At 34.6% G+C, this 72,089-nt stretch overlaps 2 protein-coding genes and 2 long non-coding RNA genes across 5 annotated transcripts; 1 reads left to right on the top strand and 3 right to left on the bottom strand.

Annotated features, from left to right (window-relative positions):
• Positions 1-16,691: 16,691 nt before the first annotated feature.
• On the bottom strand, positions 16,692-20,457 carry LOC114186012. Its single transcript, XR_003604957.1, has 2 exons — positions 19,907-20,457; positions 16,692-16,817 (listed from the first exon to the last, which is right to left on the bottom strand). It is a non-coding gene; the product is annotated as an uncharacterized LOC114186012 (long non-coding RNA).
• An 8,683-nt stretch (positions 20,458-29,140) lies between these two features.
• Positions 29,141-29,872, bottom strand: LOC114185933 (chymotrypsin inhibitor 3-like). The gene has a single exon (XM_028073901.1). It carries the CDS (start codon positions 29,824-29,826, stop codon positions 29,248-29,250), a length of 579 nt encoding a protein of 192 aa, XP_027929702.1. The 5' UTR covers positions 29,827-29,872; the 3' UTR covers positions 29,141-29,247.
• Positions 29,873-41,228: 11,356 nt separating this feature from the next.
• LOC114186099 lies at positions 41,229-43,948 on the top strand. Of its 2 annotated transcripts, none has more exons than XM_028074120.1 (3): positions 41,229-41,618; positions 42,030-42,105; positions 43,658-43,948. In XM_028074120.1, the coding sequence occupies exons 1-3, from the start codon at positions 41,521-41,523 to the stop codon at positions 43,778-43,780; spliced, it is 297 nt and encodes a 98-aa protein (XP_027929921.1). In that variant the 5' UTR covers positions 41,229-41,520; the 3' UTR covers positions 43,781-43,948. The 2 variants fall into 2 exon arrangements, with proteins under 2 accessions (XP_027929921.1, XP_027929920.1); XM_028074119.1 differs by lacking the exon at positions 43,658-43,948 and adding an exon at positions 42,872-43,026.
• A 23,554-nt stretch (positions 43,949-67,502) lies between these two features.
• LOC114184086 lies at positions 67,503-67,813 on the bottom strand. The gene is made up of 3 exons (XR_003604546.1): positions 67,788-67,813; positions 67,611-67,692; positions 67,503-67,529 (listed from the first exon to the last, which is right to left on the bottom strand). It is a non-coding gene; the product is annotated as an uncharacterized LOC114184086 (long non-coding RNA).
• Positions 67,814-72,089: the final 4,276 nt, after the last annotated feature.

Raw genomic sequence — 72,089 nt, forward strand, 5'->3', positions numbered from 1 at the left:
AATTAAGCATGAGATAAGGGTGTTCGACCTAGGCCGCTTACTTGAGGTAAGGGTGGGAAACTGTAACGAATTAAACATGAGTTAAGGGTGTTCGACCCAGGCCGCTTTACTTGTGGTAAGGGTGGGAAACTTTAACGAATTAAGCATGAGATAAGGGTGTTCGACCCAGGCCGCTTACTTGGGGTAAGGGTGGGGAACTTTAACGAATTAATCATGAGTTAAGGGTGTTCGACCCAGGCCGCTTACTTGGCTTCGATCCATTTGGTAAAATAATCGACGGCTACAATTAGGAATTTTACCTGCCCCTTGCCGGGTGAGAAAGGGCCGAGGATGTCCATTCCCCATTTAGCGAATGGCCATGGGGATAGTATGTGATGTAGTTGTTCCTGTTTCTGATGAATAAGGTTGCCATGTTTCTGACATGGCTTGCATTTCCTGACATGATCCTGGCAGTCTGCTTCTATAGTGGGCCAGAAGTATCCGGCTCTGAGAACTCTTGTAGCCATGGTGCGTGCACCGGAATGATAACCACAAATTCCTTCGTGTAGCTCTTTGATGATATATTGGGCTTGCTCTGCCGTGACGCACTTAAGTAGGGGTTGGCCGTACCCGCGTTTGTAGAGGTCATCGCCTATCATGGTGTACCTGGCGGCCTTAGCCAGCCAAGTTTTGTCTGCGTCGAGGGGGGGTTGCTGGTTTTGAGGTATTGAATGTACGGGGTGGTCCAGTTTTGGCTTTGGGAGGGAGTGACACTGTTAGCTGGGGTGTGGGTTAAGTTTTGGCAAGTGTGTGTGATGGAAGGTGTGGACAGTGTTTGTTGTAGTAAGGATCGGTGGCGGCTTTTGAGCTTGGTGCTGGCCAATTTGGAAAGGATGTCGGCCCTGACGTTGTCGGTTCTTGGGATGTGTTCGATGCGGACTTGTTCGAAGGCGGATTGAATGACTGCACGGACCAGATGGTAATATTGTAGAAGGATGGGATCTTTGATCTGAAACTCGTCGTTTAGATGACCTACAGTGAGTTTGGAGTCGATTTTGCACGTTAACTTTTTGACGCATACTTCGCGAGCTAGGGAAAGGCCAGCCTGGATGGCTTCGTATTCGGCTTGGTTATTGGACGTTTTGAAAGCAAAATGAAGGGATTTTTCGATGAGGATGTCGTTGGGCCCTTCTAAGACAATGTCGGTGCCGGCACCCCTTGGATTTGAGGAACCATCTACATGAAGTGTCCACTGATCCTCTATGGGTGTTTGCTGTAGGCCGTTGACGAAGTCTAAAATACATTTGGGCTTTGATGGGGTCGTGGGGTTCGTAGCGGATGCTGAATTCTGATAGTTCCACGGCCCATGACGACATGTGTCCGGCTAGATCTGGTTTTTGTAATATTTTTTGGATTGGGTAGTCGGTCTTAACGGTTATGGTGTGGTTCTGGAAATATGGGCGGAGACGGCATGCCGCGTGGACCAAAGATAGGGCCAATTTTTCTACCATTTGGTATCTGGTTTTGGGGTCTTGCAATGTTCTGCTCACAAAATACACAAGATGTTGTGTGCCTTCTATTTCTTGAACAAGCGCGGCGCTGACGGTGAAGTCAGTGGCCGTGATGTATACCAGCAGGGGTTGGCTGGTGTTTGGTTTGTGGAGGATAGGTGGTGAGGTTAAGGTTGTTTTTAGTTTTTGGAAGATTTGTTCACAATCATCAGTCCACGTGAACCGGGTGGATTTCTTTAGGAGTTGGATTATGGGTTGGGTTTGTTCGACGAGTTTGGGTAAGAAGCGAGAGATGGCTGTGAGACGGCCAATGAGACGTTGGACCTCCTTGACAGTAGTGGGGCTGCGCATTTCGATGATAGTCTTGCATTTTTCAGGGTTAGCCTCTATGTCGCGTTGGGTTAACATGAAACCAAGGAATTTGCCCCGGTCAACGCCGAATATGCATTTGTCGGGATTGAGGCGGAGGTTATATTGGCATAGCGTGGAGAACACTGTTGACAGGTCTTCAGCGTGTTGGTGATGACTTGGGGACTTGACAACCATGTCGTCGACGTATACTTCGACACAGTGCCCCGTTAGGTGACTAAACACCTTGTCCATTAGCCGTTGGTAAGTTGCCCCGACGTTTTTGAGGCCAAAGGGCATGACCCTATAGAAGTAGTTGGCATGGTCCGTGATGAAGGCGGTTTTGTGCATATCTGCTGTGGCCATGGGGATTTGGTTATACCCTGAATACGCATCCAAAAAGCTAAGCACCTTGTTTCCTGCCGCACCGTCTACGAGTCGATCAATGTTGGGTAAGGGGTAGGCGTCGCGAGGACAACCCTTGTTCAAGTCCGTGTAGTCTACGCACATCCGCCATTTGCCATTGGCTTTCTTCACCAAGAGAACGTTAGAAAGCCAAGTGGTGTATTGAGCTTCTTCTACAAATCCTACGCTCAGTAACTTGTTGGCTTCGACCTTGGCTGCTTGCCGACGTTCTTCACCAAGCTTGCGTTTTTTCTGGGATACGTAGCGGGCTTTTTTACATATGGACAGCTTGTGGGATGCCACCTGGGGGTCTACTCCAGGGAGGTCGGCAGCCGACCAGGCGAAAAGATCTGTGTTGTTGATGAGGATAGGTGTGATGGTGTCACGCTCATCAGAGTTTAAACCGGTGCCTAAGTTAATAAAGTGACCATTGGGAAGCTCTAAAGAAGTGGTGTGCTCAACTGGTTCGAGGCGGACATCCCGGCCTATTCTGGGGTCAAGGTCTTCGCCGGATAGGGCTATGCTGGAACCAGGGGGTCGTTCGATATGGTTGGTTTGTTGGATTGGGAGTTGAGGTCGCAAGCTTGCCATGTAGCATTTGCGTGCTAAGTGCTGGTCATAGTGTATGGTCAGGATGTCGCCGGATGGGGCAGGGAATTTCATGGCCAAGTGAGGGGTGGAGACGACTGCACCAAGGGTATTGAGGGAAGGACAACCCAGGAGGATGTTGTAAGATGTTGGCGCATCGACAATAAGGAAGCGGATGGGGATGGTTTTGGTTTGGGTTCCATCCCGGAAGACGGTGTGGAGGTCTAGGTAGCCCCGGGTGGATACCTGTTCGCCGGAAAAGCCATATATTGGCTCGTCATATGGGACCATGGCAGTTTCAGGGAGTTGGAGTTTTTGGTAAATGGCCCAGTAGAGGATATCAACAGAGCTGCCTTCATCAACAAGGACTTTCTTAACAGCATAATTCTCGATTTCGACAGTGATGACCATGGGGTCATCTTGTTGGTGGTCAAGGCTGTGGAAGTCATCGTCTGTGAATACAATAGGAGGCATACGACATCTGTGGTGGGAATGGGTGATGTGGTTGATGGATTGTATATGGCGGAGGTGTCTTTTTCTGGCAGAAGAGGTGGAGCCTCCGCTTGCGAAGCCACCAGAGATGGTGTTAATGGTGCCTCGTAAGGGGGGGTCGGCAGGGGTGATGTCGGTGCGGGCAGGCTCTGGTTGTTGATTGTTGGGTTGGGTGGGGTGGGTGTTGTGATGAGAGTCATTTGGTGGATGTCTGTGGTCAGGTCGCGGGGGGTGACGGGATCGAGAGGAGGAGGAGGAATGGTCGTCTCTACGAATGAGCGGTGAAAGTGGCCAGCACGGACCAGTTCTTCTATTTTATCCTGGAGTGCTTTGTATTCTTCTGTAGTGTGACTATGGTTGCGGTGGTAACGGCAATATTTGGTCATGTCGGCGTTGGGGGGTGTGGTTGTCTTGCGTGGTGGAGGGATTAGATCGGCTTGGAGGGCTTTGTCCAGAATGCGGGAACGGGCTACTGTAAGGGGGGCGTATCTGGTGAAGCGAGGTTGGCGGGCTTCGCATGGGCGGGTATCAGGGCGTGGGTTAGGCTGTGTGGTGGGGTTGGCAGTGGTGGCTGCGTAGTCGTTGCAAAATTTGGTGTGAAGTGTTTGCATTTCCTCCATGCGGACGTAGTCAGCTGCACGCAACTTGAGTTCGTGCATGGAGGCAGGTGGGTGGAGATAGACGTTGTTGGCGAAGGGGCTGGGTTGTAGGGTAAGAGTCATGCACTGGAGAATCATCTCCTGGTTGAGGTGCGGTGTACGAAGGGCGGCTTTACTAAAGCGATCGATGAACGCTCTAAGTGGTTCGTTAGGTTCTTGGCTGATGCCCAGTAGGGATATGGTGGTGGTTTGATGGGGACGGCTTCCAGCGAAGTGGGTGGAAAACATGTGGGAGAGGATGTCGAAACTGTTGATTGAGTAGGGCGGAAGAGTTGTGAACCATTCTAGGGTAGGGCCTTTGAGGGTGGTGGGGAAAGCTTTACAAAAGACTGCGTCTTGGGATGTGTACAAGGCGACATGGGTGATGTAGACTTTGAGGTGCTCGTCAAGGTCGGTTTCGCCAGTATAGCGATCCAGGGTAAAAGGTTCCCACTGGGCTGGGAGAGGGGTGTTAGCGATAAAGTCCGTGAATGGGTGACGGCGTCTGGGCTGGTGAGGAGGGAGCATGTGAGGTGGAACGGGGTGGTTGATCATAGCAGGAAAGGTGGAGGTGATGTTATGAGGGGGAATGTGGGTTGTGGGAAGATATTGTGGGTTATAGGGTGGAATATGTGTGGTGTGGAGGGTATGTTGTAGGGGATCTGGGTGGTAGGAAGGGTGGCGGTGGGGGTTGGGGGTGCGTTAAGCCCCGGTTGACCAGATGGAAGGTGATGGGGATGGGTAGAGGTAACGGGTGTCTTTTGGGTGGTGGTGAAGGTGTGGGGGGTAGGATTGTATTCACTTTCTTCCTCTGTAGGCTGGAAAGCCGGAGACTTCACGGCTTCAGAGGTTTCTTTGGCTTTTCCCTTCAGGTTGGGATCAACCTCGATCCTTCGCCTGAGGCGGGAGTTTTCTTGTCTCAACGCTTCCATTTCTTCAGCACTGCGTTTCTTCAGATTTGCGAGTTCCTGTTGCATCTTTGCTTGGCCGTCTAGGATGGCGGCCAAATCAGGGGTGATGCCAGGAGGTCCAGAGGGACCAGCATCCGCTTGCTTGTTCGCTCCAGCTTTGCTGCGGGTGGAAACCATCTTCAGAGAAAAGCGAGTACTAAAGGTGTTTGTCTCGTGTCCCACGGTGGGCGCCAATTGTTCCTGCAGAGAACAAATAAGATAAGTTAGGCACAAGCGTCACCTTACCATGTAGTCCGCTATCTCTTCAGTTGGCCTCTTCCCGGTCGATACATGTCAGCTTGAACCCAGGAGGGGTTACTTGCAGAAGAGTCTTTGAAGCTCAAGTAAGTCAAAGCTCTTAGAGAGTCAAATCAATGATTAATGAATGCGTACCTTTAATTACTGGGGTCCACGCGTATTTATAGAGCATTAATGATGCCTAGTTATCCCATGGGTCGGGCCTTGACTTGGGTCCTAGCTTGGGCCATGAGTGGGCCTGGGCTCCAACCTCGGCCCTTAAGGCCTATTAGAGATGGGGGCTTCTATTTTACTGTCTTTTAGAGTTGTCGGTCTGGAGTAGGCGGCCCTGACCGGCTACCTACCTTGACGACTTATATTGGTTATACGAGGTGTAGGTCATTCCTTCAGATGTATAGGTTAAAACCGGTACAAGTTAGGCTAACTCGGCCTAGGCTGGATACTTGGCTGCCTTGATATATACATTGTTTGCTTATATGGTCGAGTTTGGCTAGGTGTGATACAGAGAACAAATGAGAAATAAGAGCAAAAATAACTAGTTTGTGTCTGATATTCATATTTTCTTTAGAAATAGAAAGAAAACATGTAATAGTAAGAAATGAATACAATTAGTGATAACTTCAAAAGACAATGAAAAAGAAGATAAAAAATATCTTAATAAATATTTTGATTCTATATTGTATTTGATTTTATGTTTTCTTATTTATTAACATTAAATATTGTGCTTATAAAAGACATAGAAAGATACCTAATTTAATTTTCATCAATTCTCAATATACACTACATATAATTTAAACAATTTCAAACAAATTGAAATTTTTTAATATATATACATATAATTTAAAAAATTAAAAAACAAAATTGGAGGGGCATGGCCCTCTCTCACCCCATCTAATATTCGTCCCTAATGGTGATCGTGCTCTTAAGCAAATGTAGAAACATATTGATTATGTTAGCAATTTCCAAGGATAGCCATCGTGTTTTTGAGCAGAAGTGTTGGAAATCCAAGTGTGAATCTAAGTCTCAAATTGAGTAAAAATGAAAAAGTTGAGCATCATATAAGGATAAAGACCCATAGACCCATTGTCTTAAGGTTTTAGAGTAAAAGTGTTGTCAATATTTTATGTATGGATTGAACTCATGTCTCATTAGTGTTGTAATGACAAAGACCTAATGGGTGGAGTCACAATCCAATCATAGCACTTGGAAATTGTGCCCTAACTAATAATGACTATAGTTTTTTGCAAAAGATATAATTATAAAATAGGTTGTATCCAAACTGGTGAATCCGGAAGATAATGTGAAACTCATATGATTTACTTTTTTTTATGTTGTTAAAGTAATTTTTGCTAAATCAACACTGTGATACTATTAAAAATATAATTTAATTGTAATTAAACTTAAAATGGTGCTAGCTATTAAAACTTAAAAATTTATAAAATATAACATCAATTTAGATGATGTATATTTAAAAATAATTTATAGTTGGTATGTTTTATTTTCCTCAGACCGACACTTATAAACTGATTTATGTGTTAATTTAAATGTATTTTCACCTTCGTCTATGTGCAAATGAGTCAATGTATAAATAATATAGTTTAATATAACTTTGTAGCAATGTTGAAAAACTTTTATACGATACGACACAAGAGACGAGAATACAACTAATATGGAAAATACAGGAAACAACACACGATAATATATCTATTATACTAATTACATTTTATAATCTAAGAAAGTTAAGAGAAACATTTATAATGAATTAAATATAAAAATTAATCTTAATTCACTTAAAATTAGATATATTTACCTTAATTTTATATAATAAAAATAAATTAAATATAAAAGCTTTACTTAAACATAATAATCAAATAATTTAAACTAATTTATTTAAATATAAAACATAAAACATGGCACAAATTAAAAATTAATTATAAAATAATATAATATATTTTAAAAATAATATTAAATTATTAAACTATATAATGTTATGTTATATTTTTAATTTTAGTATGATTAAGTAAAAGTTTAACTTAATTTTTTTTATAATTTTTATATCTAATAAAACTTTATGTATTATTTAAAAGCAATAGATTCATAATATAAAATTTGTAATACGATGTTCAGTAATTTAAAAATAAAATAAAATAAAATAAAAAATCACTAGTGCAAAGAAGAGATTTGACATCATTTACTTGGCATTTCTACTTTAGTTCTCCAATCGGAACATATCTAGACGAGATAAGAGAGGGGCCTCTAGGTTTCTTTCTTAACTGAAACATATATGTTCTCAGTGGCGGATCTTGACCAACATTATTGGGAGAGCCAAAATAATACGTTCAAAATTTATACATTTATTTATTGTCACTCATATAATAAAAATGAATACATAATTTAGTATAACGATAACTAAAAAAGAAATAAGACTACAAATGAATATATGAAAGAGTTGAATTTGTATACCTATTTAAAAAAAGACTAAAAATTAATTTTTCATAATCTAATAAAAAACTGAGAGACGTAAATACCAAAAGAAAATTCGATGATAATCAAACCACACTTAAGATTTAGTTATAAAAAGACACACAGTACAATATTTTTTCTTTTATGTTCATAAAATAAAAAATTAATATACAAGCTCATTAAATAAATTAATATACAATTATTAAACTAATATTTCACTATCATGTGATACAAGAGAGAATTACCTTCTCCTTTATTTTTTCGAGAATGGAAGACAACAACTTATATATGAGAGCAAAAATAATAGATCTTTTTCTCTTCAGAAACAAAAGAAAATAGGTGAGAATGGGAGATGAGAAAAATTCAGTGAGAAACTCAAGTCATATAATGAACCACAGTTAAAATCTGGTTATAAAAAAACACACAATAAGATACTTTTACTTCTATGTTCATAAAATAAAAATTAATATAAAAGAGACTTATTAAATAAATTATTAAACCAATATTTATTTCACTATCAAGTAAGATGAAAGAATTACCTAATTTTTTTCCTCCTCTTGAATGAAAGAGAACAAAGAGAAATAAGAGCAAAAAAATTGATATTTTTCTTTTCAAAAACAAAAGGAAAATTTTGAGAATAAAGAAATGAAAACGATTTATAAGAAGCTCAAACTATAATGAAAAATAATAATAAAAACATCTTGATAAATATTTTTATTTTTTATTCTTTATTATATTTTATTATTTATTAACATTAATTTATTATATTTATAAAAGAAATAAAATGTTTAATTTAATCATCCTTAATTTATAATATATTATCTAACATCTATAATATATTATCTAATATCTATAATATAAAAAAATTTAAAATACCTAAAATTTAAAAAAAAAAACAAATTTTTGGAGGGGCCATGGCTCCTCCCTGCCACCACAAACATCTGCCACTGTATGTTCTTAATTGACAGGCTTAAGTTTGAAGCTATATGTGAAATAAAACGAAATAATTTGAAATTATATAAATGTACAAATGGTTGCAAATTATTTAATAATTTGAAATATAGTATGTGAAATTATTTTAATGCAGTGACGAGGAGATGAGAACAACATTCGTGTGACAAGGGAAGGGAAAAAACTGTAGCGTCAATGAATTCGCATTTTACAGTTGTAGAAGAATGGTTAGGAGATGATGTTGGCAGCGATCAAGTTAGGCATTGTTGAAATGCAGCAATGTGTTTCCAATAAAGAACATAGACACAAAATGCATGTTACAAAACAAGTCTTACGAAACAAAAAAGAAAAAAAAAAACTCAAGGAGAGGAGAGAACGAACCTCTCACCAAGGGTAGATATAGTGCAACATGGTTTGTGTTGTCATGGCAAGGGAAGGGAAGAGAATGCGAGGAAAAGAATCGAGCAGCATTCGCGTTAGCAGTGACGGTGGAGAAAAGGCTAGGAATGGCAGTGACGTCCACGTTTCACAACGACGCAATGAAACAAATGTTTTTAGTGGAGATGTAAAATATATGAAAAATTAACCCTAGAAAAGGAATACACATCCATTCTTTATAAAATCGAAGTCTATTATTTGACATAAAGATAAAAATTCAAAAATAATAATGACATCTTTGAAAATTTTGGATAACTTTAAACTTTGATTTTAAAATAAATGAAGCCTAAGTCATCCAAAAAATTTAAAACATGTCATCATTATTTTTTAATTTTTATTCTTATGTCGAAAAATAGGTTTTGATTCTAAAATGATTGATCTCATAGGACTATGGTTTCCGTTATTTTAGAATCAAACTAAATTCATCTCAAAATTTTAAAAATTGCATTGCATTAAATGCTTTGTTTTTCTTGAAACTAAAACATATACCGCGATTTCGAAATAGTCACTACTATAAAAATATATTTGTTGTGATGATAAAAGTTGTGATGATATATTTGTTGGTAAATGATTCGAGGTTTTTCAGCATGAAAGCATGTAATACCATTTATCATATTTCATGCAATTAAACAATTAATGTCACGACATTTAGCTCTCCTAACATGGTTTTTTTGCTTTCAATTATCAAAACTTGTAATCTTGCTTTCAATTTTTTTTCTTTCATTTGTTTCACCATTAATTGTTGATTTTTTTAAAATTTTTGTATTAATTAATTTAAATTTTATTCATAAAACAATTATTATAAAATATATTTATTTCAATTTTTTTTAATAATATAAGATTTTTTTCACCATTAATTAATGATACTTTGTTATTCTTTTAACTTTTGTGTTAATTAATTAATTTATTCACTTAAATTTTATTGATAAAAATAGTTTTAATTATAGAGAAATATTTATTTCAATGTTTTTCTTTATTTATTTTTGTCATTACCTATTGATTTTTTATTTAAATTTTTTGTGTTAATTAGTTATAGAAAACATTTATCTCAAATTTTCTTTTAGGATTTTTTTGTTAATTAATTAATTCATCCATTTATATTTTATTTATAAAAATAGTTTTACGTACAGAGAAATATTTATTTTAGTTAATTTTTCTTTTATTTTTTACCGTTAACTATTGATATTTTATTTTAAATTTTTGTATTAATTAATTAACTAATTCGTTTAAATTTTATTCATAAAAAAAATTTAATTATAGAAAACAGTTATCTCATATATATATATATATATATATATATATATATATATATATATATATATATATATATATATATATTTTATAGTGTAGGATTTTTCTCACCATTAATTAATGATATTGTTTTATTCTAAATAGATATTTTTCTCAAATTTAATTATACAAAACAGTTATCTCATATTATCTCATAATTATATTTTATAGATAAAAATAAAATTTAATTATAGAAAACAGTTATCTCATATTATCTCATAATTATATTTTATAGATAAAAATAATTTTAATTATAAAGAAATATTTATTCTAAATTTCCATTCTTTTTAATAGTGTAAGAATATTTTTTATTATTTATTAATAATATTCTATTACTCGTTTAATTTTTGTGTTAGTTAATTATTTAAATTTATCGATGAAAATTATTTTAATTATAGAAAAATATTTATTCTAAATTTCCTTTCTTAATTATAAGAGGTTTTTCATCAATAATTATTAATTATTAACATTTTATTATTGTTTTAACTTTTAGGTTTATTTATTAATTAAGTCATTTATAGGAAATTTTTTATTCCTTTTATTTGAATTTTAATTTAGTTAATAACAATGATAATTTTGATAAATACAAATTATTTCAATAAGCATTTATTTTAAATTAGCATTTATTTGAGTCAGCATTTAATTAATTCATTCAATCAGCATTTATTTGAAATTTATTATGTAAATTTAAATTCAATATTGGCAAAAATAAAATATAATAATAATAATTTTTGTTTTATAATTTAATTCCTTTAAATTTTATTTATAAAAATAATTTTAATTATACATTTTTTGTTTATAGTATAAAAATAATTATTGATATTTATTATTTTTTTATTTTTGATGTTAGTTAATTAATTCATTTAAATTTTATTTACTAAAATAATTTCAATAGAAAATATTTAGGACTAATTATTTTTCTTTTATAGTAGAAGATTTTTATTATTGTTAATTATTAATATTTTTATAATATAAAACTTCTATTATCAATAAATGATTTATTGTAAAATTATTAATGAATGCATGAATGGGAAATAATATTATTGTCTACGTTGAAATCATTATTTAATATATTCAGAAATATTTTTAAAATTTTTATTCTATTTATTTAAATTTAATATTTACAAAATTAAAATATTAATGATTAATAATAATTCAATTTTAATAATGAGAGTAGTGTGAGATTGGGCGAATTTAGTTGGCCCATCACAACAACAAAAAATGTTTTTTAGGGGTTATTTTTTAACGTTAAGATACACCGCCGAAAATGTTTAGCATTTGTGATCATTCTTTTGACCGCCACAAACGTTAATATACTTTACAGTGTTACACATTCTTTAAATGTATGTATCTTTATTTTAACTTAATTGTTTTTTTAATGAATTTAACTTTTGAAAAATATATTCTATTGCCGTATAATTAAAAATGTTTCGAACTTCTTTATTATCATTTCTTCGTGAACGTCACTTGTTGCTTCTACTCCTTTGCGAAGACTACCTCGTTCAGTGTCTCATCCAAATCAAGATCAAACTTTGGTATACACAAAATTTTCGCATGAGCTCTATGTTTTTTTGTTCCGAAATCACTTTTTTTATTTTCGATTTATTATTATGTTCACACAAATTCTTCGCGTGAGAGTTTTTGTTTTTTGAAATCATTTTTATTTTCGATTTATTATTAGGGTTCTTGTTCACAATTAATAATTAGTGTTTTCATATCTATATTTATCTAGTTTTCTCATTTTCGATTCGTTAATTTAGGTAAATGAATGTATTTGCTTGTTTTTTTAAGCTTAGTCTTCTAGTTATGAAAAATTAATTGTTGATTTAGATGTTTTTTCTCCAGAAAAACCGCACAAAGAAAAATAGGGAAGTCTTTAGAAAAAGTTTCTTAACGGTATTCACTAACATTCAAGCATCTTTGTATTTTATTTGCTCTGTTTTGTATTTTATTTCTTTCTTTTTATTTACTTGTTTATTTGTGTTTGAATTAAAGATTCTGAATAAGCATGCCTTTAGATATTGTTTGGTTTATACGAGACATGTCAAAAGATCTTCAGTTTTTCAAAATATAGGGAAAGTCAGTGTGGTCTCAATCACACATATACGTGTGGTTAGTGTTCAATGTTATGTTACATAACAAAAAGTAATAACATTCTATGTGTGTTTCTTTTTTAACAAATTTTTGTATTGCCACATGTCCTTGACTTCATTAAGAAACTCAATGTTTAAAAGCTACTGATATGGTATGCACTCTAGTCATTATAGGATTAACTTCACATAACATTCTGATTAAGAGATGAAATGATAATTTATCCAATAAAAAATAGTAATCGTTTCCCACTCATTTTTAGTTCTCTCATTTTCATTCATCGAATATCTCATCATTTTGTATTTTAGTTCATTTGCATGGATGAAAGTAAATGCAAATTATAAACAAATGTAAGAAAGTCATTATCCATAAATAATCAACATGGAGTAATGTACGTAGATATTCTCTGCTTAGTTTTATATTATTTCAAGATAGCAGATTAACAAAAAAAGAAAAAAACAATCACGTGAATATTATGAGTAGACATGTCAAAGTGAGCCAACCCAGCTCACATGGGTTGGCTCACCACGAGCCGGGTTGAAAATGAGTGAACCCAACCCGGCTCACTTTTTGGTGAGCCAGAAATTTTGTAACCCGACTCAACCCACTACGGGTTGGTGGGTTAAGTGGGTTGGCTCACCAACCCACCTAAAAATTAGTATTCAAATATTTAAATAAATTTTTAAGTAACCCATGAGATAACAATCATAGTAAAATCAAGAACCAATGTTTTGATCATGCTCACCACCAATATATGAAGAATTATTTCCAAGAAAGTATCCATTAGTCTAAGAAAGCATGGCTAATATTACAAATTTTCTGTCATGCTATTTAACAAAATATAAATAAAAAAATTATACATTTTTTTCATGCTAATTTAGAAAAAAATGTTTCTAAGATGGTTACTTGAGTAATTTACTATAAAGATTATAGTTAAAGATTAAAGTATCAACATATATATATATATATATATATATATATATATATATATATATATATATATATATATATATATATATATATATATATATATAACTTGACAATCAAATTAATTAAACATTCAAACTATTCAAATATAATTAAGCAACATTCTAGCATTTAAAAATATGAAATTGTGAACAAATATAATAGGAGTAGTAAATAATTATTAAAAAAAAATTAAAAAAAATTAAAAAATTGTAAAAAAATGTTGGTGGGTTAAGTGGATCAACCCACCTTCAACCCGGCTCGAACCCGTTTAACCCGTGGGTTAAGTGAGCCGGGTTGAGTTCAACCCACTTTTAAAAAAGTTGAATTTTTCTTAACCCAACCCGACTCGAACCCGTGGTGAGCCGGGTTGGCTCACGGGTTAAAACCCATTTTGACATCTCTAATTATGAGATTAGCTTGCTAAGTAATGAAATAATAAAATAAATCTGCATGTTGGAAATGAAAATCAATGAGCCCCTTCCCTAGTTAAATTTTTTTGAAAAGAAATACTTGTTTTTCCTCATACTTGTGCTTAGGAAACATCAAACATACGATAGCGTGAATAATATTTAATGAGTAATTACTCATTTTTCTCTCATTTTTTTTATGTCCTTTTTCAACTTTCTTCTCTTCTCTCCAATTCAAAAACACCCACCATCTTTGGACAAACATAAGTGCATTAGTGTAGATTTCTCTCCCAAGGATTAAAAGAGTAAGTAAACTAAATTTCTACTTTTATTCTTACTTCTAATCTCTAATGCTCCTCATAATTGTAGATACCATGTATTTGTTCTAGAGAATTTTGTTATATATAACTCTCTCTCTATTTTGATGTTTTACTTAGATATTTAGTTGGCTACTCTTTAGCAAAGTCATTTAAGTTGATTAGCCATTGGTTGCTTAAATACCATCTTGTGTTTTGCTTTAGTCATAGGTACAATTATTATTAGACACTTTTGATTAAACTTTGAAAAAATCTTGGGTTGATTTTTATACCATAATAAAATGCTATAATTTTTTTTTTTTCATATATGAAGCATAGTTTGTGTTGTGAATATTTAATTTACTTTGAGAGCATGCTTTGAGAGTGGGCATGGAATTTGATGCACACTTTTTGCCTTTGGCATTGTGTGTGAATCATGAAAGGGAGGGTTACAACCCCTTTCATAATGAATTAATATGCCACCCACCTTCCTCCCTTTTATTGTCTCTTTCTTCTCTTTTTTGTTTCATTATCTGCTATCTCGCATTCCCAACATTAACTTCATAAATTTTAAATATTAATATTATTATTCATGATGATGTACTCTCTTCTCTTTGAGTTAAGCAAGCCAACATGCTATTTAATAACAAATACTTATTTATTATACACTTTTTTCACTACAGAACAACATCTTAGTTATCAATCCCGATTAGAGAAAGACATATGTTAAACAAACAAAACACATTTTTTATATTCCTAACTTATTTTACCAAAAGTTTTTGGTATCATTTAGCACCTTCTTATTTAATGATAAATGTTGAGACAAATCAAGCTTTAGCTTTCTCTACGATAACCTTACACTGTATATATATGTTTTTCCTTAGCTCTCTATGTTTATAAGTAATAAGTTCATTCGATAATAATAATTTTTTTTTCTTAGATGATTACTTATTTTGTCTTTCTTTTTCATAATTCTTTGTTTTCTTTTTTAGTGTTTGCAACTTCTAATCTCATCAAGTCCCTCATTTATATCCATTTTTTTACAACTAGTTTTTTCTCCTTGAACTCAGCTAGACAAATTTACAAATGGATAAGTCATGGATTGATATGCCAAGTAATACAATTGAATATTTAGATGGGTTAAATAAGTTTCTAGACTTTACATTTGAATTTCGATCTATCAAAGGTAAAATAAGGTGTCCTTGTCCTAGATGTCATTATAATAAATGAGAAACCAGAGACGTTGTGTTTGACCACTTGATTTGCAAGCCGTTTCCAAAAAATTACAAAGTTTGGATTTGGCATGGGGAAACATATGACACAATGCAATCAAGAGACACAGATGTAGTAAATGTGCCATCACAAAATGAAAATCTAGTGATAGATATGATAAATGATGTATTTGGGATGAATAAAAACGATGATGTGGATTATGATGCATATGGAGGACCTTCCAAATTTGTAGAAACCATGCCAAATGAAGAATATGTTGAGTTGCTTAGAGATTATAACCAAGAGTTGTATGAAGGATGTCAAAAGTACTCAAAGTTGTCTTTTCTATTAAGGTTGTATCATATAAAATGTTTGTGTGGTATGAATAACAAGGCTATGACGATGATTTTAGAGTTATTAACAGACATATTTGAATATGGAAAATTTCCTACTTCTTTTTATGAGGCAAAGAAGGTGATACAAAAGCTTGGTCTTAATTATACCAAGATAGATGTTTGCCCAAAAAATTGCATGTTGTGCTAGGGAGAAGATGAAAAATTGGAGAATTGCAAATATTATAATAAATCTATATGGAAGAAAAAAGGTACTAGTGGAAAAAAGAAACTACTAGTAAAGGTATTACGTTACTTTCCCTTGAAACCAAGGTTACAAAGATTACTCATGTCTCCAAAAAACAACAAAGTCCATGAGATGGCATATTTTAAACAATAACCTAGATGAATTGTTGAGACATCCAAGAGATGGTAAAGCATGGAAGAGTTTTGATCAACTTCACCCTGAGTTTGCTCTAGAACCTAGAAATGTTCGCCTTGGCCTTGCAATAGATGGCTTCAATCCTTATCGAACCATGAATAATAGTCATAGTATATGGCTAGTGATTTTAACTCCATACAACAAACCTCCTTGGGAGTGCATGAAACAATCATCTTTTATTCTTTCTATGATAATTCTAGGAAAAAAATGCTAGGAAACAAGATAGATGTGTACTTACAACCTTTAGTGAAAGAGATGAATGAGCTATGGGCAGAAGGAGTTGAAACATAAGATTCTTTTTCAAACAAAGTGTTTGTATAGACATGTCAAAGTGAGCCAACCCGGCTCACACGGGTTGGCTCACCACTGGTCGGGTTGGAAATTGTTGAGCTCAACCCGGCTCACTTTCTGGTGAGCCAGAAATTTTTCAACCCGGCTCAACCCACCACGGGTTGGTGGGTTAAGTGGGTTGGCTCACTAACCCGTATAAAAATTAAAAAAAAAGATTTAAAAAAAAAAATCATATTTGTAATTTTTTTTCTTCTCTTTTTTTATCTATTGCTGAATAATGCCTATAAAAAAATTGGTGATTTATGAGATGGATGTTATGCACCACAAACAAACAAAAATATACAAAATAGTAAGTCCCATGGCAAAATGAGTTAATAACAAACACAATGTTTGAAATTTCATGTGCTTCCTGTGGACCTAATCATCTACAATCTTATACAATCTGATTGGAGAAGCCATGATCATCCTGTTACAAAAAAAACTAACTTCTTCACTCTATTTCTTCAAGTTCCATATTCCATAACATGAAGCTTTCCAAATTGACTATGCCCCTGCTTATAAAAGAAACCAAATAATAGAGATTTTGGCCCAAGTAATAAAAAACACATGCATAATGATGATAATAAAAACAAAAAATCTGATAATGTGATTTACTGCACTCAAGATTTACTGCACGTATAATTCTAAGGTTAAATTAAGCTCCACATATCACAACAACAAGGAACAAGTGGCGCAAGCAAATTCCAATTTTGTTACAATACATGTATAAGTTGGAGAAACAGAAAAATAGTTTCCTTACCTACAATTATTGTTCAAGAGGTACATGAGAGTCATGGATTGAAAAGTCTAGAACAATTTCCTCTTCTTTTTTAGCATCTTCATTATCTTCATCTTCAAAATTAAGAACAAATTATTAACAAATGATATAATGTAGAATAAGAAGTATGATGTCAAAAAAAGATTGAAAAGTTATATAAATTAAATTACCAATATTTTCAAAGCCATGTAACCAATTTTGAGTTAAAATGAGAGCTTGAACATTGTCAGGAAGAAGATTAGATCGATACTTGCTAAGCACTTTACCACCAATGCTAAATGCAGACTCACTAGCTACAGTTGTTATTGGAATACTTAGCACCTCGCAAGCTAGTCAACATAGATTTGGATAACGTTCTTGTCGATCCTTCCAATAGCTCAAAACATCTAACTTTGGAAAATACTTTGGCTCAAGTGGTGTTTCTGTTAGATACAGATCAAATTCAGACTTGCCAGTTACATTCACATTTTGGCTTACATAATTGATATATTCCTATAACAATATAAAGCAAACATAAAAATTGGTTAAAATAAATATAAGATAATAATAAATAACAAAATTAGTTACGAATAATGATTAACTAACTTACATTATATGGATCAATCTCTTGGTCTTCTTCCATGTTCAAATGTTCTTCTGTTGAACAAGTGAATTGAGAACTTGATGCATTGGACGAATTTGACCTCACACTCACATATTCTTCAAAGAGTTTGTACATCTTTCCTTTTATATGATTAAGCTTTTCATCACAAGTGGAAGGATCAAGTTTTGAATAATAGAATCAGAGTGCTTCAAGTTTCATTCGTGGGTCAAGAATCATGGCAATTGAAAGAATGGTACTATATTCACTCCAATACTTATCAAATTTATCCATCATCCTTTTTGCCATGTCTTTCATTAAAGGATCATCACTCCTTAGAGTATCCCTTAGAAACCACTCAATTTTCCATACTTGCATAAAATATTCATTAGAGGTTGGATAAGATGTGCCTGAAATCAAATTGGTTATCTTATAAAATGGCCTTAAAAATTCACACATCCTTTCAGCTCTTTTCCACTCTTCATTTGTTGGACAATGTTTAAAGTTTCTATCACGTATAGTGAAACTTCCAAAAGCTCGACGATACTTAAGACCACTCTCAAGCATAAGAAAAGTGGAATTCCATCTAGTAGGAACATCTAACCTTAAGCCCACTTTAGTATCAATGCCCCTTACTTGAACAACACATTCAGTAAATGTTATTTTTCTTGCCTCCGACCCTTTCACATATTTAATGCTTTCTCTAATTTTGTGCAAAGCAACTTCAGCCACTTTTAAACCCTCTTGCACTATTAGATTCAATATATGAGCACAACACCTCACATGAAAAAATTCACCCTCACACAATAAGCTATTTTGTAAGCTTAATTGTTCACCCAAAATTTGTTGCATACGATCATTAGCAGTAGCATTGTCTAAAGTTATAGAAAATATTTTCCTATCAATCCCCCAGTCAGTCAAACATTCAAACACTTTATTTGCTAAATCATGACCCGTATGTGGAGGTTCCATTTTACAAAAGGCAAGAATTTTACTATTCAATTTCCAGTTGTTATCAACAAAATATGTTGTTAAACAAATATATCCCTCTTGAGTACAAGCAGTCCAGCAATCTGAAGTCAAACAAATCCGATTATGACATTGATGCATTTCATATTTCAATTTCTCCTTCATCTCAAGATGGAATTTCCACAAATCAGAAACAGTTGTATTCCTACTTACATGCTTCACATCAGGATTCAAATATGAAAGCAATTCTCTAATCCATTTGTACTCAACAAACTTAAATGGCAAACCATGTTTAACAATTGCCATTGTCATAATCTCTCTAATGTGCTTGTGATCAAGTTCCCTACCCCTTAACTTTCCCATATTATCAATTATCATCCCACCTACATCTTTATACTTTGGGGTAACATTGCACTTTTTCAAATGACGCAAGAGTGTAGAAGTACCTATTTTAGTGCCACCAATTACATATTCTTGCCCACATGCATTACATTTGGCCTTCTCTTTACCATCTTTCACTCCAACTTTTGTAAAATATTTCCAAACTTCAGAGGTAGACGTCTTAGCTTTCTTAGTTTCTTTTTGAACCTCATTATCTTCATTATTAACAGAAGGTGGCTCTTGCTCATTAACACTCTGATGAATAGTTTCAGATTCCATGTTGCACATTACTAACAAGAACAATCAACACATAAACAAAACTGACCAAAAACATGACACGAATAAGTACATTATTAGTAAAAGCTAAGCTAACTAGAGTTGAGCTTTGTTCAAGTTGAGATCCTTTCCAGCGCTTTCCTACAACACTCTCCTGCAACAGTAAGTACATTATTAGTAAAAGCTTCTGCCATAGATATGCAACACTCTCACAACATCATACCAATATCGCAGAAACAGAATCATAGATATGAGACTAATAGTCTGCAAAACTCCCTTAGCAGAAACATAATCATACATAATTACACATATAAATACAAGTTTAGAATGAATATTACAGTGGCCAATTTAGATCTTTCTACAATTTAAAAACTTGAACACATTTAGTAGCATTGCCAGTAGTAACTGATGTTTATGTGAACGTAATAACTGTAGGTGATGAAACTGTATGTGAACGTAATTACAGTGGTCACTGATGTTGCAGAACATATTATCAGGATTGAAGAAAACAAAGAAAGGGAAAGAAAGAAACCTGAAAGTGGCTAGGCACAGGAGCAGCACGAGCAAAAGAAGCGTCGGCTCGACCACCACCGAACGGCCGGTACCAACGTCGACCACCGCCGCCAAAGAACGACCGGCAACCACCACCTCTGGGCACCACCGCCACGAACACGAGTGAGAGGGAAGGGAAGTGCGAGTGGGTCGAAAATGAAAATGAGAACAAAATTAGGTTAGGGATTGGGTTTTCTCTCGACGCGACCACCACCGAACGGCCGCCACCAACGTCGACCACCGCTGCCAAAGAACGACCGACGACCACCACCTGTGGGCACCACCGCGACGAACACGACTGAGAGGGAAGGGAACTGCGCTGTGTGGGTCGAAATTGAAAATGAGAAGAGGACTAGGTTGGTTGCGGATTGCGTTTTTCCTCAGCTCGACCACCACCGAACGGCCGCCACCCAACGTCGACCACCGCCGCCAAAGAACCACCGACGACCACCACCTATGGCACCATCGTCGCGACAGGGAAAGGGAAAGGAAAAGAGAAAGGGAACTGTGCGCTGCGTGAAAAATGAGTTAGGGATTGCGTAAATTTTTTTCAGATTCTGAAAAATATTAATTTTAAATAATTAATTTTATTAAATTAGGTTTTTTTAAATATAGGTGGGTTGGTGGGTCAGCTCACCATAACCCGGCTCGAACCCGCATAGCCCGTCGGTTAAGTGAGCTCAACCCGTTTTGACCCATTATCACAAAAAAAAAATCCCAACCCGACCCGGCTCAAACCCGTGGTGAGTCGGGTTGGCTCACGGGTTCTGGCTCACATTGACATCTCTATGTTTGTAATGCGAGCGTCTCTCATGTGGACAACTAGTGATTTTCCTAGACTTTGTACTCTATCTTGGTGGAATACTTATACTGGTTATGCTGATCCAACTTGTAATTTTGACGTTTTTCCTTGTCGATTAAGACGTAGTAACAAGTGGTGTTTCATGGGTCATCGACGCTTTTTAAAGAGAAGTCACAAATTTAGATTGATGAAAAAACAATTTGATGGCACAATTGAAGAAAGAGGTGCTACAAAATTATTATTTGGGTTAGAAATTTTGAAACAACTTGATGTCATAACATTTGATAGCAATCTTGAGTCAAGTAGTAAAGGAAACCAATGGAGAAGAAAAAGCATATTGTTTAATCTTCCTTATTGGAAGGACAATCTTTTACGTCATAACCTTGATGTTATGCATATTGAGAAGAATGTGTGTGATAATCTGTTGTATACAATGCTCAAAGATGAAAAATCAAAAGATTATCTTCAAGCTCGTCAAGATCTAAAAGATATAGGGATAAAAGAAGACCTTTGGCCGGATGAAAATTAAAAATACATTCCTTTGTTATTTACAATGACAAGAGAACAAAGAAAGATATTTCTCAATACATTCAAGAATGTGAAGATGCCAGATGGTTATTCAAGTAACATATCTCGTTGTGTTGATGATGAAAACTATAAGATATTTTGCTTTAAGAGTCACGATTCTCACATCCTCATGCAAAATTTACTTCCAATAGCTATTCAAAATGTTTTGCCTGACCATGTGACTGCAGTGTTGGTAGATTTTTCCTCATTTTTCAAGGAGTTATGTTGTAAAAGATTAAATATCTCAGATCTTGACAAGTTACAACATCGAATTGTGCTTACTCTTTGCCATTTGGAAATTCTTTTACCTCCATCATTCTTCATTATGATGGTCCATTTAACTTGTCATCTTGTAGAAGAAGTGAAATTAGGAGGAGAAGTCTATTATCGTTGGATGTATCCAATTGAAAAGTAAATACATGTAGTTATGTTTAACCTATTTATTTTGATTAAAATATTGGTTAAATTATGTTTTTTTGTAGAATGTTAGGACATTTGAAGTCCTTTGTACGAAATAGAGCACAACCTGAAGCATCTATAAGTGAAAGTTATTTAGCTGAAGAGACTCTCACTTTTTACTCATTGTATAAAGAAGTTGAATATATTCCTTCTATGTCGACCCATCCACATGTTCCTCCACTTATGGCTCCTACTCCACATCCACATATTCCTCCTCCTATGGCTCCTACCTCACATCCACATGTTCCACCTCTAGTGGATACTACTCAACAACCACATGCAGGACGTGAGTCGAGTAGAGTATGGACTGTACATGTTATAGGTAATTTTAAGTTTTATTCTACTTATAAATAAGAATTTATAAATTTTTTTAAAATTTCTTCCTAATTATGTCACCATTTGATAGATGAACAAGGAAATACAAAAAAAAAATTCAGTTGACGAAGCCAGGTGTATTTGAGATGCGTCATGGTGAACGTATAATTGTGCCATTTGATAGACAATTACGAGCCTATGGAGAAGCGACTTCACTTCTTTCTTCAACATGTGGTCGTATTACTACAAATTCAAACAATGTTCTCATTAACCTTGATAGTTGGCCAAAGGTTCCAAAGTCATACAAGGATGATTGTTTTAACATTTTAAAGGTACATGTTGAGTATAATGTGGTTAACTTTGCTATTCTTGAATGTTTTTAGCTCTAATGCATTTCTATGATTGATTTTAGTTCTTCTATGATTTTTACCAATTACAATTTTCCTTGAAACAATTTGCACGGATTAGAATGTAGATTGACATTTGTTCCTTTTTCATTTCGGTTGTTATTTCTTATCATGTTTGTAGATTCATCATTTCTTCTTTTTTTCTACAATTTTATATACTAACTTTTTTTTTCTTTTTTAGAATTTATTTCATTTCTAGGCATAAAAAAGGTCTGCTGAACGTTATTGTTCCCTTTGCATGTCAAATAAGTATAGAAATGAAAAGATGAATTTGTGGAACCGTGTTTATGATACTTCATTATCAAGAGAACAATTAATTGCTAATGTCCCTGATGGTATTCAAAAAGATCAGTGGTCTTCATTTGTTGATTATCATCTCAGTGAAGAGTATAAGGTAGTTTTCATAAATGATTGTTATGAATAACTATTTTTTTGTCTTTTCTTTTAATTAATAACTTTCTTGTCTCAGAAATTAAGCAAGAGAAATATTGAAGTTAGAAAAGCGCAAAAGATTCCTCATACTGGTGGTGCAAAGCTTTTGTCTACAAAACAACATGAGATGGTAATTATTTGTTCATTGTTGAGTTTAATTAAAATTCATGGAGTGTTTTATTGTTCTTATATGCTCATATTTATTAAGAAGTAAACCTTGGACGTGCTGTGGGTAGAGGAGAGTTGTATATTGAGACTCATAAGAAAAGAAATGAGTCTTATGTCAATGAAGAGGCAAGGTCTATTGCGGTAAGTTTAGTTAAAGTATTTATAAGTTCTTATAATTTTGCAATATGTTTTCACTCTGATTTTTATATACTGTTACAATATACTAATTTTTCATTTGTATTCTGTGATTGGGATTTAGATAAAGTTGAATGCAACAAATTTGTTTGTTTGATAAAATATTCAATTGTTAGATCACAGACTGGTGTATATAGTTATTTACTGAATCTTTAAAAAAGTTCTAAAATGATTGATGTTAGAAGAACTTAATGCACGAAAGGTATTCATTTTAAAACAGTTATTTCAAGATCCAACTAAAATTACTGTTGTAATATTCATGCATTCTTTGTCTTTGAGTATGTTGGGTTATATTGCAGAAGTGCCCTAGTTAATATCAAGGAGCTTTTGCTTTCACTCCCTTCCCGAAACTCTAATTCTATTTTTTCGGTATTAATTGGAACTATTTTTATTTGTTCTTTCCATCATTAATATTAGTAGTACAATGGCAGTTGTCTTTTATTATAGTTTATGACTGAAATGTAGAAGAAATGATATTTTTCAAATTAAATAAAAATGTAGGTTAAGTAGCTGATCTAAGTAGTTGTCTTTTATTATAGTGTATGAATGAAATGCAAAAGAAATGATATTATTCCATGTCTATAGCCTACCTTTTCTTATCCTACTCCTTTTCTGTTTTAATTTGCAAATATCAGACTATTCATAAGCTTTTGGACTTACTTAGTCTGCTCTAGGTAGGCTATTACTTTTTGCAGCTGTGTGGTTTCTTCATGTACCTTCCTAGGGGTGCTCAATATGTTTAAAATGCCCATGTTTTCACTGTAAATTTAGTAACATTTTTTATAAGAACAATATTCAACTTGATTTCTATATTCATCTTTTAGTTTTAGTTTCAATATTTCATCGTGTACTTTTATATTTACAGGAGAAAATGACACAAGAAATGAGTCAAAGTGTTAATTCTAATGAGATCTCAGTTGATGATTGTGTTAGTAAAGTGTTGGGAAAGGATCATTCTGGACGTGTATGTTGCTTAGGATTAGGAGGTCTTCATAGTGTTGCATTTCAATCCAAGACTAGATTTAGTAATGCAGGGCACAATTTCTCAAATTCTGGTTCAGTTGAAAGTTCACAATTGAAAGAGGAAGTTATTTGTCTAAAGGAAAAGTTACTAACTTCTGAAGAAAATTTAAAGACATTAAAAAGTGTCACGGTTGCATACATCCAAATGAAGGAAGGGCATATTCCTCATGAGTTGGGTGTCATGTTTGGTAATGAGAGTAATGTAATTGTAAGTGCTTTATATTTTGTGTGTATAATTTAATATCTTAAGTATTATTTCTAAATATGCTAACATGATATGATTTTAAATTTTAATTTCACAAGATGAATAGAGTGGTCAAGAACTACCAACATCACGAGGAGGATCATCACTTGATAGTAATTTTCATGGAGTTTGACATATATGTTATGATATTCCAAGACTTAGTTATATTAATTTGACATATATCCTATTACATATGTTAGGATCTTTTCAATCCTTCATTTTGCACTTTATAATTTGTAATTTGCATTGTAACATATTATTTCCTTGCTTACTGGCTAAAAGTATTTGGGATTTTGTAGTGTTGTTTGGTGTAGTTATTGGTAGAGTTAATGAAAAATCTAGATCACTCTTTTATGGAGAAAAAAGAATACAATGATTTTGATTAGGCAGGTAAATATTTGTAAAGAGCATGTTGTCCAAGCTTCTTCATTAACCATACCAATGTGGAAAGACTTTCACATATATTTAATAATTCAATAAATGAGTAAATAAAGAATAATAGGACTTGCAAAGTAGAATGTTTTTTTGTAATAAATAAGTAAATAAAAAATAATTTTTAATAAAATAGATCATGGAAATATTGGTTAACATATGAATGAAAAACAATTACTAAATACTTTTAGAATATTTAAAAGAATTAAAAATATTTTAAGCATTTTTTTATGATTTTCATTGTCAAAATATGATATATTTTGTAGTAGTTTTTAACTGTCAAAATATGATATTTTTTTCACGGTTTTTAACCGTCTAAATACGATATATTTTGTGGCAGTTTTTAGCTATCAAAATATAATATATTTTGTAGCGGTTTTTGACCGTCAAAATATGATATATTTTATGGCGGTTTTTAACCGTTAAAATATAATTAAATATTATAAAATAAAAGTTAATTTTGTAGCAGTTTTTAACCGCTGGTAATTTCTTTTTTCTTTTTTGACAGCAATACCAGCAGTTAATTTTTTTTTGTCACAAACTGTTTTTGACATGCGTAATTTTGACGGTTTTTAACCGCTAAAACTAATAATTTTAACCGTCACAAATGTCTACTTTTTTTGTAGTGCATTATAATGTTAGTGAATGTCTTAAAACAACCTTAATTGCCTCTCTTTTTTCATAAATCCTAATTCACTCTTTCACTCTCTAAAGGTGTCGTCTTCTACTCTGCCACTTCTTACCTTCTTAAAACAACCATAATTTTCTACTGCCACTTCATCCTTGCACTTCTTTCCTTCTCAAACGTAGTCGTCGTCACCACTACGCGAAGCCCTTCCAACGTAGTCGTCGCCACCACTACAAGAAGCTCTCCAACGCTATCGCCACTGCAAATTTCTTTTTTCTTTCAAGGGTTTCTTCGTCTTTATGGATCTCGTCTTCTCCAATGATGTTTCACGCCTTCGTCGCTAGCCGACACCGTTTCGCCTCAGCCTTGAGCGACGGTTTGTTCATCAATTTCATCTCCGTGAACATCCACCACGTCACATCACTACTTTGCTTTCTACTGCTTCTTCTCCGTCGGTTTGAAACTTCACGTGAGGAACATGAACTCTAACTGTTTATATATATTGTTTTAATTTTTCTGGATATGTGATGTGTAGATGAATGCTATTGTGGAGGATTCATTTTTTGTTTGTATTTTTTTAATTTTTCTATATATGTGATTTATAGGTCATTGTTATTGTGGATGATTCTACTTTTGTTTGTATTTTTTAATTTTAAATTTGTTTTTGGGATCTATGGTGTTGTTATTGTGGTGGATTCTATTTTTCATTTTTTATTGTTTGTGCATGTGGTATGTATTTTTCTGGAAAGATAGTGGTTTATGGAAATGATTTTTTTTGTTGAAGCAATCTAGAATTGTTTCCGATGAAGTTAACTATCATTGGTTTAATCACATGGAAGTGGAAGGATTTGCCATCTCATGATGGTTTTGGTGTTTTGGATTAAATTAAAGCATTCAGAACAATAAAGTTCCAATAAATATCACTCTAAAAAAAAATTATAAATTCTAGCCAAAAGAAAAAAATATAATTTCGAACAAAAAATATAATTTCTAAATTTTAACTAAAACTATTCTAAATTCTACCCAAAAGAAAAAATTTATTTTCGAAAAAAAAATAGTACTGAGAAAAGAAATTAGTAATATACAACTATCATGGACTTTATCGACAAATATTTTTGTTGGTAATTACTGACGAAATTATTATTTGTTGGTAAAATTTATAGATGAAGGTATTATCGAAGGATTTTTGGTCGTCAGAAATCCGTCGGTCATTTTAATTTATCGACAGATTTTAAGCATTATTGACGAATTATGACCATCGATAATATCAATTTTTCTTGTAGTGAAAGAGAGAAGAATGAGTTTCGAGCAAACAATAAAATCTAAAATTTGGAGCAAACAATAAACCGCGTGAAGAATGTAAGACAATATTTTAAAATTTTTAGTTGGAATTTAAAATTATGAAACTAAATAATTTAATTAACTACGATATATTAATATAAAATTTAATTCTTATGAAGGTGGTGGTGGTTTGTGGTGGGGGTGGTAGTGGTGATGATGGTGGTGGTGATGTTGGTTATGGTGGTGGTGGAGGTTCTGGTGATGGTGGTGGATGTGGTGTTGATGGTGGTATTGGTGGTGGTGGCGATGCTGCTCTTGTTGATGGTAAAGGTTGTGGTGGTGGTGATAGATGTGGTGCTGATGGTGGTGTTTGTGGTGGTGGTTATGGTGGTAGTGGAGGTTGTGGTGGTGGTGGTGGATGTGGTGCTGATGGTGGTGGTGGTAGTGGTTGTGGTTGTAGTGACAGTAATGTTGTTGTTGATGGTGGTGGTGGAGGTGAGAGGAAACAAACTTATGAGTTGCCACAAATTGTAAAAGTAAAAATTCAGTTATTTTATAATTTATATTCAATGTTAATTTAAAAATTTTATCATCTTAGTTTAATCTAATTAAATAATTTTATGAAAAAATTACGTGTATGGTTTAGCGACCAAAAATATCCGGTGACTAAATATCATATTAAATATATTTTATAAAATAATAATTTTATTGGTTGATAATCCATGGCTAAAACATTTCACATGAAATAATACTTTAGCGACTGAAAATATTTGGTAGCTAATTATCATATTAAATGTATTTTACAAAATAAAATTTATTCCGGTCGCTAAATCGGTGACTAAAACATTGAATATTAAATAATGTTTAGCGATCGAAAATATTCAGTGGCTAATTACATATTAAATATATTTTACAAAATAAAAATTATTTTGGTCGCTAAATTGGTGGCTAATTACCATATTAAATATATTTTACAAAATAAAATTTATTTCGGTCGCTAAATAAGTGGCTAAAACATTATATATTAAATAATGTTTAGCGACCGAAAATATTCGGTGACTAATGACCATATTAAATATATTTTACAAAATAAAATTTATTTTGGTCGGTAAATCGGTGGCTAAAAAATTATATTTAGAGACTAGAAATGTTCGATCACTATTTCAGTTGTTATAGTAATACATATTATTGTACATTTATTCAGTCCCTAAATCTGTGACTATTTGCGACTACAATGATTCGGTAGCTATTTTAGTCACAATTTGCGACGAAATTATTTTAATGACTAATATTGGTGGCTAAATTGTATTTTTCTAGTAGTGAAGAGAGAAGGGAAAAATATGATAGAGCACAAGCTCGTATCTTTACAGAAAGAATCCCCGACTCTACTAATATCTCATTCATGGTTCTAGTTGTATTTTGGTTAAGTTCTTTAATTATTTCTACTTTAGAAAAAATATTATTTTGTTGACCAGTACAACCCCGACTAAATATTAAATATATACTTTTTTTTGAAAAAAGTAAGAATTTTCCTGATGGTTATAATAGCCACTAAACATCACAAAAATAAAAAATTAATTTAGAGGCGGTTAAAACCACCACTAAATATTGAATATATTTTAAAAATAAAAGTTATGATTTTATGAGTAGTTGTAATTAATTTAAAGGCTATTAAAATCGACTCGAATAGTTTTAGTGGCAATTATTCTAGTGATTATATTAAACCTACATTATGATACTTTTGTAGCATCAAATTCTATGTCTATTTACTGACGAAAAATAGAATAGTGACGATTTTAATCGTCACTAAGCAACCAATTTAATAGATGTTAAAAATTATTTTTTTTATAGTTGTTCTTGAATACTTTAAACAAATAATAATATTTCAACAATTTCTATTTTAAATAAAATTACTTTATAACTTTAATTTAATAATGTAATAAGTATACATTAAGTAAGATAGTTTGTAAATTTTATCAATATATTATTATACGAGAGTTTTAAGAGTATACTATTCAATTTACTCTACAACTTTATTAATTAACATTTTAATAAAAAAATATAGTTATATAACAGATATATATTTTGCTAAAAAATAGTTGTCTGGAGATATAGTTTTTCAAGTTTTAATGTATATGAAGGAAAGTTTGGAAAACGTAACCTTTCTCATTTTAGACACTGGTTTTGTTTTGATGAAAAGAAATAAGGAGGTAATCCAAACCAATAGCTTTAGAGCGAAAGGATAAAATTGACTATGGTGGTCCGCAAATATGAAAGTTAGAACAACCAAACACTGGTTATTTTATTTACCATGCATTAGTTTATTACACCCAAAGCATATAGTTTTCACAAGAAAGTACTCGATTGTTCATGCATCAGCAGATGTTGGTGGAACACGCTTAAGATAAAACTCGTATGGCTCGTCCTGAGTGACAGCCAAAACCCAGTTCCCATTCCTAACAACGCGAACATTACCGCAGAAGACGCCTTCTTCACAGAACAAAAGCTTGTACGTGTTGGTTTCAGCTTTAGCTTTTTTAATAAAGAAGGAACCTGAGACTGTATGTGGGTAGCCTTGAACTTTAACGAGGGTTCCTTCAGGCAGACCCTCAACAACGCTCCACTCACGATTAGTATGTTCGAAGCTAAGGGTCACCTGACCTTCAGGGAGAAATTCGGTACGGATTGGGGATGAAATGATAATTGGAAGCCCATTATCGCCCTTGAAGGGAGATTGCACAACAGAGAGAGGGATAGATTCGTTATCCGTTTGGAGTGCTCGAATTCCACCGCCGGGGGCTCCTAAACCTGACGGCAATATATAGAATATGCCACCATTTTTAACGATGTTGCCATCCCCGTCCGTGACAGGTTGAGCAGTGGTTGAAGGAGGGTAGAAGGTTAGGGCAGAAAAAAGGAAGAGAGCAAAAAGCGTTGCACTCGCCATTTCTTTGACTGGCTATGAAACAGATTAAGGTTTTTCTCTTCTTTTCAGTTGTGTGAATAATCGAAGCTAGGAGAATCCATTTATAGAGCTACATCCTGCTGATAAGATCAACTCTTTTGTCGATGGGCATGAATAAAATATCGTAAAACTTTTAAACATGTGAAAAAGATGAAATAAAATATATGTTTGGATTTGCTCTACAGTAAGTTTCTTAAAACTTTAAGGATTTATAATCCATTTATAGAGCTACCCGATGGTGATAAGGTGAATGGACAGAAATAATTGAAAAAATCGTAAGGCTTAATAATGCTTTTCATGATGGTGGCTTAAATGTTATGTTAGTAATTTTTTTTTTTTTAGTTATATGCTTTGGACTTAGTTGATGACATCTAGAATACTAAATATAAGTATTGTCCTTTATAAATATTTTTAGTTTGGCCAAACGTGTTAAATGTTATGATATTATTCTTGAATATATTCAACGGACCATAAGGAATGGTGAATAAATTAACTTTCGGAATTGATATTCTAATTTCTATATTTCCTAGTTGAAGGATTCCTTTTGTAAGGACGTAGGAAAAATACTGTGTAGATATTCTTTGAAAACTTAGTAGGGTTTGTTTAAACTAAGCCGGAGTGATTTTTTTTTTTTAAACATTTTCTCTAAAACATAGTTTCAAAAACTTCTATCAAATGTCAAAAACTCAAAAATGCACTTTCTCCTTGATTCAAATGATACAAGAATAATAAAAGTAATAAAAGATGATATAGAGAGAAGCAAAACACTTGAAGATTTATATTGATTAAAATGAAACTTGATCTTAGATTGAGTGTCACTTTTTTCAACCTTACAAAAACTAGTTCGATTACCAAATGAGAGTTTGCACAATACACACAACACTCTTTAGAGGATATCAATCTTAATCTTATACTTAGTATGAAAGATTTCTACCCTCACGACTCTTAGACTCTTTTCAAGAAGATCTTGGTCTCTATCCATTTGACTATCCACGGAAATGCATAACTTTATCAACTCTAGTACAACCACTCACAAAACAGAAAACAAAGTTAAAAACAATCCTTAAAATATAGAAGGAAATAAATTCACAACATTTGTTAATTTTGAAATCTACAGAGTCCTAGAAAAGGTTTATTCATCTCAAAAAACAATTGAATAGCACTTCCTTTGGATGCTTGTAAAAGTTGCTAGCAAAGACACTTATTTTCTTTTTATATAGATCTCAAAACCCAATTCAAAAAAAGTTAAAGCATTTAATCAATTATATTAGATGATAATCGATTATTCTAATCGATTAAAAAACAGTTACAACGTCTTTAAAATTAATCAATTATTTATATCTATAATAATCTCAAACCAGTTTTACATTGGAGTTTTAATTGAATTAAATTATCATTTTCTTTCATTACTTTTACAACTTTAGTTTAAAGTTTCTACAATTCCTATATAATGCCTTCCTACCCATTTTTCAATTTTGATCTAGAACCATGTTCTTAGGCAATGCTTGAGCAATTTTGATCTTGCATTTTATCTAGACTTAGTTTTTGGTTCACGATTAAGGAATTATAATTTGTATAGAAAAAGATGAAAGAAGGATCAAAATAAGATTGCAAGGCTAACTATACAAACTAAAACTTAAGTAACTTAAGTCGTGATTTCTTCGGCAATCACACCATTTGTTGACAGCCATATATTTGCATTAAGGCCAATTAAGGCCAACAAAATGAAATGGTACGTGTTAAGTTTTATATCGTAAAATTAAACTTTACTAAAAATAATTGCAAATGGGAGAAATTTAAAATGTAAAATGAAATGTATCAAAATGGAGCTAAATTTTTACTATGAAAATCAATTTACAAAAGACTATGAATGAAGGAAAAATGAAAGAATGCCTAAATATATGTCGGTTACTTTGAACACATTATGGACGAACAAGATTGCTTGATAGTCATGAACTCTCTGACTTTCCAGAATTCCTTCCACTCTAACAAAAATCTATTATATCTCTATTCTAAGAATGAAGAAGAAATCGTAGAATGGGGAAAGAAGAGTTCTGAAGAAGAGAAGAAGTAAAACCCGCTTTTTAGAGGAACTAAATCCTATCTACGCATGAGAGAAAAGACCCAACCTTCTGCATCCGCAACTTCAAGAATGACCGTCAAGTCTTATTTAGCTCAGCGCAAACCCCTATTTCGCAACCCAACTTCAATCCCTCAAACCCAACACCTCTGATTCCACTCTAGGTCAAAGCATCATGGGACCACTTTGCATGTTTCAATAGGTCTTATTAGGTTTCCTTACAACACTCTTCAGAGGATATCAACCTTAATCTTATACTAAATATAAAAAATTTCTACCCTCACCACTCCTCGCTCCCTTCGAGAGAATCTTGGTCTCTATCCATTGTTTGACTATCGAGGAAAATGCATAACGTTTTCAACTCTATTACAACAACTCACATAACACAACAACAAAGCTGAAAATAATCCATAAATATAGATGAAAGGAAATCACCACAATAGAACACTTTGAAAACTTGATTCAAAACACTTGTTAATTTTGAAATCTTTATAGTTCTAGAAAAGGTGTATTGATCACAGAAAACAAATGAATAACACTTCTTTTGGTTGCTTATAAAAGTTGTTAAGTAAAGATACTTGTTTTCCTTTTATATAGATCTCAAATCCCAATTTGACAAACAAAAGCTAAAGCATTTAATAGATTATTATATTGTAATCTATTATTCTAATTGATTAAAAGACGGTTACAACGTGATTTGGGAAGATTATCAATAGAATGAGTGAAATGTTGAAGAGTCAAAGATTATCAACAATACCAAATCAATGATTATCTCTTACAATTTATTCATGTATCAAATCAAGTCCAAGTCCAATTATGAAAGTCTATAAATTGAGGGTCTGACATAGGTCAAAAACACACATTTAGAGAGAAAAAAACTTGATATCTCTACACTTGAAGGTATAAGGGTATCTTGAAGGCTGGAGACATTCAATTTCAACATCAGTCTTGTGTTTAATATGTCTAGGCATATCTAACTCCCTCATTCACGATGGTTGGGTGTAATATATTCTTTATTCTTTATTCTCTATGAATTCCACTAATCAATATAATTCTTTTCCATCACTCTTGTGTTCTATTCTTGCTTTAACTGCATGATAATTATTGATTACATATTTGTGGGTATCTAATCATTGGACACGACATTAGAACCTATACTAGAATAAACATAGAGTACATCATTGGTCATTCATAACATCAAACTTTGATCATTAAGGCATGTTACATAAGGCATGAATGTTAGTGTATGAATTAGAAGAATATTGTTTAGTGTTTTTGCTTTGAATTTGGATCATGAAACCCAATCTCTGTGAAAACTACAAGAAAACCAGGAAATAGCGATTGAAAATTCAGTCACTAAATGACTAAAATCAGTCACTAATTGAAATAGTAACCGATTTAGTGACAAACGAAATAATCGATCACTATTTCCTTCGTCACTGTTTTATAGTGACCAAATATGTGACCGAATCAGTGACTGAATCAGTGACCGAATCAGTGACTGAATTAGTGACCGATTAGTGACTAAATAAGTGACCAAATCTGTGACCGAATCAGTGAACGAATCTGTGACTAAATTAGTGACTGAATTTGTGACTGAATCAGTGATCGAATCATTGACTGACTGAATTAGTGACCGAATCAGTGACCAAATCCGTGAGTGAACTTGTGATGAAATTAACGAATCTGTTACTGAACATGTGACTGAATTTGAACTAAATCTGTGATTATATCTATACAATGAAATCAATGACAAATTTTTTTTTCAATTTCAATTTCCTTTTTTAAATAATATAAATATGATAAATGTTGCATATATATATATATATATATATATATATATATATATATATATATATATATGCAACATGAATAAAGAATATGATGTAATATGTTGCACAATTTGATCATAGTGAGACTAGTTTCACATACATATTTTTCAAAATAATACAATCATTGAAACAAGGTTCATAATGTTGTTATAGAACTAAGGTTTAATATATACAAACAATACAATACAAATAAGATAAAATGTAGATAAGGAGCATAAAGTTTCAAGTCATATTTGAGGAGGTTGAAAGTTCATCTTTTCCATTTAGAGATGTAATATTTTGTTATTTTGCTGAATTTCTTTTTCGTTATTGAACATTCTATCACGAAGATCATCCCTTTCAGTTTGAATTTTCAACAACTCATGTTTTAAATGCTCAATCTCCTCCCTCATCACCTGCACAGATGAAGATGTAGGATCATGATATGATTGTCTCCCAATCGCTTTGGTTGACTAAGATCCAAGCCCATACACCTTGCCTTTGTTAATTCAAGCAACTTTACACCAAAGTTATAATTCATCAGGTGGAGATACTCCTATAGTGGATGCTGATTGGGATTCTTCTTTTCATGCACGAGTGAACTCTGCCTATAAACATCAAAATAAAAATGGCAATACATTGGAAATAATATAGGAAAGACACTGATTTTGGACAATACAACATATTATAATTAATTGTGACTTACATCCACATGTGCTGATCTTTGATCCACCCAAGTTTTGTCCTTCTTCCATTGGTGTGTATGATGAAACAACTCTGATGGTGTAGGAGATTTGCCATTCCACTTTGTCTAAGATAAAGTGAACGAAAATACTATTTTAAAATATGTACTATAAAAGGTTTACTCTAAAATTGGCTAATGCACCAAGTCTTACAACAACCATGCAACCAAGTTGGAACTAAGGTATGTAGAAGTTTATCATTAACATGAGGAACAAACTACTTTAGTATTATCATCAACATGAGTAAACAAACAATTCTAGTATTGTAATATAACACGGATGGTGTTGTAGGATAACAATCAACAAACAAACTTGGACATTTATTTCAAATATAGAGTGCTAATAATTTATTAGATTCTTTAAAATAGAAAGCAAAATAAGTTACCATATTTTCTCCATGTTGTGAAGTACTAATAGAGCCAACAATATGGAGTGAAATTCCAAATCCTTGACTATCTGAAGTTCGATTTGCTTTTGCAACTAAAATTTTCACTTTAAATGGTTTTGATCCCCAATGTTGGCACAAGTTATCCCATACATCTTCCGTAAGCCAATTAGGCTTCCTCAAACTTGCACGAGCTTTATTTAATGAACTTTTCAATATATTTTCACCTCGTATTTCAAAGTTCCTTCTTGCTAACTTGTCATCAGGTGGGAGAAAAGTATATTTTCTCTATAATGAAATAAAAAGAAGAAGTTATAACTACATTAAAACTAGGAAGTCATAAAAATTTTAAGGTTATATATTAGACATACCATGAATTCTGTGAACTACATCTCTCTATTTCTTTTAGGGTTCTTTTTCCAAGATGGCCATGCTTCAGTATAATGGCTTTTGAAGATATCACCAATGGCATTTGCTGCAAAGTATGAAGGCAAGAATCTACACAAAAAGTTAACATTGTTAGAATTTATGTATTTACCTATATCCATCAATTTTCAAAACAGGTTTGTCACTAGTGCTTTGAACATCTGATACATTTTGAACATCATGAGAAGAAAAAGTTTCATGTGTTCGAGGGCTTGATGGTTGTAGACTTTGTGGTGAAACACTTGGTGGAGTATGATTTAATGCTCCAAGTGGTGGAGTAGGATTTGATGCTCCAAGTGGATTAGCAGCATGAACTTCTAATGGAAAAGAAGGAAAACTAGAACTTGCTTTGTGTCGGGGAGTAGGAGCAACATGTTTTCTAATTGAAGGGGCTTCACCAGAATGACCTCGAAACAAAGGAGTAGAACTAACATGTTCTTGAAGTCTTCTAGATAGTGGATGTCCAACTTGTTTTCCATGTGTGTTGTTACTTGGTAACTAATTTAATTAATGCTTTAATGAACGAATTTTCAAAATTAATTTTGTTCGCTTTTTATCTGACATCTATACACAAGAAGAGAAAGTGTTAAAACAAATTGCATATATATATATATATATATATATATATATATATATATATATATATATATAACAAAAGACATGAAAAAGACAATAATATTTGCTAACATTTATTAAATTGTTACCAAAATTAAAATACAAAGATCATTCATCATTCATCATCATCATCATTTTATTCATTAAATTCATGATCATCACTGACATTGTTGTCATCATCATCATTAGATATATATTCATCATCAAAATCACTCTCTTCTTCATACTCGTTTTTAGTGAATTGTGTCTCATCTTCCATGTTATTATGTTCATTATGATTTTCTAATTCATTGTATGCTACTTCTTCATATCCACCTCCAATGTATATTGATCATGAACCATACTTCTTGCTTTTGTTTTAATGACAACCCATCAATCTACCTTTTCCTTAATTTTTTTAGGATAAGGCATATAATATATCTGAATTGCATTTGATGCAAGTATAAAAGGATCATAATTTGAATACCTTCTTCGATGATGAACCTCAACAATATCATATTCCTTATGAACTTTTACACCACGATTCCTTTCAAAATCATCAAACCATTGGAAATTGTATAAAACTATTTTTTTTGTTCTTCTATGTATTCAAGTTGCATAATCTCTTTCATGATACCATAATAATAATTTTCTTCATCTCCGCTATGATCGTCACCCTTAACACAAACTCCATAATTGACTATTTCCTTCCCAATGCTCCATTCTTCTATGTGAAACTTGAAACCATTAACAAAATAAATAGGCAAGTAATAACCTTTTTCCTTGGACCCCATGCTAAGTCATGCAAAAGTTGACTTTCAACCATATTGTTGCTATCATGAACCTATGAGTGATAAGAGAAAATCAAATATAGTCACAAGTGTAAAAACATATTATTAGTGTTAATGATCGTCACCTTTAACACAAACTCCATAATTGACTATTTCCTTCCCAATGCTCCATTCTTCTATGTGAAACTTGAAACCATTAACAAAATAAATAGGCAAGTAATAACCTTTTTCCTTGGACCCCATGCTAAGTCATGCAAAAGTTGACTTTCAACCATATTGTTGCTATCATGAACCTATGAGTGATAAGAGAAAATCAAATATAGTCACAAGTGTAAAAACATATTATTAGTGTTAATGATCGTCACCTTTAACACAAACTCCATAATTGACTATTTGCTTCCCAATGCTCCATTCTTCTATGTGAAACTTGAAACCATTAACAAAATAAATAGGCAAGTAACAACCTTTTTCCTTGGACCCCATGCTAAGTCATGCAAAAGTTGACTTTCAACCATATTGTTGCTATCATGAACCTATGAATGATAAGAGAAAATCAAATACAGTCACAAGTGTAAAAGCATATTATTAGTGTTATGATTGATTTATAATCAATACTTACATAATTTTCAAACCATCTAAGAAAGTCAGAAGCAATCCTAGCCTCAATTTCTCTTTGAGTGATGTTTGGATTTACTGCTTCTAAAAATTGTTCAAATATTCTTAAATTTATACATAACATTATGTTAGTTAGTATATATACATGCATAAAATATACATGTCAAAATTGATGTAGGTACTTACTTAATGAATGGTTGTACTACTTTGCAATTAAGTATTACATGGAAATGTGCAACATCTAATTCTTTATGATTTAAATACCTACTTGAAGAAGTTCCACTAGAGCGACTAGGATGATTAAAAATTGTTGATGTTTGATCCACTTCTTCATTTTCACCTCCATCGTCATTACGACTTACTTTATTTCTCATTTTTTGCATATGAGGGTCAAAATAATATGAACAAAAATGAGAAGTCTCTTGTACCAAATATGCCTCACATATTGAGCCTTCAACACTTGCCTTATTCTTAACCATTTGTTTCAAATTATTCAAATACCTGATATAACATAATAATATAATTCATTACTAATTTCATTGAGGATAAATATGCATGTTTAGTAAATTACCCTCAAATGGATACATCCATTGATATTGAACAAGACCTCCTATTCTTGCTTCATAAGGTAAATGAATATGTACGTGTTTCATTGAGTTGAAGAATGCATGTGGAAATAATCGTTCCATTTACACAATGTAATGACAATATTTTGTTCCATTAGTGACAAATCATCCACTCGCAAACTTGTTGAGCACAAATCTTTGAAGAATTTACTCAACTTAGCTAGAGGTTTCCAAACCTCATTTGGCAATGCACTTAAAGCAATAGGCAACAATTGCTCCATAAATACATGACAATCACGAATTTTCATTCCAATCGTTCTTCCTCGTTCTATGTTCACACACCTACGCAAATTTGAGGCATAACCATCAAGCATTCTCAACTCAGTAATCCATTTATACACAACAACTTTTTGTTCTTTAGATAACACAAACTTTGCTTTAGGCTTCATAAGTTTTGCATCTGGTAGTTGTTGTAATTCTAACTCCTTTCTTCGATAATATATTTTTAAATCCATTCTTGCCTTCATATCATCTTTGGTCTTATCTTTGATATCTATAATTGTATTAAAGACATTGTCGAACACATTTTTTTTAATATGCATTACATCAAGATTATGCCTTAATAGGTTGGAATTCTAGTATGGCAATTCCTATAAAATGCTTTGTTTTATCCAATTATGAGATATACCACAACCATGACAAGAAAATTGTACTTCCCTAGTTACTTTGGGAAAATAGGCAACTTGTTCCCACACATCATTCCCAGACAACATCAAAGGAGGTTGAGAATATTCAACTCTATTCTTCAAAAATGCATTCTTATTTCTTCTATATGCATGATCCATAGGCAAAAATTGACGATGACAATCAAACCAATAAAACTTACGACCATTTTCCAACCAAAAACTCTTTGAATTATTCATGCAATATGGGCATGCCAATCTTCCTGATGTACTGCAACCAGACAACATACCATATGCAGGAAAATCATTGATAGTCCACATTAATGCAACTTTATGATAAAGTTTTGTTTTCTTGATATGTCATATGTTAACACACCTTCAATCCATAATAGTTTTAACTCATCTATCAATGGTTGCAAATAAACATCTATTTTTTCCTTTGGTTTTTTTGGCCTAGGAATAATCAAAGTTAGAAACATGTATGGAGTAGTCATGCATAATTCTGGTGGTAAATTATAAGGATTTAGTATCATTGGCCAACACGAATATGGTTTTCCTGATTGACCATATGGTGTGAAACCGTCAATGCATAACCCCAATCTTACATTTATTGGTTCAACTGTAAAATCAGGAAATATTTCATCAAAGTGTTTCCATGCTTCTCCATCTAACGAATGACACAAAAGTCCTTCCTTTCTTCTATTTTCATAATGCCACCTCATATGTGGAGTATAACTCATTGATGCATATAATCTCTTAAGCCTAGGAATGAGAGGTAAATAATGCATTCTTTTCACAGGAACATCTTTATGTTTATCCCTACCCACTTTTTTTGTCTTGTAATGAGGCTTGTGACAAAACTTACATTCTGTTAATTGTTTATCCTCATCAGAGTAGAATAACATACATCCATCAATACAAGAATCAATTTTTTTGCAGACAAACCAAGTTTTGAAACTAGTTTCAAGGTTCTATAGTAATCTTCTGGTATAAAGTTCTTTGTCGGGTGTGTTTCTTTTAAAAGAGCCAACATTTGATTGAAAGATCTTTGAGACATGTTTCCCTCTAATTTAATTGTCAACAATCTAACAACAACAGATAATTAGGTGATTAGTACATTCTGGCCATAATGGTTTTTGTGAAGCATGCAATAAATCATAAAAAGTTTTTGCTTCAGAATTTGGAAATTCTTAATTTTGTTGACCATAATTATTTGAAAACTCTACACCAACAGCTTCATGGACCATGCAGTCAAAGTCTTGATTATGATCCTCATGTGCACGTGTAGATGAATTTGGATAAGTATTATACACATCACACAAATTTGGATCAATTTCTCCATGACATGTCCAATACTAATAAGAAGGCACAAATCCCCTTTGATTTTTTTTCATTTACTACATGGGCATCTAATTTTACCATTTGACAAGTTTGATTTTTCTAGAGCAAAAGACACAAATTCGTTTACACCATTTAAAAATGCTTCAGTGTACCCCTTTTGCCCAAGTAAGAGTCTGGTATACATCCAACTACGATTTTCATGAACATTCATACTTTGTCATGTAATCAACCAATGAAAAGTTTTAATAAGTCACATACCATAATATACCAAATATCTTTCTACTTTTTCCCTATATACCAATTTTTTATATTCAAAATTGTATTTACAAGCATAGAATTTTTCACTTAGCACTTTAATTTAAAATAAAAAAGTAATTTTTTCATTTCAAAACTAATAAAAATATTCACTTTTTTATCACTCCTATATGATCGTTGATTTTATGTCACAAGAATAATTTTTAATCATAACAAAAAAATCAAATTTACATTTGAAACTAATAAAAATATTTACTTTTTTTTCACTCCTATATGATCCTTAATTTTGTCACAAGAATAACTTTTAATCATAATAAAAAAGTCAAATTTACATTTCAAACTAACAAAAATAAAAAAGCCAATGCCAATGCTAAAGTTAAGTTCAATGTATTATTCTCGCTGTCAACTTTTTATAGCTTTGCATTTATTTTCTACCTGATACATTTAATTACCACTCCCACCTATATTTATCTAACTAGCAAAATTCCTCACTCAAAGTTAATTATTAATTTTATGTACGAATCAATTAATAGCATTACACGTGTAATTATTAAATAGAAATAATAGATAGTGCTAGTTAATATTAATTTGATGTAATTAAGATTAGATGTTTGACCGTTGGGCAAAGGGACATGTCAGGTAGTACCAAAATTGAGGACCTCTGTCCAAACACCGACGTCGTACTGGGTGACGTCAAAATAATGTCGAAAATATTAGTAGACGTCACTTAACGTCAGGGAAAAAGAGGTCCATCATTATCCAACGTCGGGATGAAAGATAGCAGACGTGAATTTTCGTGCTGAATAGTGCCAAAAAATAGCATAATTTGACGTCTGGTAGTGCTTTGTCAAATGTTAAATAACGTCGGCCATGATAAGCAAAATTATCTACAGATAATTACATACGAATTTTAATGTATAGATAAATTAAGTTTTACATATGAATTTTTTTCATATATAATTATAGATTAGTTGTTTCTCCTTTTTCCATATGTAAAATCCATAAATAATGATTGACCTTTCATACAAAATTTACATACGGATTTTAAATTAAAATTAAGATTTTGAAAAATAGAACGTTTGTTATGACTTTGTTCATCGTCTTCGAAAGCCTCAAAACATATGTTTTCTCACCCTAGCTCATCTGGCGTGTTGAGAGGCGCCGTTGCTACTTTCTGCAGTCGTTTTTGCCGGAAGGTGGCAACATCTCCCCTTCCGTGAAGTCGATGCTTTTCCACTCTCTCAAGGAGCACTATCAAGACGTCGATGGTTCTCTATTCTCTCAAGGATCATTATCAAGAGCCCTTGTATGCTCTTTCTCACTCTTTTTGTATCTTAGGGTTATACTCTAGGGTTAGACATTGGCTCACGCGACAACGCTAGCGGAATGAGCATCGCAGAAAGTGGGTCCTCCGTCACCGTTGACCATCGTGAAGGGGCTCTGAATTTACAAGGTCTGTTAACGTCTCCAAACTTCACAGGAAGGTATCATTGATTTTACTCTATGGTTTGTACCAGAATGCTCTAGGGATTCACTTTGCTTCCATGAAGCCTAAGCTCCAAGACTATGAGTTACCTCCTCATCCCTTGATATTTACTATGTTCAAATGTTAGGAAATCATAAATAATCATCCATCTAATAAATTTTTTCCCAAATTCATCCTAGTAATTTGATTGGGTAATTGGAGCAGTGTTGCTTATATATTAGTCCCTCTGCTATTTGTCGCAACTTCACTGATTTCAGTTGAGAGGATTCAAAGAATTTGAGATTGGGATTTGATGTGTAGTTGATAGCTATTATATTTCAAGTAAGAATAGAGATAATGTATTATTCCTGACTGTATTATACAAGTTTTGTTCTAAATTTTGAGTTAACTTGTGTGTTTCTGAATGTAGGCAATTTTCAGTGTATCCTTTCAAAGTGTTGTTCATATGGGTGATGGGAAAGAAGTGCCTCTCTCTATCTTGGCAGGTATAAATTTCTTTCATGTCTTAATGATAAGAAAAAATTGGAGGGATGTTTTTTGTTTGCGTGTGAGTGATCATAGTGTATATTTAACCCAACTTTACTAAACTTGTGTTGGTTTCACACACCATCCTTATCTACTGGTGTTCCAAATAAACACATTTTTCACTAATCTCCATAGACCAAATATTATTATGATATCTCCATTATTAACAAATCTTCATTTAATTACTCCTCCATAATCACAGTCTTACTCCACTTCCATAAAAAAAATATATCTTCTTTATCATCTTCAAATCCTCACACCAAGTTGCTTTCCGAATTCCCATTTCCAGCACCTCAGCATACTCAATCACAGAACCTACATCGACCATCACACGTCACCATCCATTACTCTTGTGCTTTTCTTTACTTCTAGTATCCATGTTTTCCAAAACCACTCATAGATAATATCATCACCATACCATCAAAATCTTTCACTTATTATCATATATAAAATAATACTTTAACAATTAAAATAATTATATGTAATAGCATAAACAAATAGCATGTACATAATAACATAATTATATGGTTAAATACAATTATTTATATATTATAGCCTTTATCATACTTATAATATTATGCCACACAACACTCTGTCCCTCTGTTTGTTTAGCTCGTAAATATATATATATATATATATATATATATATATATATATATATATATATATATATATATATATATATATATATATATATATTTCCTTACTTGTCGCGTTGCTTGCTAGGACTTTGAGTGGTACCGTGCCCAAAAGAATAAATGCTACCTTCTTCTTTTCCAAATCTACCTTCATTATCCCCTGCCTCAATGGGAGTTACCAATGTCAACCTTCCACAAAGCTTTCGATTGTATCTCACAAATGAAGAGCTAGTATAATTCAAAGATGCCAAACCATATATATATATATATATATATATATATATATATATATATATATATATATAGTTGGCTAGGAAGCTGGACTTTGGTCAATTATGTAAGTGTTCAGAGCTAGAGCTATAAAGGAAATATTTGAGTTCACAGTTGTGGCCTATAAAAAATATTTGGGAACTTGGCTAACATATGTACTGTTAATGTTCATAATTGTGGCCTATACAAATAATTCATAATTATGTTTGGATATTTGAGTTATTCCATATTAATATTTTCATATATCTATTTCCAAACTTGTTACTTTTACACTAAGAATCTTAGATTTGACAAATACACTTTATGTGGAACATGATACCCATGTATTTTTCTTAATTATCTTATAGTATAATGTTGATTTCGTAATTTTTAATATTAATAAATTAATGGTTTTTATACGTGCTTTTAGCTTCTAAAATTTAAAACTAACATCTTTAGTTTTAAGTCATCTTCCACTCAGCTATTGATTATGTCAAATTTCTCAAATAACAATCACTCTAGCTACTCAACATCTACTCATTCCAAGTTATACATATAGATTTCAATAGAGTTGAAGTTGTGTTGCTACTGCTGTATAACATACATGATTGGTATATACATGTAGGATATCAAGTCAACATGTTGGTCCCTTCGTTGCTCCATTTTGGGTAGTAGTGATACCTTTAAAGTGTTAAATTCATTTCCTACTTGTTCTGCGGGATCTTGGATGAATCACTTCAATCGCTAGTAGATACAATCCAGCTACATGGTGTAGACTTGTTCTGTCTAAATTTAAAATATAGCTTTACATATTGATCATATGGTAATTATGTGTTGTATCTAATTCATGGAGAGATTATGATGGATTTGCACATTGATTATCAAAACTTCCAAAATATGGTTTTCTTCATTGACACCCACGTGAGTTGTTGACAATTGTGTTGTTTAAATTAGATGTTGTTACCTTTTATTTAGATTAAGTGATAGTGTTGTTGGTATAAAATTTTAATTTTTGTGTTGGTAAAAGTTTGAAAATAATAGTGGACAGTGTATATAGATTTTTTGAAAATAACAACATTACATATGGATTATTCCATATGTAATATGCAAGTATATATTTTAGATGAATTAGCTACAGATTATTTCGTATGTAACTTACATATGGATTAATCCGTATGCAATTTACCAAGAATCACATATGGAATAATCCATATGTAATTTTCTATAGATCTCATTATCTATGAAAAGTTTCATATGTAACATTACATATGAATTTTTTTTTGTATGTAGGATTTCAGATGCCTGTTTTACGTACAAATTTTCTTCTGTATGTAATCTGTAGATTATATTCAATTACATACGGATTTTGTGCAATATATACGATTTTTTTCAGTAGAAAAAATTGATTTTTTTTGTAGTGAGTCCCGACGTTATTTAACGTCTGTCAGAGCACCACTAGAAGTCAAACTATGTTTTCTTTAAAATAAATTTGGCTATTTTTACAACATTCCCACACTTGAAAATCAGAAAATTTCCAGAACAGTTTCATAATAGTTTCAGCACAATTTTGGAGTTACAATTATATCTAATAACATTTAAGTTTCAACATATATTATAAACTAATATAAATAACACCAAACTAAAAGTTTCAACATGATATTTTTGTCCAACAAAGCTTTTGAAAGGAGTTCTAATTTCTGTGGTATGAACTCCATCTTTCCAATATATATGTTACCCACTCTTGTCTTAGTATGTGGATAATGTCATTTGGTAGAGGTGATGAATTCTTGAACTACTGAAAAAGTAATACAATTTCATTATGTATGAATATCATTCTTAAAAGTTTGATATGATTTATAATATGTGAAATATATATATATATATATATATATATATATATATATATATATATATTATTACCTCCTTCTATTCATCTTTAATTGCAACTCGAATGATTGTTCTTATCCAAGACATGACATAATATCCACATTCCCATGAATCTTCTTGCTTGTTAAACTAAACATTACAAATAAAATAATCACATATCAAAGTCATAAGTTGACATACATAAATTAATAACTTTAAAATGAATGAGTTCTAACCTTTGGATATAATACTTTAAGTTGTTGGCCTCTAGGCTTACCCACAATTCTAATGAAATTTTGGAAACATAAAACATATGTTAGTTTTTATAACTAAGTAGATACATAGGTTAGGATTGAAAAAAAAGTAATACTTACTCTTGTAACATGTTTTTCAAAGCAAGTGGAATCTTCCTATGGCATGAACAAAACCATACAATTGTGCATTATCTTGGAAGGATGATACATAGTTGCCAATGACACCTACCATCAATCACAAGTACTTACCCGAAATAATTAATAATACTTAATTAAATATTACTAGCAAAAACACCTACACATTAATGTATGTCGCAAAGTAGATCTCTCTATTTGACTCAACCATCCATGTTTGCAAATAAAGTTTGATGTGTTCATGTGAGTTTCCCGAAGGTTGAATGGTTTGAGGTTCAATGAATCCATAGACGAAAGATCAACCTTGGTCCACAATGACTTTGTACCTACAAGAAGACAGTTAGGTATAATATTAAAAGGTACTAATTCCTTGCTTTAAATATGAAATACAATAAAAAAATCTTACATGCACCATAATTATGTGATTGAAATATTTAACATCTTGTCTCCTGTAATGATCTCTAAGACATCATTCAGATTAATGTACAGTGAGACATGGTAATGGAGGCCAAATACTCTTAACTCCCACTATAGCTATACCGGTCCTCTTTTCAACTTGTGTAATTTCAAAAGCAGCTTTCCTAGAGGATCATCTTCTGCTTCTGCCATTTCATCATCTTCACATATAACACGTGGATGTCGGACCAGCTATTTTTCAGAACGAGTGGACTAAAATAAAGAGTTAGAAATGTTTGACGTTAAAAGTTTTATAAATTGTATGATTGAACTACTAAGAATATGACGTCATAATACCTTTGATTGGCTAAAGTATGGCATGATGAATGCTTTAGGCCAAGCTATAAATGTGCCTAAAGCCTCCTTAACAAATTGGAATTCTGAAGTTGGCACAAACACTTGAGCATGGGGATCTCGAACTCATCAATCATCACACGCGCATACTGGGACAATAGACGAACACCATGGATAGTCTCCCCATCCTGAAATTGTCGTCCTATGGCCACTACGCATGGAAGGTCTTCATAAACCAATAGCTCATACTGACTTGTGTAGTTAGTATGATATGCACCAGAGCATGAGCCTTTTATACTCACACGTTCTGTTGGAGTTTCAGTGGGTAATTCCGTGTTCTGTTGCTGCATGGACTGAAGCTTTTCTTCAAGTGTTCTTTGTATTTGTTGTTTTTGAAGTTGTTCCATAAAACGTTGCTCCATAATTCCCATGTGTTGGTTGAATCTTTCCTCCATTTATTGCTCTATCTTCCTCAAGGCCTCTTGACTCAACGATTCATTACTTCTTTGTGGAGGACCAAAGTAATGTCGAAGACCAATGGCACCTCCAACACCACGCACACGTCCTAGGTGCTCTGGCTTTCCAATTTTCATTGTAAGTATATTGTCCCGACCATGGCCAACAAATGAACCCTGAGTCTCTTGCTTAATTAATTAATCCGTCACCACAAAAGAAATTTTAATGAAAAGGAGAAACACATGAACTATGATAGTTGAATAAGGTTTGTACTTACTATTATTTTAGATATGATTTGAGTTGATTGTGGTGTCATTTGCCCATCGGACTTAGTCTGAACATCCTTCCACATCTTGTACCTAGGGATTGTATCCACTAGGTCAGGGGACTTAAGTCCCAGAGAATGTGCACGCGACTTTTTTCAATTTTTTCTCCAATAATGCATAGCCACGTCGAGAGAGTACATATGATGTATCATTAAGCCTTTTTCTTTGTTGGGTTGCTGTGCTTTTTTCCTATCACACATAACATTATTTAATAGTTTTAATACACAAATGTATGACTAATGTCACTATAAACAAATTTAACAAACAAACCTGCCAGTCTCCAGACTCTCTACATTTACAAAATTGCATCCACTCCTCCTCAGAGATTTTGTACTTAGCACAAGGAGTGTCATGTTGTCTGTCACCAAACACATATAGACGTGTGAGCCTTGCCTTGAAGTTCCTTCATCTGATGGCTATGTGAGATAACACTTTCTTTCTAATTCACTTAGTGTTCAGAGTAATCTAAAATTTGTGTTGTTTAAAACATAAAATATGTTATGTTAACAGTAACATAAAAAATATTGTGATTGGTTTAAGTAAACATACCACAAGATCTTTCCATAGGAGGTTCTTCCCGACCTGTGCGACGTCATCCCAACATGCAATTGCAATAGAAACTTTTGTTTTGGCCAGCATTCCTATGTAGCTACGGTACTTTTTTTCCCATGGGCCACTGGGTTCACCCGATCGAGGATCAATGTGGACTAGCATCCTCTCTCGTCGGTTTGTGACATCTGTCAATCGGGTCACAAGTCTACCAGAACCCTCGTGGTCTGATCCGGAGGTTGTCATACTTGAAACATATCGTTAGGAAATGCTAACAACGAAAATATACTAATAACCTCTATTATATTAAAACAACAAGAAAAATAAAAAATTGAAATGTGACAATATTATTAAATAAACACCTATCAAGGTATTGTGTTCTCCCATTTGCCTTCATTATGATCACTTCGAATAGCATGGATGTTATCAGTTACATCATCAACCTTGTCTTAAATGGTTCTTGATGAGAAAGACGTTGTCTCAAGTACGTCTAGAGAATCTTCATCATCATTTCTTCCTTCTATTACAACTGACCATTTATGATTAGCTGGCTCAAAGACATAAAAAATTTGTCTTGCTTGAGTAGCCATAATAAATCGTTTATCTATATCACTCATCTTGTTAAGATCCATCAAAGTGAAGTCGAGGTCATCTGTCCCAACACCCGAATTACTATCAACCCATTTACACTTGAAAACTGGCACTCTAAAAGTTTATGACTTGGTGCGGACAGACGTTAAAAAAGGTCCATTGTTTACAAAAATGCCACTGGCCATTTTTAACGTTGAGCTTTTTTTTGGGCAAACGTTATAGGGGTTACGTTATAAAGGAAGGGACAATGAAAGAAATGAAACGACTACCAAGTTGACTCCTTAATAATAGTCACTCACTGTGACACGCCATAAACTTAAATATCCAGGTAATGTTTTGCAAAACACATTATAAGTAGATCAAAGAACATAAACTTAACAATAGTACGAACATAATATTTGATCTTATCAGTGATTTATATATCGATAAAAACAGATCCAAGGGATTCACGAAAAAACACCAATCTAAAATTAAGTTAACTTACTTTGTAAATTATATTTGAACTAAAATGTCTAAAATTTCACTTATCTTAGGTACTATAGTAGGTGCACCTTATTTAAGGCCTAAAATATGGTGTGGAGAATTAAGTCTTGTCCAGAAAACTCAAGAAACAAACTGTAGAATTACGCACACAGACAACAATTAAATGTGTGGAGATGATATCACAAATTTCATTAAACAAAAGCACATAGATTAAAGAACATATATTCTCAAAATGGACTTATCTTACTCATGAAACACAATACATAACAATTATTCTTCTTAGTGTTATAATACATACCAGAACATAAATTGGTCTATCTTTCTACAAAATCACTATCCAAAATTACCCACTTTCCCTCAACAAAACTGGTGGATATAATCCATTTTCCCTCCCTTCAATGTCACTAGTGCACATTAGGAATTAAAACCCACTAGGAATTAAAACCCAATACACGAATCATAAACGAACACTAACATTATAAGCACCTTTTCCTAATATATTATGAAAAGGTCAATAAGTTAATGACATTAAAAGCATTGGTGCACATTCATATAACTTTTGTGATTATAATCAACGGATAACGCTTGGATGGCTCTAGCAGCGCAAGAAAACCCGAGGAAATTCTCCCTCTCCCTTCGCCATTCATTGATCTTTACTATCCAAAAAAAAAACTAAACAAACAACACTACTAAAATTAACAACTCATCATAAAACAGGGTAAATTAAAAAGAGAATAACAAAGGACTCACTATCAATGTTGTATCTACAACACTACCATAATGAGTTGTAACCAGAAAAACCCATAGTGATGAATGTAGAAAGATCCGTGGAATTTAATTAACTAAATAAATAATTAATTAATAAATGTGGGTAGTGGGAGCCTTTATGGCATTAAATATTAATGAAGGTGACGTGGAAAATTACAAGCTTAAGTGGTTGAGAGTACTTCATTGTGTGAGAGGACTTGGGTTCAAGTCCTATGTGTGTCATTTGTGTGTTATTTAATTATTATTGTTTTAATAATATGATTGAGCATGTTGAATGACGACATAATTATCAAATTATATTAGTTAGCAAGAAACATGACTTGGCTTGATGGTTATGCATGGATTTGGCATTGGCATGGTTGTGGGTTCAAACCTTGGAGAACCCAAATTAAACTTTATTTTTGCTATTTCTGGTTTTGGCTTGAATTTGAAGGGTTAAAGGAAACCCTAGTGGACATGGCAGCCAAGGGTGGCTGAAAAACAAAATGCGTTAGGCCATTGAATGGTAATTAACATTTGATTAATGCCATTTTCGTTTTGCTACATTAAACCCACATTAAGACCTATTTGAAAGGTCGTTTTGTGGTAAGAGAGAAGGTTTTGCAAGGCTGTAATTATACTTAGAAAACACAACATGAATTACTGAGATTAGTGAGCTTTGAGTGAGGCTCTGGGGCTGAATTGAGAGGAGGCAAAGGAGGTCCTTGGTGAAGGGAGAATCTTCAAGTGCCAAAGTTTAAGCTAAGGAATCCAGGTTAGGGGAGTTTACGCGTTAATTTTTATGTATGAGCATGAACTATTTAATGATTGGTATGAATTGCATGCATGTCCATCGTTCCGTTTGCGTTTTTTCAGTTTCTGGAAATTTTCCAAAAATCGCCTGGCGGGCTGTTCATAGCCGCCAGGCGGTACATGTGTTTTAACCTGCTATGGGTTCCTAGGGGAGGAACCGCCTGACGGCACATCCCCAGCCGCCAGGCTACGCAAGTTGCTTACCCAGTTTTCTGGGTTCTGATTGAATTGCCTGGCGGTGATGAACACCCGCCAGGTGACTCGAGTCAATTTTGACTTGATTTTGGTGTTTGAGGGGTTTTTAGAATGATTCTGATCGAAGGGAAAGTTAGTTTTAATTGTTAAGGGACAATTTGAGGTTAAATTGCATCAAAATACATCATATTGATAGCAAAAAGTAATGGAACAGTGCGAACATGATTTTAGGGTTGAGATTTGGGAGTTTTTGATAAATCAATATTAAGGGTGGTTGCTTGCACTTGAATTGTAGCTAAAGATAGTTAAAATTTGAATATTGTGTCACAATTATTTGGTTTGAGTGTGAAACAATTAAGGAAAGCGGAAAGAAGTACTGGAGAATGAGAGAAGGCTCTTGTAGCTGCTGGAAATCCCAGGAATTTGCCCATAATTGCTTGCACCACCTGGTGGCACGGGACTTGTCGTCAGGCGCCAACACAGAAAGTTGAATCTTCACGTGGTTGCGAGCGTTACTGATGGTACTGGATGAAGGGAAGTATGTTCATGCTACTTGTGCAGTAAAATTAGTAATGTGATGGAAGAATGAATGATGATAGATATGAGTTAGAGTTGAATTCTAATATTGGGATGGGGAAGAAAATGTCATTACAATAGAGTGAAAATTGCAGAGTGAGTAAGGAATCAATGGTTTAAATCACGATGGTAATGGTTGTTCTAAGGGTGTGACTAGAGCTAAGTGAGATTATGAGGATAGTTGGAAATGCCAATTTGTAAGAAGAGTATAAATATGGTTAGGTGCAGTTATTAAGGCATATGTAAATTGATGGATAACTGAGCAGTTGATTTGGGTAAATAACAGAGCATAAGAGGTAGGCAATTACAGTGAGATGTTGATTACTAGAACCGTTGAACCTCAGAGGGTCTAATTTGATAAACTAGGTTGGTGATCTAAAAAGGGAATGGAAGTACATCCTATCTTGTAAGTTGTACTTGATATTGGTTAATATATAAGTGTGTTTATATAGGTTTAAGAGGTTTCAACTATTTCGATGCATGATAATGCAAGACTAAAGTGGGGAACTTGACTCAAAGTCGCAAAACCAATAAGAGTGTATTACTGGTGTCGCGCCTGACAATGATGTTGGACCGCCAGGCGATAGCCATGAAACAAGGGGGTTCTGGTGTGAGTCGCACCTGGCGGTGAGAGTGGTCCCGCCAGGCGACAACGGTAGGACCAGTAGACTCCTGAAGTCTATGCGCTTAGCGGTAGGGGTTGATCCAGCAAGCAATATCTGCATCAAGGAAGAAATTTGAGGCGCTATGTGCTTGGCGATATGCATCACCCGCTAGGCGGTCTGGAAGCGGCAACGCCTGGCGATATGTGTCCCCCGCCAGGCGATTTTACTGTTGCAACTTTGGGTTGTTGGATGTGTGCATGCGTGATCTACAAGACTTTTGGTGTTGCTTCAAAGGTGGGATTGCTGGTGTTCCTTAAGTTGAGCTCAGAATTTATCCTTTGAGTTGAGCTCGGGATAGGGGTTAAGCACGTGGCAACCATTGAGTTGAGCTCGGGTTAGCGAGTGTTGCTAGTGTAAGTGTGCTGGTTGTGACCAGTACGGATGGGTCCAGATAGATTGCCCTCCTCAGTATTTAACTGACGAGTTTGGTAATCCTAGGACGTTGCAAACTATGTTCGTATTTGGGAACTCCACTTGGCGTTACGATGTATGATTCGTAGCAATGGTTTCCCGCACGTGCTCTATCTGTTGTGGCTGATAGGTATGGCAGCAGGTCATCTTGAAGTACTCACTAGGAGATGTAGAACGCGAATATCATGGATGTGGCCAGGCTAAACTTCAGAGCGGGGATGGCTTGGGAGTTTTATATATTTTGTATTTTTTGATTTGAAATAATTTGTAAACTCTTATTTGAGGCTTTTGTGTTATTTCCAGTTTATAAACTATGGATTTTGAATTTTTAATTTGAGGTAATAAAATGTTTCAAATTTCCTGTGCTTTTCGGAAATGAGGTTTTATTAAATGCAGTGTATTTAGTTTTTTCTCTATTTTTTATTAAAATCTGTAATATCTTGACGAGATGTTACATTTGGTATCATAGCAAAGGTTTTCAAAATGTTTGTTGGGGTTTTTGGGGAGTGTTTTGTACTGATTTTGATTATCAAATTGTAACTTGAGCTGTGTAATTTGAACAGCTATAAGATGTGGCATGCTCAGGCTATGGCTATTAGATGGAGGAGGAACCATGCTGGAGCTGATGACATCGCTCAGGCCATTCATCGCATGGTATACGCGATGCAGCCTATTGTAGCTCAGCCTATAGCCATGGTGGCACCTGTTCACCCTGTGACCATGGAGGACTTCATGAGACATAGGCCAACTAAATTCTTCGACAAGACAACTCCTAACGAGGCAGATGCGTGGCTGAGGTAGTGCGAGAAAATTTGTGGAGTCACAGAGTGCATTGAGGCACAAAAGTTATCCTTCGTCACCTTCCTACTGGTGGGGGATGCTAAGTATTGGTGTGTGGGAATGCAGCAGCCGATGCGGACCCGGGCAGAAGAGATCACTTGGACTTCCTTCAAGACCAGATTCCTGGAGAAATATTTTGCCGACTCTGCCAAACATGACAAAAAAGCTGAATTCCTAACATTCCAACAGGGGAACCTGACTATGTAGGCATACACAGACAGGTTTGAATATCTAGCGAGGTTCTATTCACCCGCGGTCACCGAGGAATGGAGGTGCAAGAAATATGAGGGTAGGCTGAAACATGAGCTGCGACGGTTCATAGTACCACTCCGGATCTGGGAGTTTCCCATCTTGGTGGAGCAGACCAAGGCGGTTGAGCAGCTGGAGACAAGGTCTAGTAGAGGGGCACGATCATAGAAGACTACTACAGACACTTGCCAACAGAAGAAACAATATAACAGACCACCATCTTCGTCTAGGAAACTACAGTGTTTCGGGTTTGCTGAAGAGCATCTGAGGAGGGATTGCCCAAAACCCTCTAGCAGCTCTAGAGGAGGCCCTAGCACTGGCAACTGCTACGTGTGCGACCAGACGGAACACTATGCCCGATATTGCCCCAACAAGAAACCAGCTGGAGGTGTGCGAGCCAAGAAACCAGTTGGAGATAGGCCTAGAGCCACAGGGCGTGTATTTGCACTTACGACCATCGAGGCGACTCAGTCAAGTAACCTGGTGCAGAATACTTGCTTACTTTTTGGTAACAGTGTGGTTGTGCTGTATGACTCAGGAGCTACCCATTCATTTGTATCCAATGAATGTGTGAGGAGGCTCAGACTTATGATGCGAGAGTTGGGGTGCACGTTAATAGTCGTAACACCGGCATCTGGCGAGGTATCCATCAGCTCTGTTTGTGTGGGATGCCCTATGGAGGTGGCAGACCGCGAGTTCAAGGTGAATCTCATCTGCTTGCCAATGGAGGGCTTGTACGTGATTCTGGGAATGGACTGGCTATCAAGCAACCATGTTGTCATCGATTGCGGATGGCGCAGAGTAATGTTCTCGGATGCAGTAGGTTTGGAGCTTATATCGTCTAATCAGGCAGTGAAGGAGATTGAAGTTGGAGCTACTTGTTTCATGATAGTGGCTCAAATATAGAAGAGGAGCACCACAGAGAAAATTAGTATGATTCCAGTAGTTTAGGAGTATGCATATATGTTCACAAATGAGATACTGGAATTGCCACCGAGTAGGGATGTGGATTTCACCATTGATCTCATCCTTGGAGTTGGCCCAGTATCTATGGCATCGTATCGGATGGCGCAAGCTGAGTTGGCAGATTTGAAGAAGCAGATTAAAGACCTGTTTGAGAAGAAGTTTATCAGACCGAGTGCATCACCATGGGCAGCACCTGTATTGCTAATGAAGAAAAAGGATGGTAGCTCCAGACTGTGCGTTGACTACCGGTAGTTGAATAAGTTAACAATAAAGAATAAATACCCACTATCGAGGATTGATGATTTACTCGATCAACTGATGGGAGTCCGAGTGTTCTCTAAAATTGACTTGAGGTTTCGATATCATCAGATCTTGGTCAAGTTTGAGGATGTGCAGAAGACAACTTTTAGGTCATGTTACGTACATTATGAGTATGTGGTGATGCCATTTGGGGTGACAAATGCTCCTGCGATCTTTATGGATTACATGAACAAGATTTTCTGACCGTACCTGGATCAATTTGTCGTTGTATTCATTGACGACATACTGATATATTCTCAAAGTCGGAAAGAACATGTAGACATTTGAGAGTGGTACTGGGAATTCTCTAAGAGCATCAACTTTATGGAAAGTTGTCAAAGTGTGAGTTATGGCTGGATGAGGTACAGTTCTTAGGCCATGTAATCTCAGCCCAAGGAATAATAGTGGATCCAACTAAGATTGCCACAGTGGTGGAGTGGGAGAGATCGCAGACAGTTACAAAGGTGAGAAGCTTCTTGGGTCTAACAGGTTACTACAGCAGATTTGTGGAGCGCTTCTCCAAGAGGGTGAGTCTGTTGACACATCTCACTAGGAAGGATCAACCTTTCGCTTGGACTGATGAATGTGAATCTTGCTTCGAGGATATGAAAAGAATATTGACTACCGCACCAGTATTGGCTATCCCTGACACGACCAAAATGTTTGAGGTGTACTGTGATGCCTCGTATCAAGGGCTGGGTTGTGTGCTAATGCAAGATAAATGACCTATGGCCTATACGTCCAGATAGTTGAAAGTGCATGAGAAAAATTATCTGACGCACGACTTGGAGTTAGCGGTAGTGGTATTTGCCCTCAAGACTTGGAGGTATTATTTATATGGTTCACAATTTCAGGTATTCAACGATCATAAGAGTTTGAAATAATTGTTCAATCAGAAAGAGCTGAATGTGAGGTAGAGGCGTTGAATGGAGTATTTAAAAGACTATGACTTCGAGCTTTTATACCATCCTGGAAAAGATAATGTCGTTGCAGACGCTCTAAGTAGGAAGAGGGTTCATATGTCAACCATGATGATGAAGGAACTAGAGCTAATAGAGAACTTGCGGGATATGAATCTGGGATTGAATATGGGTGAAGGTAGTATACGGTGTAGCATGCTGAGAATCACCAATGAGTTCCTATACGAGGTTCGGGTGGAACAAGGTAATGATCAGGAACTGCAGCAAATCAATGGTGAGTTGGGCACACCGAAAAGAAAAGACTTCAGGATGGGCAAAGATGGCAAAGGTCTGTGTACCCATGAGTCCGGTATTAAGGAAGATGCTCTTGGAGGAAGGGCATAAGAGTCATCTTAGCATACATCCAGGTATGACTAAGATGTATAAAGATTTGAAGGCAACCTTTTGGTGGACTGGTATGAAGACGAATGTGGCAGATTATGTGGCATCATGTTTAGTATGCCAGAAGGCGAAGATTGAACACCAGAGGCTGGGTGGTACGTTAGAGCCTCTTGGCATTCCTCAGTGGAAATAGGACAACATTTCCATGGACTTTGTTATACACTTGCCGCGGTCTGTGAGGGGGCATGACTCAATCTAGGTTATAGTAGACAGATTGACGAAGTGTGCTCACTTCTTGCCAATTAATCAGAAGATGTCTATAGACAAATTGGCAGAGTTGTATGTCCGAGAAGTGGTTAGACTGGGGTGCCTGCGAGTATTGTATCAGATAGGGACCCGAGGTTCACATTGAGGTTTTGAAAGTCATTGCAGGAGGCCTTGGGCACTCAGCTAAGAATGAGCTCATCATATAATCCTCAGACCAATGGGTAGTTTGAGAGAACTATACAATCGTTGGAGGATCTGCTAAGAACTTGTGTTTTGGACCACTTGGGTACTTGGAGTGATATGCTACCTTTGGTGGAATTTACTTATAATAACAACTATCATTCCAATATTGGAATGGCACCATACGAGGCATTGTATGACAGGAGATGCCGAACACAATTATGTTGGCAGCTAGATGGAGAGTCAATAGTGCTTGGACCAGAATTTTTGCAGTAGACCACTGAGAAGGTGAGGGTGATACATGATCGGATGCGGGCAACTCAGAGTTGGCATAAATTCTACGTAGATAAGAGGAGAAGGCCACTTAAATTTGAGGCAGGTGACCACGTGTTCCTTAGGGTAACTCCTACGACAGGTATTGGGAGAACACTTAAGTCGAGGAAGTTGACTCATTGATTCGTTGGTCCGTATCAGATGACGAGGCAGATTGGACCAGCAGCTTATGAGAAAGTATGTTGCGTGTAACATCCCTAAGGAATATTACATTTAAATAAATATAATCAAATAAATAAATAAAATTATTAACTGTCAAAGCTCATTTATAACAGTACATTCCCAAAAACGCAAGAAAATTAAAAGAATGGAATCACATACGTTACAAATATTCACGATTAAAATTCATTACAATCATAAAATAACTAACATGGCATATTGTCGCAAATACATGGAAACTATCAAAATATTAAAAAAAATATATTCAAAGTCCCCATGTAATCCCGCTCTCCGAAGTCAAGCATCTCCTGGCTCACCTACTAAATCATCGCCACACACAAACAAATAGGGTGAGCTATGCACATATATATAAAATAAATATGACACCTATCCCAAAGAAAATAAATCTTACATAATCATTTTATTCTTTCAAATTACCCATCCCTAATCTCATAGTCCTTCATGAGTCATATACATGAATCTACGTCTTGGGTGATGTGACCCCAACAAGCCCAAGCTCAAGTGCATCAACAAGCCCAAGCCCACATCAAGGCCCAATCACTAAAAGCATGATGAGAAAGATTCACATGGGCCTCTCACAAGATGATCAAGTCAATCATGGACTTTTTAGTGGGCCATTGTTTAGGCCTTGTTTTTCTAAAATAATAAGTCAAACAATGTGTAGTTGAAATGATAAAATTGGCCTTCCTACTCCTCATCGATCTTGCATCCCATCTAGCCAAGTCCACACTCCACCCATGTGCCTCCTTCATCCAAGGGCTAAGAAAGTGTCTTCTTTTCCAAGTCTTCATCCAAAGGCTAGGAAGATGCCTCCTTCTCCAAGCCACCATCTAAGGGTGATGATTAAATCTTCTCCTTCAAACTTGATCTAAGGGCCAAGAATTAGTCTAGCTTTTAGGCTCACATATAAAAGCCAAAAGTAGACCATTTGTACATTATAACTCTTGAAATTTGTAATAGAATATTTGTGTTGAGATCACTCCACTCTTCTATTATTTTGAGAGCATACATCACCACTGCAATAAAGGCTTTTAGCCCCAGTTATTTTCGTAATTCTGCCTCAGTTTTAGAACCGAGGCATATTGGGGTGAGGCCAAAAGGGGAGGCCTCTTGGCCTCGGTTATCACCCGAGGCCATAGAGTCGTTTTCTGCCTCGGTTGCAGTGGGACCCGAGGCCATCGAGTCGTTTTCTTTTTGCGCTTGGAACGACAATGTGTCACGGTAGTGCTAGGTTCTGGTCTGGTTTTCTTTGCAAATCTCTCATGGTGCCTACAGCACGAGGAGGTGTTGTTCTTTCGCCTCTATGGAAGTGTCTCCATTTGTGTCGAGCTGCAACTTTGACGACTGCGTGGTTACCGACATCGTAGTGGTGGGGTTTCGCGGTGCGTTCGCTGTAACGGTGGTGACCGGTGGTGCTGCTACTTGCCATCGGTAATGGGAGGCGTGCTGCTCCTTTCTTCTTCCTTAGTAGAGGCGTCACAACAGTAGCAATGGTGGTCTTTCTTCCTGTAGCGGTGGCTCACGCAGAGTTCGCATTTTGCGATTTTGTTCGCGTCTCCGGCGAGGGTATTGTGCTGGTTGGGCCGTTTCTCAAGAGTTTGCTGCAACTCGCCAGTGGTGGTTCTCGTTTTCGCATGGTGGAGGCGTCCTCGTCTTCGTTTTCGCGCAGCAACTTTCAGAGAGAGAGAGAGAGAGGAGAACCGCAGCAGCTTGCAGAGAGAGAGAGAGAGAAAGAGAGGAGAAATGGGCAGCGCGGGGAAGGAGAAAAGGGGTTCGCGAGTTTTGTGCCCTAATTAAACTATATGGCCTCGGTTCAATTAATAATCGAGGCATATAACCCTATTTGGCCCCGGTTCAGTGCCACCCGAGACCAAAGATGTTACGGCTACTACATTTTTGAAATAACTAGCCACGTTTTTGGCTTCGGGTCTATGCAACCGAAGCATATGAGCCACTTTTGGCACCGATTTTTTTTGAACCGAAGCATATAATCCTTTTTTGCTTCGGGTTTTAGCTGAACCGAGGCATAAAAGTTGTCTAAAATTGTAAAAATGCCACCGCGCCATTATATGTTTTGGTTCTTGCCAACCGAGGCATATAAGGCGCGGTAAAAAGCAAAATTTGCACTAGTGCATGACTAACCTTCTCCTTCATCTCCTCTAGCCACCTTCCATACCATAGCTCCACTTCTACTCTTCATCTTCACCAAAAAAAACCTCCATTGCCTAGAGCTCTTCTTGCTTTTATCTTCATTTCCGCTACATTTCATCTATTTTTTGGTGTCTTCGGTGGATCTCCTTCCTCTCCTACACCAAGGACGTCCATCAATTGGTATCTAGAGCCATCCAAGCCTTTGGTGCATCCATCCTCTTGGTTTGGGTAAGGTTCTTGGTCCATACTTGTCTCATGTTTCAATTTCCGTTTTGTCTCTTTTCTCCACTGTTTTCTTCAATTTTTCTGCTGTTTTTTCATGTTCTTGTTGCTCTCCACCGTTTGACATTAAGGCTACATGAATCTCCATTGATTCATCTTGTACTCCTTGCTTCATTGGTGCAAATCTGTTTTAGGTTCCATTTTCGCTTTCCTCTTTTCTTCCTTGCTATTTTTCTTCATTTTAATTGGTGTATCTTTTAATTTTTAGTTCCTTATGTTGTATTTTGTCTTAAGTCATGTTTTAGCACTTTCATACATCTTAATTTTCGTTCATATGGCACTTGCTTGATGAGAACCAAGTCCTACATCACACAAAATGAGCTATGAACTTCAAGTGATGCTTGTGGATGTGTAAGGCAATGGTCTCACTGTTTTTTGTCAATTTCACCGATTGGATTGTGATTTTGAGTGTTTAAGATGTTCTTTTATGCTTCATACTTAATTTTAGATCACAATCAAGTTCATTAATCTTGAATTTTCATAGAACATCTTACAATTTCCGTGAGCAATTCTGCTTCAGTCTGTTTCTCTAGTTTTCACTACACGTACACCTACTATTTGAGATTTTCATGACTCATTGCCTGGTCCAAATTTTAATCTGAATTTTTCCTCATTTAGCTAACATCCAGACGAAAAATACAAAAAAAGAATCATTCAAAAATGTTGAGTACAAAAAAAATGAAAAATCAGCGAAGTTGAGGCAAATTTTCACGTTTTCTGGCGCAATGGTCTCGGGAATTTTATGTTTTATTGCTGTTTTGTGCGTTTTGTGGTTATTCTAATTGATTCCTTGATTGTGTACTCTATATTGGCTTGAGTTTGCCTTCAATAGAAGTGGAATTTATTCCCTCAATTTGGCACAAAATTGCAATGAGTACAGTGGCTGTTTCTGAGCACTTTTTCTTCTCTGTTTTCAATTTTTTTCATCTATTCTAATGCATTTCTAGGTTCCTTTTTGTGGTGCTTGCCTTTCTTTCCAGTCTTTAATTTCTTTCTTGTCACTTCTTGAATCTCCTTTTATTCATGTTTCATTTCAATTCTCTTTTGGTTTAACATTTCTAATTAGCTTTTCTTGCTTTCTCCTTTGTTTGGGTTCATATACTTGACTCTTGGTTATTGGTTGTGATTGATGATGCTAGGAAGTTTAGAATGGTTTTTATGATTTGGTAGCATCTTAGGTGGTGGATATTGAAGTAGAATTTTAGGTATTGTGCTTATCCTTCTCCTTACATATTGAGAGTTTTGGACCTATTCATTTGAGAGTGTGTGTTCTAACTCCATTGCTTGGTATAGTTTTCTTGCTGTTTTGTTTTTTGGTGCACGTTTGGTGGCTGTTTTGGCCTTAAAACCAAGGCTATAGTTGTTGTTTTTCACTTCCTTTTGGTGGCTTAAGGTGCTTACAAGTGCCTTACTTGGTGGTTGTCTTTGTTCAAATCCAAAGGAGGCCACAAGCCAAGCTCTTGGCTCTTGATTTTGTGCAAATTGGCAGCACATTTGGAGTTGCATCATTTCATATTTTTTTGGCTTTATTTCTTTGTACTTTGTACTTCTTTTTGGCAAATCTTATTTGGTACCATTTTGAAGCCTTCTTGATTGTGAAATTGCATCTTTTGAGCATCAAAATTTGAGATATTAAGTGGCTTGAGGTTGCTTCATTTTGAGTACCAAATTAGTGAACCAAAATTGCTTTCAAGTTCTCAATTGTATCCATGGCCTACATAGGTGTCTTGGGGAACCAAAGGTGTTCAATCCCATCTCCTAAGTAGAACCTTTTTCATATTATAGTGAAACGTTTTAGTAAGTGAGTGTGTTGAAAGTTCTAAGTGCTTTCTCACCTTGCTTTTAGGCCGCATAGATTAGACGCTTAGTGGTTTTAATTTGTGAGACCAAAGTCTCTAAAATTTTTGCCATTTAGGGGTTCGTTTTTAGTGTTAGTCTTTTCTTTTCTTTGATTCTTGTTTGTGTTTGTTTGTGCTTAGTGTCTCAAGTGATTCTACTTACTTAACCTTAGACAATTGTGTGAAACCTTTTGCAAGTACATCTTGGCAAGGATTGGCCGTGGTACTTAAGAAGTCTTTTAGTCTCACCTCGCCTAACTTGGAGGTCTTCTTATGTTTGGTTTCTTCTTTCACCATTTTGTTAAAGTTCTAAGTTCTTTCAATCACCATGAGCATTAGAAGGGCTACTCGTGCTAGTACCCAACATCAACAAGTGGTGATGAGGAGGTTGAGGTTGATCCTAGAGTCCTAAATAATCTCTCTCAAGAAGTTAGGGACCTTAAAATTCAAATGGCTTCCATCCAAGCCAATCTTCAATTAATTGCCAATCAACTTACCCGTCCCAACCATAATAACCGTGCCTCTCCTAGGCCTTCTCGTGCCCCTTCAAGGCATGAGTATGATTTTGAAGAGGAGGAAGATGAGCGCATTAACCTTAGACAATCGCCTCGTGTAAGAAGGCAAAGGCGCATACCTCCTCACCCAAAGGAAGTTAAAATTGATTTGCCTCATTTCTATGGGAAGGATAATGTTGAGGTTTTTCTTGATTGGATTGCTAAAGTAGAACAATTGTTTGAGAGTCATGTTGTGGAGGAAGAGAGGCGTGTGTCTCTAGCTACTCTTAGCTTTCAAGGGCATGCTCTTAATTGGTGGACTTCCTTAGTCCTCCAAAGAAGGAGAAAAGGGCTACATGATATTGAGTATTGGAATGATCTTAAGGAAGCCCTTTATGCCCGCCATGTTCCCTCTTACTACAAAAGAGAGCTATTGGACAAGCTCCAAAGGCTCCAACAAAGATCTATGTCTATAGAAGAGTATAGACAAAAGATGGAGCTCTACATCATGAGAGCCGGAATTGAAGAAGAAGAGGAACTTACCATTGCTAGATTCTTAAGTGGACTCAATTACAACATAAGAGATAAAGTTGAGTTGCTCCCCTACCGCAATTTTAATGATCTTGTTCAAATGAGCATCAAGGTGGAGCAACAACTTTTGAGACATCCTTCTCGCAAGGATTCTCCCTCTTTTTCTAAAAGTGATTTTCCAAAGAAAGATTTTTCAAAAGAAAAAGAGTCCACTCTTAAGAGTCTTACAAAGGTAAGTGATAAGGGTGAATCCTCCACCAACAAAAGAGGTAGTGACATCAAATGTTTCAAGTGTCTAGGTAGAGGTCATGTGGCCGCTCAATGCCCTACCAAACGCACCATTGTGCTTAAGGGCAAAGACCTCTACACTAGCCAGGAGGAGTCATCTTCAAGTGACTCCGACACTTCTCATTCTAGTGATTCTCAAGAACATTCATATCCAAATGAAGGGAAACTTTTGATGATTAGGAGGCTTCTTAATAACCAACCTAGCATTCCTCTCAATGATCAAAGAGAAAATATTTTCCACACAAGATGTGAGGTTTTGAAAAACACTTGTTCTTTGATCATTGATAGTGGATCTTGTTGCAATTGTTGTAGCACAAGATTGGTTGAGAAGTTGAATTTGACTTTGTTACCCCATCCCAAACCTTACAAACTTCATTGGCTTAATGAAGATGGGGATCTCAAAGTTGAACATCAAGTGAAAGTCAAGTTCTCTAAAGTTTTATGTGATGTAATCCCAATGGAAGCTTGCCATATTCTCTTGGGAAGGCCTTGGCAATTTGATCATAAAACTTTACACAATGGCCACACCAATGAGATCACCCTCCAACATCATTCAAAAACTTTTGTGTTGCATCCCCTCACTCCTAGCCAAGTTGCTAGTGATCAAGTTCAAATGTGAGCTAGGAGAGAGGAAGAGAGTTCCAAGAATTCTAATGCTTCTAAAGATTCTAAGGACAAGACAAAGGTAGAGGAAGTTTCTTCTTCTAAGGATGTTGCTCATGAAGTTCTTTTAACTCATAAAACTCTTTTGCACACTCTTCATAATGAGCAACCTCCCTTCCTCTTACTTTGTCAAGCAATCCTTACTTGTCTTGAACATCCTTCTCTTAAGGATCTACCTCATTCCATTCGTGCTCTCCTTCATGAATTTCAAGATATTTTTCCAAAGGATGGCCCTCATGGTCTCCCACCTTTTAGAGGGATTGAGCACCAAATTGATTTTGTCCCAAGGGCAAGTCTTCCTAATAGACCTGCCTATAGGACAAATCCAATTGAGACCAAGGAGATAGAAACTCAAGTGAATGAGTTGCTAGACAAGGGATGGGTTCAAAAAAGTTTAAGTCCTTGTGCTGTGCCTGTGTTGTTGGTGCCCAAGAAAGATGGAAAGTGGCGTATGTGTTGTGATTGTAGGGCTATCAACAACATCACCATAAAATATAGGCATCCAATCCCAAGACTAGATGATATGTTGGATGAGTTACATGGAGCACAAATATTTTCAAAAATAGACCTCAAAAGTTGTTATCACCAAATTCGTATTCAAAAAGGTGATGAATGGAAAACTGCTTTCAAAACAAAATTTGGTCTATATGAATGGTTAGTCATGCCCTTTGGTCTAACCAATGCTCCTAGTACATTCATGCGCCTAATGAATCATGTCTTGTGAGATTGTATAGGCAAGTTTGTTGTTGTCTATTTTGATGATATCTTGGTGTATAGTACAAGCTCTAAACTTCATGTGGGTCATCTTAGAGTTGTGTTATCTCTTCTCCGAGACCACCAACTCTATGCTAACATTGACAAGTGCACTTTCTGTGTAGAGAGTGTCATTTTTTTGGGATTTGTGGTCAATAAGAGTGGGGTGCATGTTGACCCCGCAAAAATCAAGGCCATCCAAGAATGGCCTGTGCCAAAGAATGTTAGGGACATTAGAAGTTTTCATGGATTAGCAAGTTTTTATAGAAGATTTGTCCCCAACTTCTCAACCATTGCTTCACCCCTCAATGAACTTGTTAAGAAAGACATATCTTTTGAGTGGGGTGAAAGACAACAAAAGGCTTTTGATGATATCAAGACTAGGCTCACCCAAGCTCCCATTCTTGCTCTTCCAAATTTTGAGAAAACTTTTGAGCTAGAATGTGATGCTTCTGGGGTGGGAATAAGTGCGATTTTGTTACAAGAAGGCCATCCAATTACCTATTTTAGTGAAAAACTAAATGGTCCTTCTCGTAACTATCCCACCTATGACAAAGAGCTATATGCTCTTGTGCGAGCTCTTCATACTTGGGAACATTATCTTGTAACAAAAGAGTTTATTATCCATAGTGATCATGAAACTCTCAAGTATTTGAAGAGCCAACACAAATTGAATAAAAGGCATGCAAAGTGGGTTGAGTACTTGGAACAATTCCCTTATGTTATCAAGTACAAGAAAGGGAAAGCTAATGTTGTGGTCCATTCCAAATGAAATGGAGATTTCCTAATATAAGAAAATTTGGAAGGAAAGATTTGGTAGAAGCAATATAAGTATGAGTGCATGAAGGAAAGATTTCCTAATATAAGAAAATCCAAACTTAGTCCCCAAGGTGATGGTCCATTCCAAATGATCAAAAAGATCAATAATAATGCTTATCAATTGGATCTTCCTGCGGAATATGGTGTGCATCCTACTTTCAATATTACTGATTTGGATCCTTTTGTAGGTATTTTTGATGAAAAGGATAACCGCCAAGATTTGAGGGCAAATCCTCTTCAAGGGGGAGGGGATGATGTGACCCCAACAAGCCCAAGCTCAAGTGCATCAACAAGCCCAAGCCCACATCAAGGCCCAATCACTAGAAGCATGATGAGAAAGATTCACATGGGCCTCTCTCAAGATGATCAAGTCAATCATGTGCTTTTTACATTATTTACATGGGCTAAAGAAATCTCTAAAATATGAGATGATGCATCAAGGAAGTAGTATAGATTTAAATTAGGCCATTGTTTAGGCCTTGTTTTTCTAAAATAATAAGTCAAACAATGAGTAGTTGAATTGATAAAATTGGGCTTAACTAAGCTGAATAGGAGATTTGGTCATGAACTACCAAAGGTCAAAGGTGGACCAAGTGGAAGTCAACATTCCTTCCTAGACCTCATGGATCTTGCATCCCATCTAGCCAAGTCCACACTCCACCCATGTGCCTCCTTCATCCAAGGGCTAAGAGAGTGTCTTCTTTTCCAAGTCTTCATCCAAAGGCTAGGAAGATGCCTCCTTCTCCAAGCCACCATCCAAGGGTGATGATTAAAGTTTCTCCTCCAAGCTTGATCTAAGAGCCAAGAATTAGTCTAGCTTTTAGGCTCACATATAAAAGCCAAAAGTAGACCATTTGTAGATTTTAACTCTTGAAATTTCTAATAGAATGTTTGTGTTGAGATCACTCCACTCTTCTATTATTTTGAGAGCATACATGGCTAACCTTCTCCTTCATCTCCTCTAGCCACCTTCCATACCATATCTCCACTTCTACTCTTCATCTTCACCAAAAAAAACCTCTATTGCCTAGAGCTCTTCTTGCTTTTATCTTCATTTCCGCTACATTTCATCTACTTTTTGGTGTCTTCCATGGATCTCCTTCCTCTCCTACACCAAGGACGTCCATCATTGGGACTTTATTGTGCTCCCATGAAACTATCCCTTTCGTGGTGCGATTCTACGAGCCTATCCCGCTCATAGTCCTGCCCCACAGACTCCTCGCTCGTAGCAAAACATCCAAGTCTTCCTCGCTTAGACCCTGACACACATACAATCACCATACTATGGACTCCTCGCCCAATAACAGCCAAGGGGAACATAATTGTTCCTTGCCCATCATGCGTCCGACGCATGTAATCACCATACTAAGGACTCCTCGCCCATTAGTAGCTGACGGGAACTAAACAATTCCATGCCCATCACGCGTTCCACCACCAAGCACATCCTAAAACCTTATTGGGCTTATTCCATCAAGCCCTAAACATGAAGATATGTGAACTTGGTCCTTCAAGTCCACTGATCACAACAACAACTACTTTTCAAAGTAGTTAATTCACTTGGCGTAGCTTTAACACCGCCAGGGAAAACTGGTTCCAGACCGCCTGGCACGCATCCTCACCGCCAGGCGCTAAGCACCAAACAGGAGCTTCGATGCTCCATCACTGCCTGGCGAACCCAACCCTACCACCAGGCGCCACTCATAGTTAGTGGCTACTGACACTATCTTGAGACCTTACCGCCTAGCGGTTCGCTACCCACGGCCAGGCACCATACCAGTAGCGTAAATGTTACTGGTTTTTTACCTTTAAATAGATCCCAAAGGACTCCAATCATACAACACACAAAATTTGTAGCACAATTAGGGTACTCCAGGCACACAATTAATCATGTCACTCAATCAATCAGTAATATTCATACCATACTCTCCTACATTTGTTAAATGAAACATGCCACATTCCATTAAACTTAACACCACCATCGTAAGTTACACAAGTATCCCCAGAGAAGAAATATCATCATTGCAACTCAAGCAAGATCTCCAATTTACATGCATCTTATCTCAAGTATTATCTATTCTCACATATCCTTTAGTTATCCTTCATGTAAAGTTCCCTTCCTACACTTTATGTGCAATTATGATCTGATACCGATTTGCAATACAATATGCACTCACTCCCACCATTGCAAATACCCCTATTTCACAATTATCATATATTCTACTACGTATTCATCATGTTACCAAATTGAATATTCCTCCATCTTTTAACCCAACCAAACATAGTGCACGTAGGTACCACTTCTAAATGAATTCAATTCATGTCCTCATAAAACTTTATTTAGCTTACCACATACATCTCCATTATTACCTACTCATACAAGTTTCAATTCATATTCCATGCCTTTGATTTATATCAACTCTCCCTTACACACATTAAAATGTTCACTCTCAGCCATTCCAAATGAAGGAAAACACCTGCCCACTAACCCAATTCGCACAGAAAATTCACCAGGTAGTGCTTTTTCAATTCATTAGTAGATAGCGCTTGTTCAATATAAACATTGTCTATTTTTCATTAATGGATAACTTTTTCAATTCACCAATAGATAACATTTTTTAAAACAAGCGATGTGTATTGGTTTGATTATTTTTTATTATAATTTATTTAATTTTTTGTTCATTCTATTCTTTGACTCATATGCCTGTATAAAGACTTTGAACTTGAAATCAAGCAAAACTGAAATGAAAGGGCATTGAAATTCTTACATAGTTACACAAAAAACTTAATGATGTTTATATATTTTTTAAAAATTATAATATTACATGAAAGAAATTAGAAATAAAAACTAAGATTTGTAGTACTCATCCATCATGTTCCATTTTTGCTAGACTGTGGGGCCAAAGCACTTTAGACAAAACATTGTTCCTAACCTTCCCTATTTTGTTATATAAGGAATTATAAAAGTAACCTATAAACATTTACTAATGAGATAAAAACACCAATCTTCCCTGACTTCAATGATTTGATTGTCAGAATATTGTTGACATCTGCAACTAGAAAAATACTACAACAAAGAAAAATAAAATAAAATTAGTCAATCAAAATCCTACTACAAATGAATAATACATACAATTAAGATAACTTACATCTATTGGAATTGTCCCTCCTTCACAATTTGTGACAATTTCCTTCATATATCGACAAATGTAATACCCATAATCATGGCCGTTGGATTGTTTTGGACACTAGAAAACATCAATACAATTGGTATTAATCTTCAAATAAAACAACATCATTTGATCTTCAAATACACAATTGTAATTTACCTTAATTGGTGTCCATTTGATATTGCTTAACTTAGACTTTGAAACCATAGACCCTCTTTGAGCTCGGTAGGTTTGTATAACCCTTATTAATAATAAAACTGAAGCATATATAAGTAAAAAAATATATACAAAAGTATACATATATATATGTGTGAATCACATTAAGAAGATTCTTACATGTCAAACAACTTCTTCAAATCTTGTCTCATATTAATGTCTTTCGCCAATGGGTCAAGATAATAAATTATCTCCATTTTAAGATTGATTCTGAGCAAGACCCAATGTTGGCTAAAATTGGAAATGAATCAACAAAATTAGATTTTGTGCATCTAACTTTGAAAATAATACATTATTTGATAAAGTTAGGAAAAAATATAAGCTTCTAGTAATTCTAGTATACATCATAGTAATTCTAGTAATTTATTTACTTCAATATAAGCTTAAGATAAATAATACAACTGTTACGCAATGTCCTACTTTGATATATTTTTAAATTAAGTTTTATTATTTTTTATTTCTAATGGTTTATACTTAAAGCATGTTTGTATCATGAGTCAACTTATTGGTTTAATTTATATAAACTTTTATATAAAGTTTTTATAACATAATATGCTACCAAACTTGTGAGATGAATATCTACTGACACAATATTCCAAAATGAAATTATGAAAATAAAACTATGCGAAAAAAATTCATATATACCAAACAAAATAAAGTGATGCACCTATTGATATCAAATACCGAATAAAAAAATAAAATAAAAAGAGAAGAAGAAAAAGAGTGATAAGGATGAAATTTGTATGTAAAAAAAAAAGTGAGGCTCCTTCACTACTACATAGTATATATATATATATATATATATATCATAATTAAGGAAAGAGTAAGCCAAAAAAGAAAAATCAATACTCCCTGCCAAAATATATTTATCATTTATTACCATTTAGTTCAATATGGTCAATGATACACTGCAAAAATCACTCATACCTAGAAATAGTGGTCCCTTGGTGCAGTGTGTAAATAGTTGATGACATGTATATATATATATATATATATATATATATATATATATATATATATATATATATATATATATATATATATATATATATATATATATATATATATATATATATTCCAAAGCAAACCACAATTTAGCGTTATCTCTTTTTTCCAATGACCGGCCACACTTTTTTTTAACTTAGGGGTCCAATTCTTTCACCAAAAAGCAACCCTTCTCATTCACCTTTTGAACCTTAAACATAAATAAAATCAAAGCTTAGTTTCTGTTTTTGTACTAGTTCCCCAAATTAAGTAAAAAGCAGCTGGATCAACAATTCAAAGGAAACAAAATGTTTTCAAATTTAAAATCTTATAATATTATAATTTTAATTTTCAAATTTCATTCACTTTAATAAGCAAATCATCTGATACCTTCGTCGAACATGATTATTTTTCTAATGTACTAATGTCTCTAATCTAGTGAGTTTTTCTTGGTTTATATATATTTGATTGACTAGAAAATAAAGTGAAAAATGCAATCAAATAAAATGACATAAAAAAAGTACTATAATGGGATCCCTGTGCCTTTACTTTTTAAAATCACATTGACATAATTTACTTCTTGATGTGTGTTGATATAATGATGATAACAAATTATTTAGAAAAATTATTGCATATGTAAAATAAAAGTAGAAATCGTATTTAACTCTAGAAATAAAATAAAAATGTTGTAGGAAGGAGGGTATTAGTATGTGGTGAACATTGAAGCAATCAACATCTAATAAATTGGTGAAGCCGGTGGACAGACATGTGTAGAAAAGATAGATACAGAGCATGCCATGCATGTAATCCAACAAAACCAGCCAACAACATATGCATTTGTGCAGAAAAAAAAACAGCGTAGTGGTTTTCAAAATTCCTGTGTGTGGCGACTCATCTCTGCAAATATATCCTGCTTTTATAACTCATCTCAGTCCATAAAACCCTGTTTAGTTTAGCTAAAAACACATCACTCCAGATTCTTCCGTAAATAGGCCAAGTTTAAAGCCTAACCAAAAATGGGTATTGATTTTGTGACACTTTTATATTTGCTTTTAAATTCCATATAAGTCTGACAAATGATTTTGAAAATTTGGATTTAAACTTATAATTCATTTATAGAAACCAGCTCCATGAAAACTATTTTCTCTAAATAGTTTTGTGAGATACTTAAATTCTACTTCTCTACTAATATCATTTTAAAGTTTGGTATAAACACTAATTGATATAATGATGATATGATGATGTTAACTTATCATATGTAAAGTAGATCTATGATACTCCCAATATAATAGAGGATTTTTCCTAAGAAAGAATATCATCAAATCTACAAAAGATTAGCCTAAACAAAACTAAAAGAAGTCAAAGAATCAGTGACCAAAAAAGTGATATCACTCATGAAGTGAAAAAGACCATACTTGATGAAGTATTCTGGTTGAAGCTTAATGTAAATCAAACTAAATAAATTGTATTAACCATATTTGCATCCCATACTCATGTTGATTGTTATTCTACTTTTTCATTTAAAGTTTGGGGGCCAAGATATTTTTCTGTTTGCCTGAAATTACAGCAATCACCAACTCATTTATAACCTTAGGTTCACTGTCTTATTAAAATAGACAATCTCTGCAAAGTCATAGTATCATGTACAGGAGATGCTACTACTTTCCAAATGTAAGTACTTAAACCTTTTGGAAGAAACAGTTCGGATAAGCATTACTGCTAATAGAAGATATAATAATCTTTTGGAAGAAATAGTTCGGATAAGTCATACTACTCTGTTATTTTTCCTACATAATTCACAACCTCTTTTCTTTTGTAGTTTCTTTCTTTCACTAAGGGAATCTAATAATAGTCTATACATGCCAACCACAAGCATCAAGCTACATAATATATGATACAATTAAGGGCCAGGGGTGAATCAAGCTACATCATATATTAGATTGTTTATTGAAGACCTAAGCAAGGATTTCAAAACTAGAAAAGAAAGAACAATCACTTTCTCTTCCTTCTATTGTCCACTGTAGGATTCCTCATGTCATTTTTAGCTAGACCAGAGTCAAGGGGCATACCGTATGACATAGGAGAAGGAGCTTAGTAGGTGCTGCTGTGACAACATCTTCAGACTGAAAGGCTTTCACGTGCACACAACATCCAGGTTTCATAATCTAATCATGTTGACGTCAATTCCACACAAACATTGCACCGATCACAAAGATCATTTCTGCTTTTCATTCCCAATCCCCACATGAACCCTAAATCCACCAATTAAGCATTTCCAGATAACAATACAACATACCAAATATTCTTATATCATAAGAATCACTCCAAACGTCCCCACAACATTGAAATACCAAAAACCCGAGAGAACTGGGCAGGCCAGTTTGTGCCGCCTGGCGGACAGCACCTAGCTGCTAGGCGGTGCATAGAAGAAAACCCAGAAAATGGGTTCTAAAGGCATGAGTAGCCTGGCAGGCCTTCAATGTCGCTAGGCGGTTTTTGGAATTTTCCAAAAACGCGACAAAATTCAACAAAACTCCAAAAAAAACACAGCCCAATCATCCAGAATAGCATGAAATTATATAGATGGCATACAACACACTGAATTAAACTCCTCTAACCTGGATTTCCCTTGCTTAAGATTGGACTTGAGAATTTTCTTGGATTACCAATGGACTCCCTTTGACTCTCCTCCAAACCAGTACATTTTCCACCCTCAACCTCACGTTCTTCCTCTGTAAAAAGCCCCCCTCACTATTCTTAAAATGACAAACTCAAGAGTGCTCTACTTATCCCTTAATTCTCCCCTTTAATGGTACCTTAATAATGGTTTATTAGGAAAAACGAAATGGCCTTAAAACTTAGTTTCAATTGTCATTCAATTGGCTATTTTATTTGATTTTCCAGCACCCTTGGCTACTCCTTTAGCTAGGGTTTCCCTTGCCCCTTCACATTCATGCTAAAACTAAAATTAGCAAAAGAGAATGAGTTTAGGTTCACCAAGCTTTGAACCCATAATCATTCAATCACAAAGCAATTGCACAACCAATTCAACCAAGTCATGTTTCATGAGAATTCATTAAATCTTACGATTCTAACATCACTCTCCATGACCATATCATCTTATTAAAATAATAATAATAATAATAGATTAAATGACACGTAATTGGCATACACAGGACTTGAACCCAAGTCCTCTCACACAATAAAGTACTCTCAACCATTTGAACTAGTACTTTTCCATGTCATAACATTCCGCATTAAATGCCTTAATGGCTTCTACTACCCGCATTTATTAAATAATTATTTAAATCCCTCGGGTCTTACATTGCGGATCCTACACATGTACTGGAGCAGAATGAGGTCTAAGTGCGCGAGGATCTAATAATCGGAGTTGGACCAGTGAGAATCTTGGATTCTCAAGTCAAACAGCTCAGAGGC

Source organism: Vigna unguiculata, chromosome 5 (assembly GCF_004118075.2).
Source record: "Vigna unguiculata cultivar IT97K-499-35 chromosome 5, ASM411807v1, whole genome shotgun sequence".
Lineage (NCBI taxonomy): Eukaryota > Viridiplantae > Streptophyta > Magnoliopsida > Fabales > Fabaceae > Vigna > Vigna unguiculata.

Bases quoted from the DNA above. Each gene is read 5' to 3' on its own strand.
- LOC114185933 (XM_028073901.1), bottom strand. From the start codon at position 29,826: ATGGCGAGTGCAACGCTTTTTGCTCTCTTCCTTTTTTCTGCCCTAACC.
- LOC114186099 (XM_028074119.1), top strand. From the start codon at position 41,521: ATGAGCATCGCAGAAAGTGGGTCCTCCGTCACCGTTGACCATCGTGAA. The intron at 41,619-42,029 runs GTATCATTGATT...TTCTGAATGTAG, and splicing joins TCTCCAAACTTCACAGGAAG to GCAATTTTCAGTGTATCCTT. The intron at 42,106-42,871 runs GTATAAATTTCT...GTTGCTTGCTAG, and splicing joins GCCTCTCTCTATCTTGGCAG to GACTTTGAGTGGTACCGTGC.